Below are 72089 nucleotides of genomic sequence, written 5' to 3' on the forward strand. Positions count from 1 at the left end.
AGGTAAAGAAGAATGGGATGGTGCAATGGAGACTGAAGAGTGGATTCAAAGGTGGAAAATGGCAGTAATGAGAGGAAATGGAGAAGTGTGGCTCAATGGTTAGAGCGGCAGACCCTGATGCAGAGGTCTGGCCCGGGACCAGGGTTCAATTCCCCGCCTCGACGGGTCTTGGGCTCAATTTCCTCGGACCTGATAATTCTCGCCTCAGTGCCTATTCTAATCATGGGTCCCACTCTGTGACTCTGGGCAATAGCTTGCTTAATCTCCGCAACGGCCCCAACAGCGCTGGGATGCCTGGCTTCACCTTGGGGGTGCCCAGGAGTGGACATTTCACAGGGAAAAGCCAGGAAGGGTTCCACAGCGGTATGCGTACAGTGCCAGGACACCCCAGTTGGGGTATTAGTGCGCTTTACAAGTACAAATTACATTTACATTTACATAAGCAGCTATACAAAAAAAGATCTAGAGATGCAGGGAGCCTGGTAAGAGAGGCATAGGTGCCTAGACATATAGGGGAAGAGGCAGGAAAGAGGAAGATAGTTGGATGCAGAAATGAAGGTGAGCATGGGGGAAAATAGGAGAGAGGGAAGAGAAGGGGAGAAAGAAGAGGGAATAAAGGACTTGAGTGATGGCTGAGACAAAAGAGAGGGGGAGACCCAAGTGCTGTGACATCGAGGGGCAGTAGAGAGATGCAGGTGGGACTTTGGGGAGAGTGAAAAGTGGAAAGTGATGGGATACAAAGGATGAAAGATCGGGGTGGTGTGTCCAAGATGTGGGGCGCTTGGGGCAGAAGCGTTCCATATGGTAGGGTCCTTCCTCTCTTTAGCGGGGTTCTGAGAGGTTGTAATGGACTGTATTAATGATATTACCCCATGGGTGATCCCTTTTACAGACCTGGCCTGCCTCCTTGTGGGTTACCCACACCCAAAAAAGCGAAAAACCACTACTAGATTTCCTGACCTGGCATTGATACTGGCAAAACGAGAATTGACATTGCATTGGAAAGCCGCGGGGGACCATGACTGATTAAATGGCGAGAAGGGCTTGAGAGTGCTATATTGTTTTCGGAATTGAAAAGAGGGTGGGGCACAATTGATAGGGCTAGAGCATGGGAACCTCTAGTTGATGGCCTATTGGCACCGGATTATGACACAAATACACCTAACAGCTCCATTCTTTCAGTGGAGGATTCAGAGGGTGGAAGCAAATGACCCTGCTTGGGACGCCTTGGTGGGTTTGGAATTACAGTGGTGAACTCAAGATTTGACTGGCCATTATGGAACTCTACATATGACAGCTTGGCAAGGGGTAACTGAAAATGGGAGAGTTGGGTATTGAAGTTTGTTAGTTACTAGCTGAAGAGGACAAATGCCATGTTTTATTATGTTATGCACTCGGGCCTTACATGTTAGAATGACACTTTTAACCTGTCAGTCAGTCACAAATTATCTTTATTTGGTTTATCACAACCATAAAGTATACATGTACAAGTTACAATTTAATAGAAAAGTATAAAATTCATTTTTTAAAAGTATATTTTCTGATTCTTTAAAAGGTAAAACATTATTTTTCAGACCCCATTTTTAGGTTGTTTCAGCTTTTAAAAACAAAGTCTCTACTATTTTCATAAATTTTACCCCGCGACATATTAAAATGTTCGAACCAGCTCCCATCCAGCTGATGACAGCCTGCCTGCAGGTGCGGATCTGAAAAATTTTTAGGACTGGTTTCAACAGAGTTCTTCTCTCGTCTTTTATTGACTCGCACGTACACAGTAGGTGACACAATGTTTCCGTATGGTACCCGCATAGTCTACATCTTGGTCCCTGGTGTATACCTTTCCATGACGGACACATTTAACCTGTTTGTTTACTCTGTACTACAGCAGTGCATAGGCAACTGTTTGTTTCTGATGTACTATGTCCTGGCAGCTATTGTTTTTTGTTATATGAAAATAATATAATTTTGTTTAAAATAAAATAAATAAGAAGAGGGGAGCGTGGAGATAGAAAAAGAAGGATGTAGACTTGGGAAGAATGGAGAAGAGTACAGGGAAGAAAATATTGACACATTATAGGACAGGAGGAAAAAGGAGGATAAAGGTAGAAAAAACCTATGAGAGTTACTTTGGGGAATTGAAAAAGGAAAGGAGAATAAAGGGGGCAATGGGGAGATAGGAGAAGAATGAAAGGTGAAAGGTACCATGGTGCCAAGGAAAAGCAATAGAAGAAGGAATTGAAGTTGTTTAGGAAGGATGAGGGGATAAGGGAGTGAAGTGGTCATAGCTAATATTAGTGCATGAGGTGTGTTGACCCTGGGCACTGTGGTGTAAGCGTCCCACTGCTTGCCAGTTACAGTTATTTTTTGCTACCTAATCTGGACAGTATGGTCTAATTTCTTTGTTTGCATTATGGCTCATGGCATCCTTGCTACACTATAGGGAACCCATTCCCAAAGTTGAGGCTTCCACTTTTTGCATAGAGTCCATCCCCTTTCAGGGGTTAGTATTCAATTAATGGCTGGCAACCTCAATTGAGGTCACACACAATTGATGCATTCCATAAGGAATTGCAAGGAAGGGAGGAATGCCGCTTTTGTGACCCTTTCTCCTAAAAAGTTGTTATGAGTCACATATTTTGGTACATTGTGACTTTGAGGTTTTTAGTTTCAAAGCCTGCAATTTTGATAATCACAACCCCAACTCTCTTATCTTTGTTAGGTCCTTACTTTGGCTTTTTTAGAAGGGGATTGGACACAGTTCTTTAGTTGCTTTGTATGTTTGCTTCATACACATTACCTCAACACTTTTTTGTGATACTGGTAATTCCCAAAACTTGCATTTTGTAATTGTTGGTGTTCTTTGAGATTTTCTCACTCTGATGTGTTGTATTTCTTGTAGAACAGAGGCCAACATGAACAGAAAGATGAAGAGCCTGCTGCCATTGTCCTTGTTCACCTTTATAAATATCTGGCTGTTCTCAAAGAATGTTAAGAGTTTTTGGCCCTTTGGCTGCGTGGGGCTCAGTTGTCAATCACCAGTCCGGCGGAGCCAGACACTTCAAATGAGGCACTCCGTTAGCCTCACACACGACACAGTCACCTACCACCTCAACCTCTCCCAGCATGTGGCAGAGTTCCCACAACTACAGAGCTACAAATGCACCCTCCTGCAGGACAGGAAAGGTCACTGCAACACTCCTGGTGGAAAACCACTCCTGCTGCTGGCCATGAAGTCTCATCCGGCATCGAGTGACAGGAGAGCGGCCCTGCGCCAGACCTGGGCCGTGGAAGGGGAGGTGTCGGGCTACTGGGTGAAACGCCTCTTTTTGATGGCCGTATCCTCTAGCCTGGAGAACACAACGCTGGTAAACGAAGAGGTCAAGGAGTTTCAGGACATTCTGCTGTGGGACTTTACTGAAAGCCACCACAACCTTTCGCTGAAGGAGCGTTGCTTCCTGGAGTGGCTGCATCACAACTGCAAGGAGGCGGAGTTTATTTTTAAAGGTACAGCTCCACATTCTATCCTACAATTACATAATTTGTCCACATAATGCATGACATAATACCAAACTGCTACTTCAACCACCTTCTCTTTCTTAAAGGAATACTGTGCTCTCTTACAGTGGCAGACATACAATCATGGGAATTATAAAGTTCCTCAGGAGAGTGAAACCAGGGTGCTATGGCAAATATTGTTAATCTGATAGCTCAGCAGTTTAGGAGGCTTATTTACAAGCCCCTTGCGCCATTGGTGAATCACTTTTTGTGATGCACCGGCAATGCGTTTTACTGCCTCATATTTACAAGGACAGGAAAAGCCACAGTGCATGGCTTTTTTGTAAATATGGCCTCTTTACACGCTGCGCTTTGCGTTAAAGGAGCGTTCCATGTGTGTTGCTGTGGTGTTCTCATGCAGTCCATAAATCTGTAAATGGTCATGGACCTGTCTATCTTGAACACAAGCTCAAGGCCCACGTCCCAGTCAGAACGCTACGCTCTTCCAGCAAGGCCCTTCTCTCTGTACCCAGAGTTCGGACAGTCAGAAATGGTGACAGAGCTTTCAGTAAAACCGCCCCAGAAGCCTGGAACTCTCTCCCCATTCAGATCAGGCTAGAGCATGACCATGTGAAGTTCCGAAGACAGCTCCCTCTACTCTCCTGGGTGCGATGGATATGAGGTTCCTTTGCCTGCTAGCGCTCTGAGACCGTAGGGTGATTTATGCGCGATACATATACAATAAAATGGAAATGGAAATGCAACACCCATTGCACCTGACACATTTCCAGATTTACGAGAAATCATAAACCTGAAAATGCGTCTGACTTCTACGCCTCCCATGGGGAAGCGTAGAGAGGCGCAACAAGAAGAAATCTCTTTTTTTGCTCTTTTTATGCATGCTGCAGAATGCATAGAAAGCCAGCACATTTGAATGAGAAAGGGATCACCAAGAAGTTGGCAGTACTGGAACTCTGCCCAATCACAGTTGTGTTTTCTATTTGGAAAGAACGTCTCGCCAACATGCAGATTACATTATGGGTATACAATCATATGGTAGTCTAAGCTTTGAATTGGGGGTCCAATCGTGGTTCACCTGCTGAGGCGTTTGGTAGACAGCCAGCTTAGTTCTAATATTGCACTCAAAGCGAAGCATACTCCTGCCGTATAAAATGCGCTGGCTGCTGCAGCGATGTCTCGTTTTCAGTGGCAGAGATTCAGCGAGTTAGGGTAGCATGCGGACCTCGACGGAACAGTGATACCACGATAACTGTGGAACTTGGTAGACCTGAGCATGCTGGTGGACAGTGCACTGGATCCCTAAACTGCGACCTAGTACCGTAGGTGCTGGGAGACTTTTCAGACTATAACCAGCACCCAGGCAACTGGTGAGGTGTCCAGTAGGGATGCAGAGTAATTTATGCAGTGGGCCTTCCCCAGAACCAAAACAACATCTTGGGTACAAAACCACATTAGTGCTGCTTCTTGCTATGTGAAATTAGCGGGAAACAGTGACCCAGACAGCACTTTTTAATATAGGGCAGCCTTGAAGGGATGGGGGTGCCTCCAACCAAGGCAACAAAAAGACAGGAGATGCCCCATATGCTTCAGCACCTTGGAAAAGGTGTTCAAGGAGCTTCAAGGCATCTACACACTTAGGCATGAGCTACTGCTCTTGTGAGAGGTTTCCTCCTTGCATTTTTTGGGGCATACAGGGTCAGTGAAATGATGGCCTCTGCCAGATTGAACCATGGGTCGGCCTGCTAAAGAAGGAGTGACCTGCATATGGAGGACAGTGCCATGGCCATATATTTATGTAGATCAAAAACAAATCAAGAGGGCAGAGGCAAGCACGCCCACCTTTATTATGAATGCTGCCCTATTTGCTTCATGCGCGATTACTGAAAGAACCCAACCTAGGACGAGCAGCCACTTTTCTGCCATGAGGATGGCTCATACGTTAGCCACTTCAATTCAATGCTATCCTTAGAATGGCCATTAGTGCAGCAGGGCTCCCATCAAAATAATGAGTGCCACAGTCCTTTTGAATAGGCGTGATCAACGGCTCGGAGGAGGAGCGCATCAAACAGATAGGCCGGTGAGCATCTGGAGCCTTTCAGGGCTTCATTCCCCAAATTAAACTTAAAAAGTTTTCCATCACAATAGGTTCCCTCAGTCAGGCACGCAGAGTGTGGATCCTGGGACATTCATTCATCACAAAGGCACAGTGGTGGGTCGCGGCGTGAAGGAATTAACAAAGGAATGTGGCTGCGCATCGCAACGGTCTCCTGGATGGTCAAGCCAGGGATGTGATCAGAACTCCTGCTACCTACCATTCAAGATGCAGTAAAGTGCGGAGGAAAACCTGATGCATTGGTGGTTCATCTGGGAAGGAACAACAAAGCCGACCTGCGACGTAGGGATTTATTCCTGGCCATGATAGCTGGACTGACAGCTGTTGCCAGGCTCATCAGACCAGCAGAGGTAGTATGGTCTTAGATCATACCACAAGTCGTATGGAGGAGGGGGGTTTGGCTAACACAGCAGTAGAAAGGTCAAGGTAGAAATTGTCCGGAGTATACAAGTCCAATGTAAGTAATTTCTTTATTGCTCGGTTAATTAAAACCACTACAATTTATAACATTCTACAACTTTTAAAACAAACATTTAAAACGTAGACAAGGAAATAAATAAGAAAAGGACAGGGAAATGAGATAAATAAAGAATTTCTGCAAAGAGTCAAACCAATTACGGCAAAGTTTCTGCAATACCAATTTATCTTTCAGCAATGTTCTTAAGACTCAATGGGAATCCGGCAAGTGGCAGCGTGCCTTGTTTTTTCTGCGAAACTGGCCAGGAATTTTACTAATCTACAAATCAGTTGGGCGTCCGCTGAGCACAGGGTCTGGACTATCGCAGATCGGCAGGTGCGGACTCCAAGCTTGTTGAGTTTATCCTTAAGCCAGTACCGACGTCCGTGATATATAGCTGGGCAAATACAGACTATGTGTATAAAGTCTTGGTTACCTGCACCGCAAAGATCACATTCCGTTGTTGCTTGTGGTCTCCATCTAGGTTGGTCTAGTCGTGTAGGTAAAGTGCCCAGCCTTAAGTGGAGAAATTTACGTTTGAGGTTCAACGAGAATGCCGTGTCTAAATAAGGTGCTGGTGTGGGCCTTGTGTACGAATTAATAGTCATCCAGGCGTGAGTCCGGGTACTAAAATTTATTTTGTCCTTGAGGAACGAGTGTTTCTTAGCAATCCTTTTGACTACCTGGTTAAACGAAGGGACTGGCAGTTTTGTTTCCCACAATGCTCCGAGCTCAGTTTCCTCTAATGAGAACTTTAGGTATTTTGAGTACTCAGATTTCTGGCTTGTCTGGATTGCTCCCCAGAGTGCGCCATTCAGTTTCTTCTCCTTGTTTCTCCATACATTATACCAAAATTTAATGGCCTCATATTTTTTCAGTAAGACCTGGGATTGTAATCCAAGTTCAAGTCTGACTTGCGCTGGGGAAGAGTTATTCGGTAACAAGAGAACCCGTTTGTATACTTTAGTTTGTATTTTATCCAGGAGGGTGGCGCTTTTCCCGTGGTGCAAAATGCTCCCATATGCTAATGTGGGCAATAATGTAGCTTTCATTGCAATTAGCAAAGGGGAGACTAGAGGGCCCTTTAGCTTTACTGCCAAGTTGGTGAAGGCGTGCAATAATGTGGCCCCTTTTCTTTCAACAGCTTTGAGATGCACCAGGAAATTTAAGTGTTTGTCTAGGTGTACCCCCAGATATTTACAGCTGTTGACGGATTCCAGCTGATTGTTGTTTATTCGGAAAATTGGTGGATTTTTGCAACGCCGTGATATGAGCATAGTCTTTGTTTTCTTAACATTTATTGTAAGCAGGTTCCTTTTTGTGTAGGCGGACAAGTCGTCTAGCAGACGTTGGAGGCCAATTCTTGTCTGGCTCACCAGCACCACATCGTCCGCGTACGATAAATGCGTTAGACGAAGGGTGCCTAACCTGGGAGGATGCGCGTTAACCTTATCTAGGCTTTCTGCCAGGTCACTCATAAATAAATTAAATAAATGTGGGGCCAGGACGCATCCTTGCTTTAGTCCGTCAACAGTGTAGATCTTCCTGGTCAGACGTCGCCCATTGTCGATTTTCATCTGCATCCAAGTTTCAGTGTAGAGGTTAATGATGGGCATGAGAATTGAGTCCGGTAGGCCCTGATGTTTTAATTTTGCCCATAGCATTTGCCTGTTGACACGGTCAAATGCCGCTTTAAAGTCTACAAAACAGGTGTGAAGGTCGAGGGAGTTCTGTAGACTTTTCTCGGCAATAAGACAAAGGGCCATGGCATTTGTCGTAGTACCCATGCTGCGCCGAAACCCGGTCTGATTCGGTGGTATTTTATTGTTCGTTTCTGACCAGTCAGCCAGGTCTGCCAATATCAGTGACGCATAGTATTTTGATTCAGCCAATGGATGGGGCTCATGAGACATTGCCTCATTAACCTTAGAATGCAAGGATACTATGAACCAGATGGGGTACACTGGATGGACGTGAGTATGGGTCTGTTCCTCCTCAACATCGGGGGTATCTCAGGTAATTAGGCTTCAGCTGGGAGTGTCAGGAGGCGATCAGGTGGGGATGCTGCCCTGAGGTCATTAAGCCCCAGGCAGCATGGCAGGGACAGCACAAAGGGACAGCAGAGGGAGCGCAATGGCCAAAAGTGAAGCCGCTAGAGCTTGTGCCCTTGGGATGCCTTAAGGCAGGGGTACCGGTGCAGGCTATGGGTCAGCAAGGAGTCAGCAGAAGGAGGACGCGGCACTTGCTGCCCGGGTCTGATACAAGGACTGCCGACAACACTTGGCAGTAAGGTGCAGCCTGGAGGCTGCAGGTGGTACCTTGCTGAGAAGGTGCATTCGCTCAGGGCGCTGTCCCAGGGTGATGTTATGGACTAAGCACTGGATTTGAGCTGCAGACAATTTGGACAATAATTACGCTGTGCTTGGTTAAACATGAACTGTGTGTTTTATTCATTCAATTATGTGAACAAAGAGAAGCTGCAGCCATTTGAACCATCAGAGGCTTGTTTCTTCTGTTTTCAAAAGGGAAGGTGGGGTGCAAGTAGGCATTCACCCATCTGGAAGGGGTCCGACCCCATCCAAGGTAAACAAATGTGTGCACAATGTTTCTCTAGAATGTCTTCTTTTGCAAAGTTTCTCTTTGCACAGTGTCAAATATTAGGACAATTTGTATCTGCAAGATTCCCTTTTGTAGACCATTCTATGCATGACAGAATTACACATCACTATTTCACAACTCTTCTCTCAGAAGTATATCTCGTACAGAACCATACCATTAGTGTTACTAAAGGGGATTGGTGGCATAAATCGAGGAAAAAAAAATCACACTTACTATGTGGATGTGGAAAAGGAAAAAAGCCCTCATAAAACTTTGCAACTTTGCACAAATCGTGCATCAGTTCTTCCCAAAGAACCATGGAAGCCTGTGCAAGAGAAACCAACATTTATTAGGAATGCATGTAAGAATATTAACAAGGTTCAAAGAGTATCCATGTGATACCTGGGTTCTATCTGATCTTGTAAGCTATAGATCATATAGGGCAAAGAGAAGGGTAAGAAGAGGCAGCCAGCCTTATCTGGTGCTGCTAGAGATACTCATCATTTCTTTGGGACGACTATATAAGGAGATCTGGGCCTTAGTGACTAAATACTTCGCTGGGACATGTCTCCTAAACCTCAGACCCAGGAATCTTTTTATATTACTTCATCTATTAATTCCCAATGTTTGAAATTAAAAATGATACTATGTTTCAGTACTTTTCTTTTTATTGGCATTTCCAAGAAAATAATAGTACCAACAAGCAAGCCCACAGAATCCACCACTGGTGGAGGAGGGACAATATCCTGGCAAAAATCCCACTTTTGAGCCCCTACAAGGGGCTTAGTGCCCACCTCCACCCTCTCTCCCTGTTTAGTGCAAATGCTTACCAAGCCTTTAATGTGCTACAACGGCATGAACTTCTATTGTCTCTTGCCTTTTGTCCAATCCCTGATATGCTGAAGCGTCTGACACCTTCTATTGCCTCTCATTTCTCCCTAAATAGGCAAACTTGCATCTTGGCTGTTAGCTCCTTCTCTGCCTACCCTGAGCGTTTGAGCAAATCAAACACTCACCCCCAGTCAACTGATCTGGGTTTAATCCATCATCATTCTTTAGATCACTCCACAACCCCAGTTCAGACATGGCCGTATGCAAATCAGTCTGACCCTGTGCCTCATGGGAACAGTCCAGCCGAACTACCAAGCCATGTCTTCCCTGGACCAGAAACAAGCATCCGGGGACCGGTTTCGGGTTCATACCCCTCATCAGCCAGGCTATCTTGAATCCAGTGGCAAAGTGAGCAAGGAACCCACGTCTGGGCATACCCTGCCAATTTAGGGCAAACAAACCAATACCAAAGGGGATGATGGATGGAGCGTTTGAGCAAATCAAACACTCACCCCCAGTTACTGATCTGGGTTTAACCCATCATCATTCTTTAGCTCACTCCACCACCCCAGTTCAGACATGACCATATGTAAATCAGTCTGACTCTGTGCCTCATGGGAACAGTCCAGCCCGAACTACCAAGCCATGTCTTCCATGGACAGGAAACAAGCATCCTGGGACCGGTTTTGGGTTCATAACCCTTGTCAGCCAGGCTATCTTGAATCCAGTGGCAAAGTGAGCAAGGGACCCACGTCTGGGCATATCCTGCCAACTTAGGGCGAACAAAGCGGTACCAAAGGGGATGATGGACGGAGCGTTTCAGCAAATCAAACATTCACCCCAATCAACTGATCTGAGCTTAATCCATCATCATTCTTTAGCTCACTCCACCACCCCAGTTCAGACATGGCCATTGTATTGTATTGTATTGTATTGTTATTTATATAGCGCGGTTGCTGCCCAATGGGCGTCCAAGCGCTGAAGCATGAAGACAGAACTGGGAGTGACGGAGGATTAGGATTCAGTGGACGTCGCAAACAGGTAGGTTTTCAATTGTTTGCGAAACGAGAGCAAGTTTGAATTGGTCCGGAGATGTAGTGGGAGTGAGTTCCACATCCTAGAGGTGTTTAAGGAGAACAGCCTTCCTCCGGTCCTGGCTCTCCTTACTCTGGGTACTACGGCCAGGAAGGCCTCCGTGGACCGGAGGTTTCTTTTCGGATGATATTGGGTGACTAGCTTATCAGTGATAGCTGGACCTGTCTTCCAGAAGGCCCGGTGGGCAATGCAAAGTGCCTTAAATGCCACTCTCTGTCTCACTGGGAGCCAGTGTAAGCTGTTCAATGCGGGTTTGGCAGACTGCATCCGTGGAATCTGTAGCAGGGTGCGGGCTGCACTATTCTGCACCACTTGTAGCTTTCGTAGGGTTGTCTCGGGGGCTCCAACATACAGGGCGTTGTTTGAGTCCAGCCGGGACTGAATCAGGCCCTGTACTGCCACTTGTTTGGCTTCCATTGGGAGGAGGTGAAGGACTTTCCTTAGTGTTCTTAGTAGGCCAAAGCAGATGGCGGATAGTTTGGTGGCCTGGGTGGAAAAGGAGAGTTTTTTGTCAAGCCATACTCCTAGGCTTTTTACGCTTTCTTTGGGGGTGGCAGGGGGGCCCAGGCACGGAGGCCATAGGGAGGTGAATGACATTGGTGATGCTGGACCTAGGAGCAAAAGCTCGGTTTTGTCTCCATTAAGTTTTAAGGAGGAGCATGTCATCCACTTCTTAATATCCTCTAGGCAGTTCATCAGACTTCCTGAAGTATGTGTGGTACCCTCTTGAGCCAATGAAACCACTAGCTGGGTATCGTCAGCATATGATACAATTTTTATGCCATAAGGTTCGACGATCCCAGCCAACGGCTTCATATATACATTGAACAGCGCAGGGCTCAGTGAAGAGCCCTGCGGTACCCCGCAGTTCAGGGGTTTACTGGCTGATCTTGTGTCCCCGTCAAAGATCTGAAAGGATCTATTGTTCAGGAATGAGCCAAGCCATCTTAGAGCATCACCTGTGACACCGATGTTGCGCAGACGGTTCAGCAAGGTGGCATAAATGACCGTGTCGAAGGCCGCACTTAGATCAAGGAGGATCACTGCCACTGATCCTCCCTGATCCAGTATCTTTCGTGACTCTTCGGTGACCGCGAGCAGGGCAGTTTCAGTGCCGTGCTTGGGCCTGAATCCAGTCTGGGTTGGGTCGAGGAGTGAGTTGTTTTCCAGAAATTGTACAAGCTGGGTGTTTATGTGCTTCTCCAGCACCTTACTTACCCAAGGAAGTAGTGAGATTGGGCAGTAACTGGAGTGATCTTCTGGGTTGAGAGTGGGTTTTTTCAACAGTGCCCGCACCATAGCTCTCTTCCATCCAGTGGGTACTGTACAAGAGGATATGGAGGAGTTAAGGAGGTCCAGTACCACGGGGAGAGTGGCTTGGCTTGCCTGGAGCAGTATCTCTGGTGGGGCAGGGTCAAGGGGAGAGCTGGATTTAACTTGACGTGCCAGTTGGTGCAGTGTCTCCAGGTTTAATGGAGGGAAACGTTCCAGAATTGGCTGTCCTGGGGGGGGAGGGTTGCTCGGAGAAATATGATTGGGTATTTCTGAATTGCTGGCTACTGTCGGAAAGGAGGAGTAGATCTGAGTGACTTTATTATGAAAGAAGTCTGCGAGTTCGTTACATTGTTCTAGCGTTTTTGTAACAGGGGGAGCAGTGTTCACGTTAGTAAATTTTTTAACTAAGTGGAAAATTTCCTTAGGTTTTGATTTGGCTGCCATTATTTGGTCTGCGAAGTAGGATGCCTGGGCCGCTCTGACCCCATTTCTGTAGTCCTTGATTGCCTTTTTGTATTGGGATTTTTTTCCAGGAAGAAAATCGAGTCGCCAAGCTCTCTCTTTTTTCCTGCAGAGGCGTTTTTGGTCTCTCAAGGAGTCTGAAAACCAGGGCGCAGATTTATGCGACCTCGTAGGGATGGATTTCCGTAGAGGGAGGATCGTGTCCAATGACTCCCTGATCCAACCCTCATAGTTTTTATTTGCTTGGTTGGGGTCTGTGCAGGGTAGTGGGCAAGAGCATTCTAGGTTGGTTATCCATGGTTCTATGGGAAGTTCTTTCCAGTTTCTCTTGGTTATGGGTTGGGGGGTCGATGAAGGGGGCTTGAGGGTAGACCAGGTAAGTGGAGCTAAAAAGTGGTCCGACCATGGAAGGCAGGTGGGTTGCCCTACCATTAACTCAGTACAATTACTGAATATCGGGTCAAGGAGGTTGCCCTTTTCATGGGTGGGGGCTTTAACCAGCTGGATCAGCTGAAGGGCTGCTAGGTCCTCTGTTAATTCCCCGGCGGCAAGATCTGTGGGGGAGTTGAAATGGAAATTAAGATCTCCTAGGACCGTGTAGTTGGCCGAGGTTAGAATTCGATTAGCAATAATACCTGGGAGAGATCTGTGAAACAGCTTCCCTGGGTCTGGGGGGCGATATATCAAGGTGCCAGAGAAGGAGCTGTTCGCAGTGAAGTCTATGCTGAATGCTAGGCTCTCGCACTCAGGGATAGGTTCGATAGTGGTGCGGCAACGATACTTGTCTTTTAGGATAATGGCCAGGCCTCCACCTCTCCCCTCAGTCCGGTCTAGTCTATGGATTTGAAACCCGGGGGGTAGGGCTGAGACGATGTCTGGCTCTGAATGAGACATGAGCCATGTCTCGGTCAGGAAGATAGCATCTGGATTATATTCTTCTAATAATAGGAACATTTGTGTGCTGTGCCGTGGTAGGGAACGGCAATTTAACATAAATATATGGTATTCCTGGGACGTGGCTGGCGGCGCAGTGGTGTCAAAGGAGTGTTTACAGCCGGTGTAACGAGTGGGAAGCAAATGCAAATCAGTCTGACCCTGTGCCTCATGGGAACAGTCCAGCCCGAACTACCAAGCCATGTCCTCACTGGACCGGAGACAAGCATCCTAGGACCAGTGTTGGGTTCATAACCCTCATCAGCCAGGCTATCTTGAATCCAGTGGTGCAGGGTCAAGACTGATATACACATGGCTGGGTCCAAACTGGAATGGCATGGTGAGCAAAAAACGATGGAGTTAGGGCCAGATCTCTGTACTGGGGTGAATGTATGACACTGTTCTGCATTCTGTTCATCAATAGTTCTTTCTGCATTTTTCACCCCGAGTGGGACGGGTATGCGCAGACGTGATTCCCGTGCTCTCCATGCCACTGGAATCAGGCTATCCTGGCTGAAGAGGGGTGAAACCATGAAACCGGTCCTAGGATTCTTGTTTCCAGTCCAGTGAGGACCTGGCCTGGCAGTTCGGGCTGGACTGTTCCCATTGGGAGCAGGGTCAAGACTAATTTTCACATGGCTGGGTTCAAATTGGTATGGCATGGTGAGCAAAAAAGCTATGGATTTAGGCCCAGATCTCTGTACTGGGGTGAATGTATGACATAGTTCTGCATTCTGTCCATCAATAGTTCTTTCTGCATTGGTCACCCCGAGTGGCGGAGAAAGCTCAGATGTAAGTCCTGTGCTCTCCATGCCACTGGAATCAAGCTATCCTGGCAGTAGAGGGGTGAAACCCCGGAACCGGTCCTAGGATGCTTGTTTCCAGTCCAGGGAGGACCTGTCCTGGCAGTTCTGGCTGGACTGTTCCCATTGGGCGCAGGGTCAAGGCTGATTTGCATATGGCTGGATTCAAACTGGAATGGCATGGAAAGCAAAAAAATGATGGATTTAGGCCCAGATCTCTGTACTGGGGTGAAAGTATGACATTGTTCTGCATTCTGTCCATCAATAGTTCTTTCTGCATTTGTCACCCCAAGTAGGAAGGGTATGCTCAGACGTGAGTCCCGTGCTCTCCATGCCACTGGAATGAAGCTATCCTGGCTGAAGAGGGGTGAAACCTCGAAACCGGTCCCAGGATGCTTGTTTCCAGTCCAGGGAGGACCTGGCCTGGCAGTTCGGGCTGGACTGTTCCCATTGGGCTCAGGGTCAAGACTGATTTGCATATGGCTGGGTCCAAACTTGTATGGTGAGCAAATAAACTATGGATTTAGGCCCAGATCTCTGTACTGGGGTGAATGTATGACATTGTTCTGCATTCTGTCCATCAATAGTTCTTTCTGCATTTGTCACCTCGAGTGGGACAGGTATGCTCATACGTGATTCCCGTGCTCTCCATGCCACTGGAATCAAGCTATCCTGGCTGAAGAGGGGTGAAACCCCGAAACCGGTCCTAGGATTCTTGTTTCCAGTCCAGTGAGGACCTGGCCTGGCAGTTCGGGCTGGACTGTTCCCATTGGGAGCAGGGTCAAGACTAATTTTCACATGGCTGGGTTCAAATTGGTATGGCATGGTGAGCAAAAAAGCTATGGATTTAGGCCCAGATCTCTGTACTGGGGTGAATGTATGACATTGTTCTGCATTCTGTCCATCAATAGTTCTTTCTGCATTGGTCACCCCGAGTGGCGGAGAAAGCTCAGATGTAAGTCCTTTGCTCTCCATGCCACTGGAATCAAGCTATCCTGGCAGAAGAGGGGTGAAACCCCGGAACCGGTCCTAGGATGCTTGTTTCCAGTCCAGGGAGGACCTGGCCTGGCAGTTCTGGCTGGACTGTTCCCATTGGGCGCAGGGTCAAGGCTGATTTGCATATGGCTGGATCCAAACTGGAATGGCATGGAAAGCAAAAAAAGGATGGATTTAGGCCCAGATCTCTGTACTGGGGTGAAAGTATGACATTGTTCTGCATTCTGTCCATCAATAGTTCTTTCTGCATTTGTCACCCCAAGTAGGAAGGGTATGCTCAGACATGAGTCCCGTGCTCTCCATGCCACTGGAATCAAGCTATCCTGGATGAAGAGGGGTGAAACCCCGAAACCGGTCCTAGGATTCTTGTTTCAAGTCCAGGGAGGACCCGGCCTGGCAGCTTGGGTTGGACTGCTCCCATTGGGCGCAGGGTCAAGACTGATTTGTACATGGCTTGGTCCAAACTGGAATGGCATGGTGAGCAAAAAAGCTATGGATTTAGGCCCAGATCTCTGTACTGGGGTGAATGTATGACATTGTTCTGCATTCTGTCCATCAATAGTTCTTTCTGCATTGGTCACCCCGAGTGGCGGAGAAAGCTCAGATGTAAGTCCTGTGCTCTCCATGCCACTGGAATCAAGCTATCCTGGCAGAAGAGGGGTGAAACCCCGGAACCGGTCCTAGGATGCTTGTTTCCAGTCCAGGGAGGACCTGGCCTGGCAGTTCTGGCTGGACTGTTCCCATTGGGCGCAGGGTCAAGGCTGATTTGCATATGGCTGGATCCAAACTGGAATGGCATGGAAAGCAAAAAAAATGATGGATTTAGGCCCAGATCTCTGTACTGGGGTGAAAGTATGACATTGTTCTGCATTCTGTCCATCAATAGTTCTTTCTGCATTTGTCACCCCAAGTAGGAAGGGTATGCTCAGACGTGAGTCCCATGCTCTCCATGCCACTGGAATCAAGCTATCCTGACTGAAGAGGAGTGAAACCCCGAAACCGGTCCTAGGATTCTTGTTTCCAGTCCAGGGAGAACCCGGCCCGGCAGCTCGGGTTGGACTGCTCCCATTGGGCGCAGGGTCAAGACTGATTTGTACATGGCTTGGTCCAAACTGGAATGGCATGGTGAGCAAAAAAACGATGGAGTTAGGGCCAGATCTCTGTACTGGGGTGAATGTATGACACTGTTCTGCATTCTGTCCATCAATAGTTCTTTCTGCATTGGTCACCCCGAGTGGCGGAGAAAGCTCAGATGTAAGTCCTCTGCTCTCCATGCCACTGGAATCAAGCTATCCTGGCAGAAGAGGGGTGAAACCCCGGAACCGGTCCTAGGATGCTTGCTTCCAGTCCAGGGAGGACCTGGCCTGGCAGTTCTGGCTGGACTGTTCCCATTGGGCGCAGGGTCAAGGCTGATTTGCATATGGCTGGATCCAAACTGGAATGGCATGGAAAGCAAAAAAATTATGGATTTAGGCCCAGATCTCTGTACTGGGGTGAAAGTATGACATTGGTCCGCATTCTGTCCATCAATAGTTCTTTCTGCATTTGTCACCCCAAGTAGGAAGGGTATGCTCAGACGTGAGTCCCGTGCTCTCCATGCCACTGGAATCAAGCTATCCTGGCTGAAGAGGGGTGAAACCTCAAAACCGGTCCTAGGATGCTTGTTTCCAGTCCAGGGAGGACCTGGCCTGGCAGTTCGGGCTGGACTGTTCCCCTTGGGCGCAGGGTCAAGACTGATTTGCATATGGCTGGGTCCAAACTTGTATGGTGAGCAAATAAACTATGGATTTAGGCCCAGATCTCTGTACTAGGGTGAAGGTATGACATTGTTCTGCATTCTGTCCATCAATAGTTCTTTCTGCATTTGTCACCCCGAGTGGGACGGGTATGCTCAGATGTGAGTCCTGTGCTCTCCATGCCACTGGAATCAAGCTATCCTGGCTGAAGAGGGGTGAAACTCCCAAACCGGTCCTAGGATGCTTGTTTCCAGTTCAGGGATGATCTGGCCTGGCAGTCTGGGCTGGACTGTTCCCATTGGGAGCAGGGTCAAGACTGATTTGAATATGGCTGGGTCCAAACTGGAATGGCATGGTGAGCAAAAAAACTATGGATTAAAGGCCCAGATCTCCGTACTGGGGTGAATGTATGACATTGTTCTGCATCCTGTCCATCAATTGTTCTTTCTGCATTTGTCTCCCTGAGTGGGGCGGGTATGCTCAGACGTGAGTCCCCTGCTCTCCATGCCACTGGAATCAAGCTGTCCTGGCTGAAAAGGGGTGAAACCCTGAAACCAGTCCTAGGATGCTTGTGTCCAGTCCAGGGAGGACCCGGCCTGGCAGCTCGGGTTGGACTGCTCCCATTGGGCGCAGGGTCAAGACTGATTTGTACATGGCTTGGTCCAAACTGGAATGGCATGGTGAGCAAAAAAATCATGGATTTAGTTCCAGATCTCTGTACTGGGGTGAATGTATGAAACCCCAAAACCGGTCCTAGGATGCTTGTTTCCAGTCCAGGGCAGACCTGGCCTGGCAGTTCGGTCTGGACTGTTTCCATTGGTCGCAGGGTCAAGACTGATTTACATATGCCTGGGTCCAAACTGGAATGTCATTGTGAGCAAAAAAATGATGGATTTAGGCCCAGATCTCTGTACTGTGGTGAATGTATGAGATTGTTCTGTATTCTGTCCATCAATATTTCTTTCTGCATTTGTCACCCCGAGTGGCAGGGTATGCTCAGACGTGAGTCCCTTGCTCACTTTGCCACTGGAATCAAGTAAGCATGGGCGTAAAATCCGTCCCGCTCGCGAATTTTGCGGATTTTCGGTAAATTCGCAATCCGCGAACTCTCGCGAACTTGCCGAAAATTCGTAAAATCCGTGCGAAGCGGATTTTTTGCTTGGTCGCACTTGCCAACTAGAATACTATACAATTTCGCGGGAGTAAACACTTGCGAACACGTAGATGCGGCGGGCAGCGGCAATCTTGCAATTGCGAGATTGCAAAATTTGCAATTTCGCACAAGAAATCCACCAGCAGGCAGCATAAACCTTGAAAATTATGATTTTTATCAGAATAACTCCTCAGGTTGACATTTGCCTGCACTTTTTCTTTGCAAGGAGTCCATTTTGGGGGGTGGGGGTGGGAGGAAGGAAGTGCCCCACAGTCTCCAACTTCCTGTTCCTGTCCACCAGGCTCCTCCCAGTGCTTTCTTCATGTGCTGGTCACTTTGATTTGGATCTTGACCTGGAAGGATTACTTTTTGTGGATGCTGCTGGATATTTGGATTTTTGCAAAACTGAGAGCACTCAGCAGGTGCAAAAGTTCAATCTTATCATTAGTAACCATTCCCTGTAGTGCTTCCTGAGTGGCCCCTTAAGAGTTCAGTTGCCTACATGCAACTATAGGCCACAAAGGTCCTGTGAAAAAAAAGTGCACTGCAACAGAAAGCAAATTACAGATAAGGAAGCAGGTGCCAGCCAGACTGGAAGTTTAAATTCAGTGACACATTAATCAACCCCAAATTAATTCATGTCAGTTGAAGCAGGGCAGGTGTGCCTGCTTGTTTTTCACCCCCATAATCTCCAGTGATAAACCAACCAGAGGGTGGCAGTGATGTACCAGAGGGTGGCATGGGTGTACCAGAGGGTGGCAGTGGTGAAACAGAGGGTGCTGTGAACCTGTGATGATGAACCAGATGTAGAAACAACATAGTTGTGGCCGTTGCGAGCCGACAAGTAAGTTCGCAATTGCGAACTGGTACAGAACCCTCGCGAACTGGCAGAAATCCTTGCGAACACACAAAAATCCGCAAGTTCGCGGATTGCCAATTTGCAAAATCCGCCCATGCTTAGAATCAAGCTATCCTGGCTGATGAGGACTGAAAGCCCGAAACCGGTCCTAGGATGCTTGTTTCCAGTCCAGGGAGGACCTGACTTGGCAGTTCGGGCTGGACTGTACCCATGGGGCACAGGGTCAAGACTGATTTACATATGGCTGGGTTCAAACTGGAATGGCATGGTGAGCAAAAAAGCGATGGATTTAGGCCCAGGTCTCTGTACTGGGGTAAATGTATGACATTGTTATGCATTCTGTCCATCAACTGTTGTTTTTGCATTTCTTACGTCCTCGGGGCACTTTACATAATATGGCCCCAGGTATTTCAAACTGCAGATAGAAAAAGACAGGTTGCCACAGTGATGATAATTGCTCTCCAGGATAGAGGTAGTGATGAAATATGTAGTGATCAAAAGGGTATGTGCATAAATATAGTTTCCTCTGGGATGAGGACAACATATTGGAAATACCCCTGAGAAGTGCAATTGTACCGGTTTGTTGGATAAGAGAGTCAATAATCATACATATAATTGCCTAATTGCGAGGGTTTGAACCCCATTGGATAGAATGCTTCTTCCACTACCAATATATACAGTAATGCAGTGATGGTAACGATGCACAAAGAGGCAGAGTGAGTGTGTCTCTAAAAAAACGAGTGGAGGGGCGAAAATTAAATAAACTCTGAAATCAATTATTACTCATGTTGGTGCAGTGAGTGCTCAAAAAGCACATTTGGCTATAAAGAGAGTTGGGTTTGCTCACAACCGTGCAAGCCCTTAGGAGTGCTTAAACGTGATTGCAAAATCAAAGTACGTGCACTCACTGGATAGAATCAATTTGTCCATGGTGTGCCAGAAGCTAATAGTAAATAGCTGTAGAGTAGGGGTGTGTGTGTGATGCCATCAGCCAAAGGGAAGGAGGCCAGTGCTTGCCTTGAGATAGTCTGAGTTTAATCGCTTCCATGCCAGGTACGAGGACATAGGCCGCAGCAGTGAAAGCTGTTGTTATAGTCGGCTTAATGCACCATTGGCATAGAGGATACTGGGAATTGTAGTCCCACCTAAAAGCACCATGGTACGTCTGACCACATGATGTCAAGACTGCTGGGAAAGGTAGTTCAGCCTTAGTGGGACTGATAGCAGCCCAGAATCTGCATTATATACCACCGTTATGTAAGAAATAAAGTAGTCATTAATGAAAGTGTGCTTTTACCAATTTTACACCTTAAAACATCCTATTATTTAATTGATGAAATGAAGGCTGTTAATCCGAGTACCTGCTCAAGTGTGCGGACTGCTGGAAAAGGTAGTCTGGCATTGATATTGCCATAGACATGCAGGTTTAGTATGGGCAAACACATAAAGATAAAGTAATTATACGAGCAAATCAATGAGGGTAGATCCAATTGCAGCATGTATGTGTGTATGCTCTGATTGAGATTGTGGCCCTACATAAGGTAACTTCTACTATGTATGCTCTTTTTTTTAGTTCAGAATAATTTTATTACATTTTTCAGAAAAATTACAGAAAGAGACAATACAAAATTTTTTAGCATAAGCAATAATACCTAAACAATTGAGAAATGCAAATCATTAGCAAAATACAATAGGTAAATAAATGTCAGTAAATTATAATCGATAAAAAGGAAAAAAAGAATAATAATAGAAAAGGATGTGGAGAAGGAGGGGAAGGAAGGGTACATACTATATCATCTTTTATATAAATTAGAGTTACTGATAACATACAGATAATACAAAATGGTGATGTTAGACAAAATAAGGAATGGTAAAAAATACTTTCATAGCAACAAATATGTCTCTATAGGTGACCAAAAGGATTGATAAGAATGAGAGTTATGATTAATTCCATGTAAGGATAGTTGTGCACCTCTTCTTGTAAAAATGATCCAGGACCACCAAGCATGAACAGACAGAGATGGAGCATCTTTCCAACAAAAAGTGATTGATTTTAAAGCAGCCGAAATGAATAAATTAAACAATTTTTCTTCTGAGTCATTGAGATGATGTACAAGAGCAACAGATTTACAAATTAACAGTTTATATAAAAGAACATCTTGAATAGGTAATATTTTTAGCATAATATCCCAAACCTCAGACCAAAATGTTGAAATTAAGGGGCAATCAAAAAGCATATGCTCTAAAGACCCAGGGTGTAATTTACAATGCCAACAAGTGTCAGATGGTAGTAATTTAGCACGGAATAGACGTAATGGGGTCCATAAAGAATTGAGTAGGATATATGCATTTGTCTGGTAGAGGGACAAAGGTAGCCAACCAGAAATGCTATTAAGCCAAATAACCTTCCAAGAGTCATTAGATAGAGAAATGGAAAGTTCATTATTCCAAAATATTGAAATTACATTAATACTGGTACCTATTGAAGTAGCTAATTTTTTATACAAAATAGAGACTGCATTGGATGACACAGCTACAGCTTGAATATAAATTATCAAATCTGTTGCAACAGTAGATGGGATACCATGCGGAAATGAATCTAAAATTGAGTTACATATAGACTCATATTTAATAAAATCAGTGTTAGGTAACTGAAACTTTGATTGTAAAATGTCAAAAGGAATAAAGGCATTATCACAAAATAAATCTTTAAGATAAAATATACCAGCCTTAATCCAAGAGCTCCATAATTTCACATTTCTATTCAATTTAATAATAGAACTATGCCATAATGATAAATCTGCAGTAGTATTAATAGGAGAAGCAACATTTGAGTCTAAATCATTAAATATTAGTTTCGAAGATTTGATAATAACTGAATGGTGTAGAACTGTAGACTTATGAGACATAGTAAGCAAGGTGGGTAATGGAAAAGGACTAACAAGAGATTTCTCTATATTAAACCAAATAGGAGGTCTAAGTATAGAGGAAGAACTAAACCATAGAGAACTTTGTTTTAATATGAATGCTTTATGATATAAACGAAAGTCAGGTAGGCCGAAACCTGCATTACATTTGGGCATTTTTAGTTTCTTGTAACAAATTCGAGGTGGTTTATATTTCCAGAGAAATTTGGATAATATTTTATCAACATCTCTATAAAAGTTTAGTGGAAAATGAGTGTGGATCATAGCAAGGGAATAAAAGATTTTAGGAGCAATATTCATTTTAATGGAATCCATTCTTCCCCACCAAGTGAGATGAAGGGAAGACCATTTAGATGTTTTATTCTTAATATAATCAAGAATGAAATTACTATTCAATGTTAATGTTGTTGGGATGGAGGACGGAAACAAAATACCAAGATATTTCAATTTATTTTTTTGCCAAATAATATCTCCCATAGGTAGCATATCAGGGGTACAAAAAACATTTAAGGGGGAAAATTCTGTTTTATTAACATTAAGTTTGTAACCTGAGACTGTGGAATATTTGGTAATAATTTCTACTAAGGGCGGGTTTGAGGAGATTGGATCACTAATAAATAACAACACATCATCAGCATAGGCTAAGGTTTTGATAGTAACATCCTTTATCGTAATACCCTTAATATCATCACATTTTCTTATATGATTAGGAAAAGGTTCAATTCCGAGCAGAAATAAAAGTGGAGAAAGGGGACAACCTTGCCGTGTTCCTCTAAAAAGGGAAAATTGGGTAGATATTTGGCCATTGATAAATAACCGAGCAGTGGGGGCAGAATACAAGGCAGAAATCATACGGATAAACGAGGGACCAAAATTAAATGACAATAAAGTCTGGAATAAAAATTGCCAATGGATTTTATCGAAGGCCTTTTCTGCATCTAAAGCCATAATTCCTGAGGGAACCAGAAGAGTAGGACTCTGTTCAATGATATGCATTAAGGTTCTAGTGTTGTTAGCAGAATATCTGGATTTCATAAATCCTGATTGATCTGGGTGGATAATAGAGTGAAGTATAGGGGCCAGTCTAGAGGCAAGAATTTTAGCATATAGTTTATAGTCCTGCTTAATTAAAGATATAGGATGATAATTTGAAACAAGGGCAGGATCCTTATCAGGTTTGGGAAGTACAATAATAAAAGCATCAGCAAATGAACCTGAAACAGTCCCAGAAGAACCGAAAAAAAGTAAATAGTTGAAATAAGTATGGTAAAAGATGAGACTGGAATTCTTTATAAAATTCAACTGGAATACCATCAGGGCCTGGAGACCTATTTTTTTAAGAGATTTTATGGCTGCTAAAATTTCATCAGTAGTGATGGGTAAATCTAATCCTAGTCTATCTGATGGTGAAATTTTGGGTAAATCACAAGTATTTAAAAATGAGTCAATTAATGAGTTATCGTGAAAATCTGGCTTATTATATAGATTCGAGTAAAAATCCAGAAATTCTTTAACAATATCATTATGGGATAGTGCAATCTTGCCATGAGGACCATGAATAGAGGTAATCTGTGTCTTATCTCTTTTGATACGCAGATAATTCGCTAGGAGTTTCCCAGACCTATTGGCATTAAAACAAAATCTAGCATTAGATTTAGAGATTTGGACACCAGCTCTTTTACTGAGGATAGATTTAAATTCATAACAAAGTTTTTGTAGCTTAATTCGGTATTGAGGATCATTGGATGTAATAAATACCCTTTCAAATTTCACTATTTGTTTTTCTAGGTGCTTGATATTAGCATTGAAGGATCTGTTCTCATAAGCCATAATAGACATTGTTGCACCTCTGGATTAAACAAAAAATTATCTTGAATGGCTTTTAATAGTTTCGGTTTATTATGCTCATTTAGAACAATACCAGTATTCATACGCCATCTGATTTGTTTAGTAAAAGTGGAAGATAGATTTAAAACAAAAGAAATCAAGGCATGATCAGATATTTCAATATTGCCAATGATAGGGTTAGTTGCAGATTGGATAAGTGGTGTAGAAAGTAAAAAATAATCAATTCTGGAATGTGAATTATGGGGATTGGAAAAAAAGGTAAAACATTTATCAGTAGGGAAGTGCAGACGCCAAATGTCAGCTAACTTGGTAGAATGAATAAAGGATTTAAAAGCATGAAAAACCTTAGGATGACGAATTTTAGTATTAGACAACCTATCTAATAATGGGTCAGCAATAACATTGAAATCACCCCCTACAATCAATGGAACTTTACCCAGCTTTAAGACTTCTGTAGTAATATTAGACCAAAAAGTAAGGTCATCAGCAGTAGGAGCATAAATATTAAGCAAAAATAAATTTGAATCATGAATTTTAATTTTAACTATTATATATCTACCATCTGTATCTGAAATTTTACTTAAAACTTGACCATGTAATTTTTTCACAAGGAAAATAGCAACACCATTTTTCTTACCATTAGCAGGAGATGACACAATAGTATCGACCCACTTTCTTTTTATATAATTTTATATTTTATCATCAATATGAGTCTTTTGAACAAAACAAATGTCTGCTTTACAACTTTCTAAATAATCCAAAATTTTAGTACGCTTAACTGGGTGTCGCAAACCTTTCACATTTAGAGAAATAACTTTATTATTATGATAAGTAGTCATTATAAAGAAAAGAGCAAAGGAAGAAAAGCAATGAAACAAGAAGAGACGAAGAAAGCATAGCTAAGAAATAGAAAAAAACAGTAACTCTCGATTTGAAAAGGGAGAAGGAGAAAGAAAAAACATAGAAAAAAGACAAACAAAATACATAAAGAAGAAAAAGCGAAACGCACACACGCTCTACAAGCATGGCCAGAACCGCTGGAGCCCAAAATTGTAAAAAGTACTCATGAATCTGTCAGCAAAGATCAAACTAGAAAAAGTCATGTAGTAGGGTCGTGAGTATCCATTGAATGTTGAACTTGTTGATCAAGAAAGTGTCGCAATTCTTCTGGTTGATGAAAGGATTTTGAGAAGTTATCTTTCCATATGCGCATTGTAGATGGATCAAAAATACCGTACTTGAATCCAAGACTTCTTAACTGTGGACGAAAGGCAGCAAAATCCTTACGTATTGCAACAGTTTCTTTGGCAAATTCCTGGTGAATAAAATTTTTATTGGCATTCACCATCAATGAGGGAATTTCTCTTGCAGCTTTCCTTATCATAACTAGATGATGATGACGAAGGACTTTGAATATCATTTGCCTAGGTTTAGTATGGCAAGGGTTGCGATAAGAAGGGATTCTATGGGCTTTATCCACTTCAAATTTTTCTGGGAATTTGACATTTAAATGACCTGGAATCAAATTTTCCAAATATAAACGACAATTAGAACCCTCAACTTCTTCAGGCAAATAAAAAATGCGAAGGTTGTACTGTCTATTGCGATTTTCCATATCCAAAAGCTGAGAATGCATAGGAAGTATTTTTGCCACCAATGGTGTAAAAGCATCTACTTTAATTTTATTATCCTGAATGTTGATGGAATTATCAGAAATTTTCATAGACAAACAAGCCATGTCTTTACACACACTTTTAACTTCTGACGCAATATTTTCAGTGTTAACTCGAACAGCTTGAATTTCTTCCAAAATTAATGAAAGGGAAGGTTCAGAGGACTCCACTACCTTTGAATTAACAGGGGGCGGTGAAACTTGCTGCCTCCTTTTATTATTGACTGGATTTTTATTTTCCATTTTGAAGAGAAAACCCCACAAATAAACGGAATTGAAAGTCAAGAAAGCAATATAACTGCAAAGAAATTAATAAAAGCAGTGGAATAATCTTCAAAGGCACTGGTGCAGCAGCTATACAGGACTATGGGTGTGGCTAGGACCAAGCCAGGCCCTTTCCTGCTGAATCCTCCACCCCCTGGACACACAATTCAGGCAGTACCTTAGTGAGAGGCTGTGAGCAGGAGCCAAGGGTCCTGAAACAGCACTTCCGGAAAGCAGAACGGCTTCAAAATTCCTCCAAAGGTAGGGAACCTCCTAAAGATTAAAGCAACCACATTTGCGCAACATTACTGACAGAAAATTTGTCGTAAATCACAAAATCGGGCTTCTGACGCGACGGAGCTCAAGCGGCGGCAGCCATGTTGAATCGCGCGCTCGCGCATCTCCTACTATGTATGCTCTCAAGCAGAAGTATCCATAGGTGTGCAGAGGTACACATTATGACATACAGGGCCAGAGAATATCATCATCCAACCCATCTCTTTGGCAACTTACTCTAGGGATCCATTTATGTTCCCTAATAAAAAGGTACTGCGAGATGTTAATCACTGAGGGTGGTATATTAGTCGTGTCTCTGACTGTCCTGTGTAGTTTATCTGCTCAATAAATTGATTGGGTACATATGAAGGGGTCAGAGTATATTTCTTTTTAAAGCATCAAATGTCAAATATAAACATTGCGTATCTCAAATTATAACCAGTCCAATGATTTAATGCATATTTTATTTTAGCACATGGGCGAGCGGGAACTTAGCATCAATCAATAAGTTCCGACGAAAAATATAGAAAAATTCCTTAGAAACGAATCATATATATAACTTGTGTCCATCAAAATTGTAGCATAGTATTTGCATAGTTATATATCAACGCGCTCTCAGTGATAAGGAAAAGGAGGTAGTTAGGTGGGATAGGTGTGATGAGATAAGTGTGGGGACTGGGTAAAGGTGTTGTGACCATAACACAATCACAGTAAGATTCAGTACGACCTTTACAGTTTAATTTAGATCAATAGTTCCATATATCTCTTTAACATAGGATGTGTTTTATTCCATTTATTTTCTCCTATGTTTAGAGGAATGGTGTAGTCTGGTCTACGTTTCGTCCCCGCATGGTGTAAGGGTTAGTAGAAACCTCATTCTGGGGTCTTCATCCGGACATAGATAAAACAGGAGCGCCTAAAAATAATATAATTAGAATGAATGTATCGGTCCACTACAAAAGGTCTACAATACACAAGGACTGGGTAAAGATTGAATACATACTTTGTATTTGGCCATCCAGTGACCATTGAAGTAGGACCATCATGGGTTCCTATTGTGAAGGATATAACCTGCAATTAATTAGAAGAACTGTTGTTACAGAAAGGTACCCAGGGAGGGATCCCCTGTCTATTATACAGTTGATAAGAGTCAGTGCGGGGGACACTTACTGGGATATGGCAATCATCCAGTCGAAACTTGTAGTTGTTTCCGGTTCCTTTCCAAATATATAAAAACAGCTATAGGGGTGTGCAGACGGTCTCAATGGCCCGGTGGTTCTAGAAAAATGGGGAATAGATAATTGCATTACGAAATGTAAAGATCGAGGTTGAAATTAAATGAGGACCATATATGTCGCTATGTCCAGGAGGGAATATATCCCATCTGAGCCAAATCATAAATCTTATATCGACATGGGATTATTACATTCATCCCATGGTCCAGTCAGATGCAGGCGGTATTATCTACCGTATTCTTAATCACATTGAGGGAGAATATAGGTACTGTTAGTCCCAGGAATTACAAGTACTAGAATGGAAGTTAGTCAAAAAACGGGCGCCACGCAGGGCACCCTCGTGAATGGCATAAGCAATATTGCCATCTCATCGAAGGCAGAGCTACGGGGATTCCTCCTGGACATAGTGACAGATATGGTCCTCATTTAATTTCAACTTCGATCTTTACATTTCGTAATGCAATTATCTATTCCCCATTTTTCTAGAACCACCGGGGCATTGAGACCGTCTGCACACCCCTATAGCTGTTTTTATATATTTGGAAAGGAACCGGAAACAACTACAAGTTTCGACTGGATGATTGCCATATCCCAGTAAGTGTCCCCCGCACTAACTCTTATCAACTGTATAATAGACAGGGGATCCCTCCCCGGGTACCCTTCTGTAACAACAGTTCTTCTAATTAATTGCAGGTTATATCCTTCACAATAGGAACCCATGATGGTCCTACTTCAATGGTCACTGGATGGCCAAATACAAAGTATGTATTCAATCTTTACCCAGTCCTTGTGTATTGTAGACCGATACATTCATTCTAATTATATTTTTTTAGGCGCTCCTGTTTTATCTATGTCCTGATGAAGACCCCAGAATGAGGTTTCTACTAACCCTTACACCATGCGGGGTCGAAACGTAGACCAGACAACACCATTCCTCTAAACATAGGAGACAATAAATGGAATAAAACACATCCTATGTTAAAGAGATATATGGAACTACTGATCTAAATTAGACTGTAAAGGTCGTACTGAATCTTACTGTGATTGTGTTATGGTCACAACACCTTTACCCAGTCCCCATACTTATCCCATCACACCTATCCCACCTAACTACCTCATTTTCCTTATCACTGAGAGCGCGTTGATATATAACTATGCAAATACTATGCCACAATTTTGATGGACACAAGTTATATATATGATTCGTTTCTAAGGAATTTTTCTATGTTTTTCGTCGGAACTTATTGATTGATGCTAAGTTCCCGCTCGCCCATGTGCTAAAATAAAATATGCATTAAATCATTGGACTGGTTATAATTTGAGATACGCATTGTTTATATTTGACATTTGATGCTTTAAAAAGAAATATACTCTGACCCCTTCATATGTACCTGATTATTGACCCAGGTTAGATAGTTTTAGGGCTAACCCCGTTAAAACTTATCAATGAATTGATTGGTCAAATTTGTAGTCTGTGTTTTGCATCAAATCACACTTTTATGTTCAGTGATGCCAGTTTTCACTTTGTGTGTCGTCGTACCAACATATTTGAGCATACACGGGCACATGATGAGGTAGACAAGTCTCTCACTATTGCAATTTGAGTGTTGCCTCCGTTTCCAAGGTGTATGGGTCCTAATGTCAATCTGGGTGGTATGCGCCATCTGCGCAGATACCCCACAGAAACCACTAGGAAAATATCCTTGTATTGATGGTAAACCCCAAGGTGTGTCTTGTCTGGTAGTAGCTGGCATCATAGTTCTTGTGTATACCAGCTTGTCCTTTACATTGGTGCTGCATTTTAACGCAAATAGTGGTCATAGAATGGCTTACTTCCCTTTGTTAAGGATGTGCCAGCTTTTCCATATTGATTTCTTGATTACGCCTGAAAAACTGCAGAAAGGTTTGACACACACCAATCTCCCTGCTGGTTGTTTTGGAGGCCTAATGTCAAGAAGTGCTTCTTGTTCCCAATTCTGGCTCTCTTAGCAGATTTACATATGAGGGAGGCCAGGTATTGCCTGTCTAACAAATGAGTGGACAGGGTGTTGGCATCTTCCTTGTACTTCTCGACATGTGAGCAATTACACCCAAGGCATAATAACTGTGCAAAAGGAAGGTTGTTTCTGAGAGAATTTGGATGGTAGGTCTTATAGGGCAGTAAGGCATTTCGTGCCATAGGTATCTTTTATAGTTAGATTTCTAGACAACTGGATGATGGATATAAAAATAGGCCTAGAAAAGAGAGTCGTTCTTTGCTCAAAGTAGTGTTTGGTTGAGAGATCTCTATGCCAATCTCAGTATTTTCTGCAAAAAAGTGTTGTAGCCGTATTTTGAGAAATAAATTGAGATGATTCTTTTTGGCTCTCAAAATCATTCCCCTTATAGATAAAGGTGGGCGGTTAACTCTGGTCCGCCAACAGAGTTTGCGGAGTTTTAGAACTCCGCACTTTGTTTTGGGTGCAAAGTTTTCAAAATCTCTGCACTCGTTGCTGAGCGGACTTTACTGGTGCCGAATAGCATAACACATGTTCTGTTCGATATGGTGGCAGGCACGAAAGCTGAAACGGATCACCTAGGAATGGCTGTGAAGCAGAGACAGCAAACGATTATTTGGGCCTCCCGATTTCATTACCACAGATTTGCATGATAAACTCCTTTTTCATTAAAGGATGAAGCTTGGAACCGGTATTTGATAATCAGTATGTACATGTTCATAGGTTTGCAAGCATGTTAGATGACCAGCGATATCCGAAGTTGCACCTTTCTTTGAAATGGAGTAATGTAGAGGTCAGCCATCATTATGCAGCAATGCTTTTCACGGCCACTGCTTTCTCTTTAGGGCTCTTAATTGCCCTTCTTGACGCACAATGACTGTCAGGATTGCCAGTTACGCACTAACAAAAGATGCGCTGCCTGCTTCCTGCCTCTAAAAAGAGAAAACTACTATAATGGCGGACTCCCGTTTGGATGTATGCACGGGAGCCTGCCAGGGTAATAAAAATGCTCCATTCTTGGCCGCTGATGCTTCGCGTTCCAGCATCGAGATTGAGCAGAGCAGTTCCGGGTTACCTACCTTCATTTTCGTGCCGTAGTCTTCTTCGTCTGCTTTCCTCCCGGTAGCGGCATCTCCTTCGGTGAATCCCGTCTTCGTCCTTCTGCGATCCTGGTCTCGGGCATCCTGTCTTCGTCATCCTGCAATTTTTGTTTATTCCTGAAGTTAAGGAAACACTTTTATTAATGGGCACTAAGGTGGAGGTTTCGAGAATTGAACTATATAGAGAAGAACATTCAGAGTACCAGTTGTATTTATTTAGGTGGGTTGTTTACATGACATTTACTGCTATACTTCTGCATCTCAAATTAGAACACATCACTTACTAACTATTTTCTCTTTAGATGTTCATGCCCTCTTTCTCACCCCAGTGGTCATAATAAACGGAAAAAGGGAATTACTCAGGTAGATATACATGTAGATAGAAAGATATGGTATATAAATAGACAGAGACTATACATACTTACCTCTTCTTCTACTCTTTCTTTTAACAGACTTTCACTTTTGATAAACTAATCCTGCTTCAGACTGGGGTGCGACATGGAACCTTCTCTCCTCCTTGTTCGCTTTCCCTTCTTCCCCACGTTGCTATTGATACTTTGACTCAGTTGGGTGAGATACGCATACTGGGGAAGGAGAGGACCTTTCTTCATTGTGTGGCGTTCCTGCAGAAATCTGAGTAAAAGAACGTTACTTGATTACCCTGACAGAACGCGAAGCCATAAAATAACAACATTGATTTCTGCCCAAATGTTAGGGAAATGAGTCAGGTGACACTTGCAGACCTAGCACACATCGTGGGTAATCTACAGAAAGAAACCCAGGCCATCTCAGCATGGGTGGACACCCTTCCCAGGGGTATGGGAACTGAATCTAGTCTGGGTAATAGGACAGGGACACAGTTTCCTTCTTCTCAGCCTCCCAGTGCTAATGTTCCAGTTATACAAGTAACCACACCTCAGTGAATTCCCCTGGCTCCCCTTGATCATTTTATGGGTGATCCTACTAAGTTTACAGCTTTCATTAGTCAATGTCAACTTCACTTTATGTGTAAAGCCGCATGTTTCCCTACCAACCAAGCAAAAGTCGCTCTTGTCCTGTTCTATTTAGAGGGACCTGCAGCCACCTGGTCCAAACCCCTCATAGAAAGAGATAATCCACTGCTGGTTAATTATGTTGCATTCAAGGGTGAATTTAAGAATGTGTTTGACAGGCATTCTTTCATGCAGTCTGTAGACTCTGAGCTTCTAAATTTGAAACAGGGTACAAAGGATCTACCAACATATATTTCTACTTTTAATAGATTAGTAGCAGAGGCGGGGTGGCCTGAAGAAAAACACAGTGCCTTGTTCTATAGAGGGTTGAAGGATGAGTTAAAAGATCTTCTAGCAGAAGTAGTTGATCCCCCTGAGTCTTGTACGGCCCTTATAGACCTGGTAGTCAAGTTGGACCACAGAATCTGTGAAAGAAAAAGAGAAAGAGGAAGGTCAGAAGGACGCATGCTTGTTTATAGAGAGAGACGGCAAGATGTCGAGAAACAGCCAGAAGATCCAGAACCTATGCAAATAGGGATTGTTAGAGGACCCCTTAGTGGAGAAGAAAGGCAAAGAAGGCGTGACCAAAAAGGTTGTGTTTATACTGCGGACAACCAGGTCATTTTCTGAGAGATTGTCCTGTTAAGCCAAAGCAAAAGAAGATTTCGGAAAACTAACAAGCCTGGAGTCTCCTGAGACAAAGATTTCGAGTAGTTCAGGTTTAACTGTCTAGCAAACCAAACCTGTTATTACATCTTCACATCACTTCCTTCTCTCCTCTCACCTCATATGGGGAGAACAGGTTATAGATGTCCAAATAATGGTAGATTCTGGCGCCTCTGGTAATTTTATGGACCTTCAGTGGGCATACAGTAAGAAGGTTCCTCTGGTGCCTAAGTCCTCTTGGGAGGAGGTCACAACCATAGACGGCAGTAGTTTTAAATCTGGTCCTGTTACACACGCTACCATTGACTTAACCCTGGTCATTGAGGAGAGACATCAAGAAATTATTGCATTTGATCTCATTCAGTCTCCTCAATTCCCAGCCATATTGGGGCTGCCCTGGTTATATCAACATAACCCCTCTATTAATTGGACAGAGATGACATTGACCTTCAATCCAGGGTTTTGCCAGGGACATGGACATAGGCAGAGAAAGTAGGGGCTTTCACTAGTTCTGACGCAACTGACTTACGTATCACGACTTGAAAGAGCTGTTTGATGTGGAAAAAGCAATGAGCCTTCCACCACACAGGCCTTATGATTGTTGAATTGATCTTTTGCCAGGGGCCCGCATTCCCTGTAGCAGAATATATGCTTAGACTGAAAAAGAGAACATTTATTTGCAGGACTATTTGGATGTAATGCTCAGAGTTGGATTCCTCTGCCCTTCTAGATCACCGGCCTCCTCATCCCTCTTCTTTATTCCTAAACAAGGAGGTGGTCTTAGATCTTGTATAGATTATAAGATGCTCAATGATGTTACTATTAAGAACAGATACCCTCCTCTACCACTGAGATCTTCCCTTCGTGATAAGATAAAAGATGCCAAGATCTTCACCAAATTGAACTTATGAGGATCCTACCATTAGGTGAGAGTTAAAGAGGGAGATGAACGGAAGACGGATTTTTGTACTAAGTTGGGGTTGTATGAATATCTAGTCATGCCATTCGGAGTCTGTAACGCTCCCTCAGCCTTTCAGTTCTTTAATAATGAAGTCCTAAGAGACATGTTGGACCTCTTTGTTATAGCTTATATTGATGATCTTTTGATTTATTCCTCATCTTTACAAGAACACGAACTAAATGTGAGGAAGGTCCTCGAAAGATTACGGGACAATCATTTATTTAGCAAACTGGAAAAGTGTCGATTCCATACATTTCAAGTAGCCTTTCTTGGGTATATTGTGCCCCCACAAGGAATCAGTATGGATCCACAGAAAGTAGAAGCTATTACTCGCTGGCCAGCACCAAAGACTGTTAGAGATATTCAGAGCTTTCTTGGCTTTGCCAATTTTTACAGAAGTTTTATTTCAAATTTTTCTGAATTGGTCTCCCCATCCCCAAACACCTCAAGAAAGGGGTTACGTTTTTGTGGACCTTGGCGGCAGAGGAAGCTTTTTGTAAATTGAAATAGGCATTTACACAGGCACCCATTTTGAAACATCCTGCTCCTTCCCGACCCTTTATAGTCGAGGCCGATGCCTCCCAATCAGCTATAGGAGGTGTTCTTTCTCAGGCTGATCCCCAACACAGGATGTCTTCACCCTGTGGCATATTATTCACTTAAGCTATCACGGGCTGAGTTGAACTATGCTGTAGGGGACAGGGAATTATCAGCCATAAAAAGGGCTTTTGAGGAAAGGAGGTAATATCTTTTAGGTACGAATCACAGAATAACTGTTAATTTCTTAAATCTTCAAAAGCCTTCAAAAGACACAGTTTTTTAGCGATTATGATTTCATCATGCAATTTCAAGCAGGAAAGAAAAATGGGGAGGCAGATGCCCTGTCTCGATTAGGTTATGAATTAGAAGAGTCCCAAATCGAGCCCCCACCCAAAATACACCAGGACAGCAAACTGAGAAAAATCCTAACTTTAAGACTTTCGGTATTCACAGAAGGCATTTAGGAGTCCTAAAGTTAGGAGTCCTAACTTTACTACTCCTAAACTGAGAAAAATCCTAACTTTAAGACTTTCGGTATTCACAGAAGGCATTTAGGAATCCTAAAGTTAGGACTCCTAACTTCTGTGAATACCGAAATGAATAAGTGCCTTCTGTGAATACCGAAATGAGTAAGTGCCTTCTGTGAATACCAAAATGGTAGTAAGTTTAGAATTTTGTCTTAAATTAGTTCTGTGAATCTGGCCCGGTGTTAAAAAGAAATTAATAGATTAGGCTTGTTTGCAAGTCAGCTTGAAGTCCACGTATTTAAATAAAAATATAACTTCTGCTTAACTCAGATGAAATGTTCTTTGCAAATGTTCTGCTGGCTCTTCCACAACCATTTACTGTCCGTGAATGTTTTCACTTGAAATGTTGGCACTGGGAGGGTGGAAAAATGTGATTTCAGGTCCATAACATAAGCTTTTGTGTTTAATTAACTGGCAGGGTACATGGAATACCCGACTATTAAACTGACTTCAACAGCTGAGATATAGTGGGTATAGGTAAATATTTTACCCGTATTATGTAACATCTGCCCAAGAAGCACCCTCAATTATTTCCACAGGCATTGACAATGACCAGACAATATATACGCATGGTGTATTGCGTGAAGGCATGCATGCCTTCACACAATACACCATGCGTACTGCAGATCTTCCAGGTAATTGAATTCTCTGGGCCGGAGCTGCAGAAGCAGCTGACTGCAGCCAGCAGCCGGAGCAGGAAGGAACCAGGGGACAGGTAAGGTCAGGCCTTACTACGTGGAGGGATACAGGAGGGGTAGTGGGGGCTAGGGGGATGGTGGGGGACTGGGGATGCAATGTATGGTGCAGGTAACTCTGCCAGGCTTCAAAACTCTGTTGAATTTCACATAGTTTTCCAGTAACTCTGTGACATTCCCCAGAGTACAACTCCACAAGTTTCGCCCAGGGTTACTTATTGGTAGGGACAAAATCCAGTCCTTTATTGAGCACGCAGATTTCAGAAGATGTCAATGGCCAGCTGCTAAGATTCACGACAAGGTTGTGTCATTGCTCATGCTCAGCTGTGGAGTAGTGTTTGCAACGCTCCGCATGTGATACAGTGATGAAGGGGGGCTCCGGTGCACATGGGTCTGCTGGTGTCTTCTTCTGCCTCTCGACCTGCCCCGGCCCTGCCCTAAAAAGTTGCATTTTAGAAAGGAGGTGGGGGAAGTTATAATTGTGGCATAGGATAATCACAGGACGTAAGGGACCACGAATGTTGTTGGGGTGGTCTAGAATGCTGTTCATGCAACCTGCCTCAACCTTTCATTTGTGTACCAGGCTGACGAGATCCACTGGGTCCAGTATCTGATTCTGTTGACCAATCATCGGTATCAGCCAAGGAATAGTTAGAGCCATATCTGCGACCCTTCTGGTTGTAGTTGTCACTTGTGTATGGATAACTTTTCAAGTGAGCAGCGTGCCAGATCCTTTCTAAATTTCTTAATCTTGGTGGCCAATAAAGACTGTGGGAATTGGTTTTGTTCTATGAGTGTCAAGGATTATGTGTTTTACACTTAATTATGCTTGTTGCCATGGTGGTTTTCCTCCACCGTTAGCCTGCATTGAAATTATTACAAAGCTGTTCATCTGTACATACGTATTCATATATAGATTTTTGCAGGTTCCTGCCAGTGGGTTCCTCCCATGGATTTCCAGAGGACCTCTAGATGGTTTTGTATTATTTTACATTACGCACATATTGCTTTGAACACAATTTTGAAGCAGAAGCACCATCACCATAGATCCTGATGAATGCCGCAACACCACCTCCGAGGGTTATGGGTGGAAACATGTTGATCTACCCTGATGACACATCCCAGCAGGTTTAATCCTTCCTGCAGTGTCTTGCTTTTCAATCTTGACCCAGAGACGCATGAATAAAGGTGGCTGCATACCCTGGAGACAGTTTTAACTTATCACACTGTTTTGCATGCTCTACTTACCTCACTAAGCCATGCTCATTCAAGGGGATTTATTATACCACTAAAACACAGGGTGTGCTCCTCTCTCTCTGTGAGAGGTCTTAGCATGCACCGTGACTAGCTGTCACGGTGTGAGGAGTTTCCCGATGATAAAACATGCTTCCTATGATGGGTGTGGGAAATTGGCCTTTAAAAGGAATACTCCATCTCAGCTAGGTTGCTCTGTTTTTCAAAAACTCTTTTTTGTCTGGACCCAGGTGTTCTATTGTGTTGCATAGGTTTAAAGACCTAAACACAAGTTGATTATGGCAGTCTTGATTTTACTTTGTATTTAATGTATTTATCCATGATCTTCAGTGAAGGTCTATAACTATAACAGTAAAAGCAGTCTGTAGAACAATTAGACAACACAGATTTTAAAAGGGTTTTTAAAAAGTAAAAAGAAAATAAATAATAATAAATCAGATGGGGTAGGTAGGTCCATAATGAAGTCCATAGCTACTTTTGCAGTCATCGCATTGTTATGTAAAAACATGTCCTTAAGTAATTATAATAGTGCCATATGTAGCACTGAACAAACATCATTCACATCATGGGTACCTAAGAGACAAAGGACAGAAAGTTCAAGTATGTACAGGAGGAAATATTTTCTCCCATCTACCTAAAGTACATTTTAATGGTAAATTCACAGTTCTTAATAGCATGAAAAACAATTAATTGAATGATTCTGTAGTGTAGTTGCCACTGATTCCTCTTAAAATGAGCCATTTCTGCTATTCTTAGTATATGTTTTAATGGTCTTACAGTATCTAATATCAGACAAAAAAACAACATTTTGCAACTACATTCTTAGAGCCTGATTTAGAATTTGGTGCCAACCCTACGTCACCTGCCTGATTAAAAAGCGGGTGAACCTTGGCTGTCGACTGCAAAGGTTCTCCAATGTCTCAACAGACTATGGGCCATTGAAGGAATAACATTACACCATTACATCACCTATTTAGGGTGGATAGTGTAATGCCTTTTTAAACTTTTTTTTCTCTGCTAGAAACATTCTGGCAGTGAAGGACTGAAGAAAAACCTAATGACACCCACACCCTGGGTCTCGCAGGGTGTGAGGGTCATTAGTTTTTTTTTTAAGCAAACAGCCACTTTGGGGGCATGTATCAGAAAAAAACTAAAACTTTGTAAAAGTTTGTAAACAACCATCAAAACTGACAGTCTGAAACAGATGTACAGCTAGGTGTTGGGAGGGAACAAACATTAAAACCGATGGTAACTGCCCACCAAACCTTTTTGTACACTGAATGGAACCACCATGATTGCTGTTCCTTTCAACGTACAGAGATGTCTTCTGGGCGGCCGGTCATCTCTAAATGTGGCAGATGGTAGTCCATGAAGGTGGCAAAAGTAATGTCCTCCGCCATCCTAATGGACTGACCTTTGTCCGTCAAATGATAAACCAGGCCTTTCATTTCTAACTCATCTGTGGTACAGTAATCCAACTCAACATATTCAGATAAGTAGGAATTAATAATTTTGTTGCAAAGTTAGGGATGTAGAGACCCAAAATAGATGACCCGTACCAGAAGTAAGGATAAGGTATTGAGCTTGACCAGTACAGATGCATGAAATCATGTCTTAGGGACTGTTATTCAGAGCAAAGCACAATGGGGGGTAGAAGAAAGAAGGCATAGTTGGCCAAATGCTTGAGAATGTTTTCTAGTCATAGGCGCAGTTGTGTACTATAAAGAGCTGTCACTTTAAATATTTTATATGTTTTCTATTTCAGGGGATGATGATGAACTGGTGAATCCCAGGGGCCTGGTCAGTTATATGGCAACATTTGTTAATGACTCCTGCACTCTTCACGGATTCTTGCATCGCCATCCCATTGTAACGCGAACAGGAAAGTACGCAGTCACGCACTCGCTTTTCCCATATCCAGAGTACCCCAACTTCCTGTCTGGTGGCGGCTTTATCATGACCGGAGACGCCATTCCTGGCCTGTATCGAGCCTCCATCGAGCTGCCTGTTTTCCCGCTGGACGATGTTTACTTGGGGCTTCTGGGATTGGCAGCGAATGTTACAATGGTGCACAGCCCCCGCTTCTACACATTTGGATTAAAGTTCAACATTTGTCAGTACAAGGAGGCTCTGGTAATCCACCAGTTTTTATCAGACCAGCTGGTGAAAATCTGGAAGGAAGTGCAGGGTGCAAAGTGTGACCCGGATGTAGAACTATCAACCTAAGATAAGCAATGTGCATGTCTAGTTGATGTGAGGGTGCAACAAGAGCCATGCCCTGTTCACACAAGAAACAACAGAAGGCCTTACTGCTCACAGTGCTTAGCAAGGTGTGGTATAGAGCACAGGGTTAGGCTTAGCTGTGCCTTGCAGCTAGCACCAGCTGTGCAGGATGGAATAAAGTGAACAGCAAGACCTGGATTGTGGGTTCTGGGCTTGATACAGTATATCATTGCAAAACCAAAAACAATGACTAAAAATAAACTTTTGTTACAGTCATTTATGGTTTGATATTAAAGTCATTACATTTAGAAGATCATTTAGAACTGAACATGTTGTAGAGAGACACTCTATGGTTACTGTTCAACATTTAAAAATGCAGAATTTCAGATATAGTGTGCTAAGAAAATATAACGCCTTCTTCAGTGCACTGTTCATGACCTCAGACATGACATGACAAATAAAATCATCCACAACATCAAATATAATTTGCCCATTAGAGTAATCATCACCATATTTATTACACATCCATAAGAAAGTCCTAAGCAGATGTGGTTACAAAGATGCTATGAAAGCATGGCTGCACTAACTGTTAACCACTTGGGAGCTAGTAAACAAACCTCCCCAGTGCTGCGCTGTCCATTATCCGGTGCTGAACTGGACGTCCAGCGGTCGCACGCAGCACTGGGGAGGTAGTGCCCGTGACGACCGTTGGCCGACGGCAGCACTTAAGGGGTTAATGGGTTTCCTTGCACATCTAAAGTAATCATGAGATGGTAAGGGACAGATTTAAAAAGATGACTTAGAACTGTAAAACTGCAGCAGCACTGACAATGATGATCATAAGATGTCTGTGCAGCTGTTAATATAGACACTGGAAGGCCATAACATCCTAACGCAAAAATAACAGTTGATGGACATAATGCAGAACAATGTCATACATTCACCCCAGTACAGAGATCTGGGCCTAAATCCATCGTTTTTTTGCACTCCACACCACCCCAGTTCAGACATGGCCATATGCAAATCAGCCTTGACCCTGTGCCTCATGGGAACAGTCCAGCCTGAACTGCCAAGCCATGTCTTTCCTGGACCGGAATCAAGCATCCTAGGACCGGTTTCTGGCTATCAGCCGTCTTCGCCAGGATAGCTTGACTCCAGTGGTGTGGAGAGCATGGGACTCACGTCTGAGCATACCCATCCCACTCGGGGTGACAAATGTCAAAACAACAGTTGATGGACAGAATGCAGAACAATGTCATACATTCACCCCAGTACAGAGATCTGGGCCTAAATCCATCGTTTATTTTCACTCCACACCACCCTAGTTCAGACAAGGCCATATGCAAATCAGCCTTGACCCTGTGCCTCATGGGAACAGTCCAGCCGGAACTGCCAAGCCATGTCTTTCCTGGACCGGAATCAAGCATCCTAGGAATGGTTCTGGCTATCAGCCGTCTTCAGCCAGGATAGCTTGACTCCAGTGGTGTGGAGAGCATGGGACTCACGTCTGAGCATACCCATCCCACTCGGGGTGACAAATGTCAAAACAACAGTTGATGGACAGAATGCAGAACAATGTCATACATTCACCCCAGTACAGAGATCTGGGCCTAAATCCATCATTTATTTTCACTCCACACCACCCTAGTTCAGACAAGGCCATATGCAAATCAGCGTTGACCCTGTGCCTCATGGGAACAGTCCAGCCGGAACTGCCAAGCCATGTCTTTCCTGGACCGGAATCAAGCATCCTAGGACCGGTTTCTGGCTATCAGCCGTCTTCTGCCAGGATAGCTTGACTCCAGTGGTGTGGAGAGGATGGGACTCACGTCTGAGCATACCCATCCCTCTCGGGGTGACAAATGCAAAAACAACAGTTGATGGACAGAATGCAGAACAATGTCATACATTCACCCCAGTACAGAGATCTGGGCCTAAATCCATCGTTTTTATTGTTTTATTATTTTTAACTATATTTCTTTTAATTATATGTATTATTTAATTACATTTACATTATTATTAAAATATTTTTAAAAAACAATATTTTTAATTTAGATATTTTTCACAACTATATTTTTTTCTTGATATTTTTGTACTTACCTTTATGTAGATTGGAGTTCGATATTTTTGACTTCTGTACTTCTGTGTCGATATTTTTGTAGGTCGATTTTCTGTCCGTTGATATTCTGTCACACATTCATTTCTGCCAACTACACTAGGTCACAGTATTACTATTGTCACTCTAATACTAAACCACGTCATCATTGTAAGGAGGCCCCAACGCCAAATGTTCCTCTCCTACTTGATAGAATCAGTTGCAGCAGGGATAAATGTGTACCCAAGTCAAATCTTGCTGAACTACTCCCTTCTCAAATGAAGAACACTTATGACACAGCAGTTGTGCTTTCTCCTACCTCACTCCTAAAGCCTGGAACCACCACCCACTGTACACCAGGGCTGCCTCCTCAGTTCTTGAGTTATGCAAGAAGCTGGATATATGGCTCTTCATCTAGACCAGGACACAGCTTGGCCCAGAGTGTTCCAGCATTAGCCACAGAGTACCCTTCTAGGTGATTTACAAGCTGTACTAATACCTATAACTTAAAATAACATAACATAACAGCCATTATCAGAGACACACTCTCCAATATTATAAAACATCTCCCACCTCCCAATTACTTCTTGGACCTCCTTCCGGCAAATATCATCAAGGCCACCTGCCTCCACTTCTGACTAATGTGGTGTTCCATAATCAGAACTTGGCACAACTGGAAGTCCTCCATGAACTGCTAAAAACGTGTCAAATCTGGTCAAATTGCTCCCATCTTGAAAAACGCAATAACAAAGATATTTTAAGTGACTTTGCTGTTGGCTGAGATGGCTAAATATTGGCTAGTGGGATGTTTGCTAAATATTGCAATGCATATTACAGGAGCCACTAAACCCTCACTGCTGATGGGAGTGAGCCACAAAGAAAGACAACTCCCAAAAGTAGTTTACTCACCAAGAGAAGTATGAGATGGGAGTCACACAGAGCAATGTTAAAGATTAGGACCTGATTTAGTGTTTGGCGGACAGTTACACCATCACAAACATGACGGATATCCCGTCCACCTTAATAGCAGTGCTTTTGCATGTAGTACACTTGCACTAGGGTAGATGGGTCACCCATCACATTTGCGATGTAGTACCCATCCAGCAACCTGCTGTCAGTCAGGGTGGGAAGCCACCCTGGGTGGACTATGTCCCACCATATTTAGAGATCTCCACAAGTCGTGTACCTTCAGTGGAACCACCACCACAGCTGCTACTCTGTAAGTTTAATGAAACAAAGCTGAAATTTGTTTTTGAAAAATAAAAATGAGTGAGCCTGACTCCCAGGGTGTGGGAGTCATTGTTTTTTCTATTCAAGACCCCCCGGGTTTATCAAGTGTTTGAGAACTCAAAAAAGTACACCAGACTATCTGCTCTAAATAAGGCAGATGGTTTGATACAATTTATACCCAGGGCCCCAAATCTTTTGGGCCACTGGTGTAGTGTTGTGGCACTGGTCACTTCCTTCAAACTGTAAATTAAGCCCCTGATCTCCAGCCAAAACCACAGTGCACCCCACATTGGCTCTACAGTGAATCGGGAGCACTTGTGTGTGGCATGGTAGTGAGAAATGAGAAATCAGCTCAACTCCATATGCGGAAATTGCACCTCGCAGCAGGTAATGTGCCTGGTGCTGATGTGGCACCTGAGGTTTGTCCTCTGGCACACACTGCACCAGGCCTGGACAGGTATTATGATTTGCTCCTGGATTGGAAGCATTTTTGTCAGTTTTGCTCATTATTAGGGTTCATCTGTAGGCTTCTTCATTTGTTGACATGGCTTCCTCATACTTTCATTGTCATTTGGACTTTGTATCCTGCCCTCTCCCCCACGCCAGCTCTTTACCACAACCCAGGCTGTATTTGCAAAACAAAGTGATGCAGGACCGAAAGATGTTTCCTTGATTGTTTATTGCTTCAGTGTGGCACGTTTATTGACGTGTGCTGGGCACATATAAACATTGTTTGACCAGCACTTTAAATTGCTTGTAGTCTCCCTGTCCCTCTTGCAGTGGTCCTTATTCACAACCTCTGCTTCCTGTTCTATTCAATCCTCCACTTGTTCAAACCCCACTCTACATCCTTCATTCTTCGTCCTTGTTGCCAGGGCTTAGCCCCCTTCCCTTACTGCTTGTTTCCATGCACTAAGGGATATATCTGCTCTGTGTAAGAGGTCAACAGTGGAAGATGACCCCCAGACCTGAGAGCTTTGCATGATTGAGTGAGGGAACCATGAGAAGCCAGATCTCACCTTTCTCCGGTAATAAGAAGTCTCTCACACACACACAGGAGACAGCAAACTGTTTGAGAGGTCTCTGACTCAAACACATGACAAAGCAAACTGTTATAAGGTAATGAGAGGTGTCTGACACACACACACTGTTCGAACTGGGGGTCTCTAGTTGGCTGAGGTAGGTACCTTAGTCCAAATAGGGACCCTTGCTTATAAGCCAGGGAAAGGAAGGACACCTTCTCAAATAGCCCCTTCTCACCCCATCGGTAGCTTGGCACGAGCAGCCAGGCTTATCTCCAAGGCAAATGTGTAAAGTATTTTCAACCATGCTCTCAGCAACCCAATGATGACACCACAAATGGACTCCACACGAGTTTCATAAAAACAATTATATGTTTATAAAAAAGATATACGATGAGACCACACAATCAAAATCCAACATATGCGTATTTGTAATATTTCACCTTGCCGGTTATTAGGCCAGCAAGCCCTTCTAGGTTCTTGCAGTATTTATGAGCAACTCTCGATGATCCAATGCAGTCCCCATGTAATGCTATGCAGTTCGTAATGCAACAATGCAACAGAGTTGATGATCTTGGGCCAGTCAAGCTTCGTCCTCTCGCCGAGCAGCTGGCCCAACTGTATGGGCACCCCGCCTGACCCAAAGAAGGAGATCAAGAGCCTGGGGGTCTGGCTGGAGCCGGATTTGTCCTTTAGGACACACGCCAAGAAGACCGCTGGCGTGTGTTATGGAATGCTCCGGTCGGCCCGTAAGTTTCCTATCCTGTTACCAGAACACTCTCGGAAACTGTTAGTCCAAGGTCTAATCATCTCGCGCCTGGACTACAGTAATGCGCTCTTTCTCGGAGCACCGGAGTCAACGTACAAGATCCTGCAACAAGTGCAGAATGCAGCAGCAAGGTTGCTGCTGAACATTCCGGCCAGGCAGTCAGCCAGGCCCTCTTTATAAGCACTCCACTGGCTCCCTATCCGAGAAAGAGTCACCTTTAAGGCCCTCTGTATTGCCCATAAGAGCATACAGGGGACAGGACCAGCCATCCTGAAGGATATGATCCGGCCTTACAAGCCTACAAGAGCCCTACGCTCTGATAACAAACACCTCCTTCAGACGAAGAGAGTTAGGAGAGCTCGTTCAGGCGGCAGGAGCTTTTCCATCCATACAGCGCGGGCCTGGAACTCCCTCCCACTCTCATTACGTTCTGAACCAAATCTTCTCAGGTTCCGGACACATTTAAAAACCTATCTATTCCCGGTATAACTTTAGCTCTTTTGCTCTGCATGTGCAGCTCGCTTTAGGTCTCTATAAGCGCTGGGATGCCCCTGGGTAACCGTGCGCGGTACAAAATTCGTTAATAATAATAATAATAATAATAACAATCAGGCAATTTGTAATGCCAAAATAATGCAATTCGTAATGCAACAATCAGGCAGTTCGTTATGCAAAAATAATGCAATGTGTAATGCAACAATCAGGCAGTCCATTAGGCAGTCCATTATGCAAAAATAATGCAATGCGTAATGCAACAATCAGGCAGTTCGTAACGCAAAAAAATAATGCAATGCGTAATGCAACAATCAGGCAGTTCGTAATGCAAAAATAATGCAATGCGTAATGCAACAATCAGGCAGTTCGTAATGCCAAAAATAATGTACTCCGGCACCGATTGCGGTGCTCTGGACGGTTTCTATGCCACTCTTATTGACTCGCGGTCTGGTAATGCCAACATATGCCCTCCAGCATGGGTATGCTGGAAAACAATGTACAGCTCCACACTCCGGCCCCAGTACTGCCACTCCTCGGCAAGTATGGGCCGCCCGCGATAAGAACTTGAGCAGGCGCTCGCGCTGCAAATATGTGAAAGGCTGAGAACGTTTCTCTCATAGCCCGCACCCTGCCCCAGGTGCGACACACGCACACTCGCTGAGCGTTACCTGGGGGGTACGATCTCACTCTCCTCTCCTCCTGGGCCTCCGATGTGACATCGTTGATCTTGGGCAGTGGAACACGGACCCATGACGTGATGGTCCGAGGTCTCACCTCGGCAAAGGCAGGCTCGGCCGGCAGCGGTGAATCCTCACTGCTTCTCTGGAGATGCCGGTCCGGGCCAATGGCAATGACGATCGCAGCACTTCTGGTCATGCTGTCGATCAACTCAGAGAACACGACTGCTCCGGGACACACCCTCATGGGGCAATTTCTCACGAAGGTCTCAGACTGCAACAGGGCACACGCACACAGCGTCGCTGAGAGTCACTTGAGCTCCGGGTGCACACAATCACAGGGCAATCCTCACGAAGGTCTCAGGCTGCACAAAGCACATGCACACAGTGTCACTGAGACTCACTTGGACTCCGGGTGCGCACGATCACAGGGCAATCCTCACTAAGGTCTCAGGCTGCATGAAGCACATGCACACAGCGTGGTTGAGACTCACTTGGATTCCGGGTGCACACGATCACAGGACAATCCTCACGAAGGCCTCAGGCTGCACAAAGCACACGCACACAGCATCGCTGAGACACCCGTGGAGATTTTTATGTTCCTGAGATTCCACAGCAAGGAGCCAGCCCTCCTCGGTGCCTTGGGGAAAAGTTACTTCAGGACACAGCACACAGCAAAGTCCCTCAGCCTCTCCTTAGTTAAATCAGCAAACTGCAGGTCAGCCCCAGAACACACAGCAAGGGTCAGTCCTTTCCTTCAGTGTCTTCAGCTGTTTCTTACTTGGCAGAGGTTCCTCTTGACCACAAAGCAGTTTCAATCCTTTTCAGTCTAGATCAGTACCATTCCAACGTTCAGGGGTTTCAGCTCGCATAGTAATACCCCTAAATGTCTTTGAAGTCTTTGTGTTCCGGGGGGCACTGACCCCTGTCCAAACCAGTTCTGGGTGTCCCCTGCCAGTGACACCTTCTTCCTTTGATAGTGGGGGTCTGGATCCTCAATCACTCAGCAGGAGATGGAGCCATTGTTTTATGGCAGCAGCCCAGGCCTCTTCACCTCCAGGGACTACTCCTCCCCCGTACACTCCAGATACAGGTCAGCCTGTTGCAGTCTCATCTCCTCCCCTGGGTCAAGACATTTCCCAGATCCTCAGCAAAACACACAAGGTGATCGACGGAATGTTGCACATTGGCAAAACATTCACCCCCTGTCACAGATCTGGGTTTAATCCGTTATTTTGCTCACCACGCCACCCCAGTTCAGACATGGCCATTTGCAAATCAGTCTTGACCCTGTGCCCCATGGGAACAGTCCAGCCCGGTCCAGGGAGGGTACCCTGGACCTACCAAAGGGGTGTCTGATGTGCATAAAAAGGGAGGGGTAAAGCCTGGCAAGTGGGTGCACTTGTCAGGACAACATGGCAGTTTAACAAACTGCGCACAGGCACTGCACTGCAGTGGCAGGCCTGAGTTCTCTCTTTAGGGCTACTTGTGTGGGTGGCACAATTAGTGCTACAGGCCCACCAGTAGCATTTGCATTACCAGCCCTGGCACACATAGTGGACTTTACTAGGGACTTTACCAATCATGGACAACCAATTACCATCACACTTTACACAGGGAGCACTTGCACTTTGACACTGATCAGCAGTGGCAAAGTGCCAAAAGCATCTAAGTTGGCAACACCACTAGGGGGAAGGCAAAAAGTTTAGGAAACTTTAGCCAAAAAGGGCGAAGTTCAACACACACACACAGGAGACAGTAAACTGTTATCTGGTACTGAGAGTGCTGTGGCACACACAGTAGACAGCAACATGTTCTCTGGTAATGAGACGTCTCTGACATGCACACAGGAGAAAACAAACTGTTCTCTGGTAATGAGGGTCCTGTGACATGAACACATAGGAACCTACTTCTCACTCTTCTATTTCGCCATGTTTCACTCAAATCCTTGTAATCCAATGTTCAATTTCTTCAATTCATTTTATTCATTCAAATACGAAGATCTGTAGGTTTACTTGTGAGTAGCGGCAGTTTACTTTAACATGGGCGCTTGCGATGAGGGTCAGTTGTTCTGAACTGTTTAACCCCTTGGCCGCAGCGGTAATTCCACCGTGGTGCTGGGGAGCATGGGGAGCCACGCGGCGCCACCATGCAGGTGACGGAACCACTCCGTCACCAGCCAAGGGCGCGCTGGGCTTGTGATGGAGGGGTTCCATCTCGGCACCGCCCGCTCGATGGAACGCTCAGCGCAGGCGCGGAAGTAATGCCGCGCAGGTGCGGCGGCGGGGCAGTTACGGAACCACACCATCATTAGCACAGCCCACCCGTGGCTGGTGACGGAGTGGTTCCGTCACCAGCGTCCAAGGGGTTAAACCATCTTTATAAATGGCCGATATTGCGACCGATCAGTTGTTAATATACTGAGCATGTAGCAGCTGAGAAATAACAACAAATCCCTCATGCTCAATGAATTAAGTTGGCTGTTCAGTACATTCGATATTGTTAGTGGTGATGTGCATAAATTCTTGTTTTGTCGATACCCCTGATGAAGGGATATTTCCCAAAATGCATTGGGTGTTTTGAATAAAGACGTGACACTTGGAAACCATTATGCCTCCTGTACTTGTGTGAAGATCTTCGTATTTAAATGAATAAAATGAATTGAAGGAATTGAACATTGGATTAAAAGGAATTGAGTGAAACATGGCGAAATAGAAGAGTGAGAATATAAACATTTAATTGATTGGATTCATTCAGCGGCATGGCTGTGCTGCTTGAACTGGAACCTAAGTAGGTTCCTATGTGTTCTGTTACATTGATGCGAAATTTGGCGGAGCGCGAATCAAGAATGCACGCCTTCACATTTCTGAAGATGATAAGTTTTGCTATAAAATTCGGGAGTACATCTCCACAACACTTGATGGTCCTGTGACATGCACACAAGAGACAGCAAGCGGGTATTTGCTAATGAGAGCGCTGTGAGATGCACACAGGAGACATAAAACTGTTATCTGGTAAGGACAATGCTGTGTCAAACATAGGAGAAAGCAAGCTGTTATCTGCTAATGATAGCACTGCGACGCACAGACGTGAGACAGAAAACTGTTATCTAGTATTGCAAGCGCTGTGAGGCACACAAGAGACTGTTCTCTGGTAATGAGAGCGCTGTGACACACACACACACAAGAGACAGTGTGCTGTTATCTGATATTAAGAGTTCTCTGATACGCACACATGAGACAGCAAATTGTTATCTGGTAATGAGAGCACTGTAACACCAACATTAACGCCTTAACGGCGGCCGCGATTTTGCAGAAGTGCGGGACTTTCGCAAAACGGGTGGGGCCGCGTCGGCCATTGGCCGACGGCAGCACTGTGGAGGTAGTGCTGCTGTCTGCCAATGGCCGGCGGCAGCACGGAACGGGTTAAACACACACAGTAGACAGGAAACTGTTCTCCTGTAATGAGAGTTCTGTGACACATGTAGGAGACAGCAAACTGTTAATTGCTAAGCTTTGTAACATCCACATGAGACAGCAAACTGTATTCTGGTAATGGCAAAACTGTAACCCATATGAGACAACCAACAATACTTTGTAATAAGAGTGCTCTGACACACAGAGACACACACACACACACGCAGCAGACCTCAAACTGTTCTCTGGTAATGAGAGTGCTGTAACAGACACATGAGACAACAAACAGTTATCTGGTAATAAGAGTGCTCTGGCACACAAACAGGGGACAGCAAACTGTTCTCTGGACATGAGAAATCTGACACACACATGAGACAGCAAACTGTTCTCTGGTTGGTAAGGAGAGGTCTCTGACACACACACACACACAAAGACAGCTGTTATTTCTTATTCAGAGAGCACTGAAAAGCACACAGGAGACAGTAAACTGTTATTTGGTCATGACAGTGCTGAGACACAGAGACATTAGAAAAGAAAATGTCATCTGGTAATGAGAGGTCTGTGACACACACAGGAGACTGCAAACTGTTATCCGTTGACATGCAGTCAAGAGATAGCAAATTGTTATCTGGTGATGAGAGCGCTGTGATATGCACATAGGAGACAGCAAACTGTTATTTCCTAATGAGAACACTGTGACACACACTCATGAGACAGAAAACTGTTCTCTAGTACTGAGAGTACCCTGACATGCACACAGGAGATAGCACACTATTATCTGGTAATGAGAGCTCTCTGACACGCACACAAGAGACACCAAACGGTTATCAGGTAATAAGACGTCTCTTATATATGCATAGGAGACAGCAAACTGTTCTCTAGTAATGAGAGTGTTGTGACACATACACAAGAGACATCGAACTTGTACCAGGTATTTATAGCACTGTGGCGCACACACAGGAGACAGCAAATTGTTACCAGGTAATGAGAGTGCTGTGACAAAGACACAAGAGACAACAAACTGTTATCTTGTACTGGAAGCACTGTGACACACTCACAGAGGAGACAGCAAATGTTTCTTGTAATGAGAGCGCTCTGATGCACACACAGGAGACAGCAAACTGTTACCAATTAATGATGGCGCTGTGACACATACACAGGCAACAGCAAACTGTTATCTAATATTGAGAGAGCTGTGACACACACACAGAAGAGACAGTAAACTGTTATATGGTAATGAGAGCACTGTAACACACATGTGAGACATCAAACAGTTATCTGGTAATAAGAGCGCTGTGACACACAGAGGAGACAGCAAATTGTTCTCTGGTAATGAGAGGTCTCTGACACACACAGAAGACAGCAAACTGTTATCTAGTGCTGAGAGTGCTGTGACACACAGGAGACTGCAAACTGTTATCTGGCAATGAGAGTTCTCTGACACACACACAGGATACATCACACTGTTATCTGCTAATGAGAGCACTGTGACATGCACACATGAGACAGCATACAGGTATCTGGTAATAACAACACTTTGACAAACACACAGGGGACATCAAACTGTTATCTGGTAATGAGAGCTCTGTACCACACGCACGGAGGATAGATCACACAGTTATCTGGTAATGAGAGGTCTCTGACACACACAGCAGACAGCACACCGTTACCAGGTAATGAGAGCACTGTGACCCACACGCAGGAAACAGCAAACTGTTGTCTGGTAATGACAGCGCTGTAACACACATGAGACAGCAAGAGTTATCTGGTAATAAGAGTGCTCTGACACACACACAATAGACAGCAAACTGTTTTCTGGTAATGAGAGGTCTTTGACGCACACAGGAGAAAAGAAACTGTTCTCTGGTGAAGAAAGTGCTGTGACACACATAGGAGACAGCAAACTGTTATGTGCTAATGAGAGCGCTCTAAGAACCCTTGTGAGGCAGCAACCAGTTATCGGGCAATGAGAGCTCTCTGATGCACACACAGGAGGCAACAAACTGTTATCTAGAACTGAGAGCACTGTGAAACACACTCAGGAGAAAGTAAACTGCTATTGGTAATGAGAGTGCTGTGACACACACAGGAGACAGCAACCTGTTATCTGCTAATGAGAGGTACCTGACACACACATACAGAAGACAGCAAACTGATATCTCTTAGTGAGAGTGCTGTGGCACACGCACAGGTGACAGATAAACTGCTACCTGGTAATGAGAGTGCCCTTAACCCTGGGTGTAGTTCGCTGAGTTTTGCTACGCGGAACTTCGCGAAGTTACAAACAACTCTGCAAAGATCCGTGAGTGGCGGAGTGCAGTGCGAACTAGGGTTTGTGCTGGTATTCCTGCCGGCCTGGTAAAATTTCTAACCAAGTGGCAGGAATATCAGCACAAACTGCAGTTCGCACTGCACTCCACCACTTGAGGAACTTCTCTGAGTTTTTTGTAACTTCGCGAGTTCCGTGTAGCAAAACTCCGCGAACTATGCCCAGGCTTAGTAATAAGAGCCATCTGACACACACAAGAGACAGCAAACTATTGCCTGTTTATAAGAGCACTTTGACACACACATACAGTAGACACCAACTATTATCTGGTAATGAGATCACTCTTATGCACACTCAGGAGACAGCAAACTGTTATCTGGTAATGAGAGCACTGTGGCACACACACAGGAGGCAGCAAACTGTTTTCTTGTACTGACGGTGCTGTGACACACACACGGGAAACAGCAAACTGTTATCTGGTAATAAGAGCCATCTGACACACACAAGAGACAGCAAACTATTAAGAACACTTTGACACAGGCATACAGGAGACACCAACTATTATCTGGTAATGAGAGCACTCTTATGCACACACAGGAAACAGCAAACTGTTATCAGCTTTAAAATTGGAACCTCCTGAGGCTTGAGCCGGGAGTAGAAGCGGAAGCGCTGATATTTTTAAAACGGAATTGTTTGTGTTTTAATCCACCTCCGCTGCACTTACCCCCCCTCCTGAGCACCTCGCGCTGCACAAACCCCCGGGAGGACAGCTGAGCAATAGGCTGCCACCGGAGAGTGTTTGTTTACCAGCGACGCCATTCTGAACACATTGGCCACGCCTACCGGACAGGCCACGCCCCCCTCACTCGTTCCTTGCCATAAAAGCGCGCTGAATCCTAGCGCCTACAGCTTTAAAATTGGAACCTCCTGAGGCTTGAGCCGGGAGTAGAAGCGGAAGCGCTGATATTTTTAAAACGGAATTGTTTGTGTTTTAATCCACCTCCGCTGCACTTACCCCCCCTCCTGAGCACCTCGCGCTGCACAAACCCCCGGGAGGACAGCTGAGCAATAGGCTGCCACCGGAGAGTGTTTGTTTACCAGCGACGCCATTCTGAACACATTGGCCACGCCTACCGGACAGGCCACGCCCCCCTCACTCGTTCCTTGCCATAAAAGCGCGCTGAATCCTAGCGCCTACAGCTTTAAAATTGGAACCTCCTGAGGCTTGAGCCGGGAGTAGAAGCGGAAGCGCTGATATTTTTAAAACGGAATTGTTTGTGTTTTAATCCACCTCCGCTGCACTTACCCCCCCTCCTGAGCACCTCGCGCTGCACAAACCCCCGGGAGGACAGCTGAGCAATAGGCTGCCACCGGAGAGTGTTTGTTTACCAGCGACGCCATTCTGAACACATTGGCCACGCCTACCGGACAGGCCACGCCCCCCTCACTCGTTCCTTGCCATAAAAGCGCGCTGAATCCTAGCGCCTACAGCTTTAAAATTGGAACCTCCTGAGGCTTGAGCCGGGAGTAGAAGCGGAAGCGCTGATATTTTTAAAACGGAATTGTTTGTGTTTTAATCCACCTCCGCTGCACTTACCCCCCCTCCTGAGCACCTCGCGCTGCACAAACCCCCGGGAGGACAGCTGAGCAATAGGCTGCCACCGGAGAGTGTTTGTTTACCAGCGACGCCATTCTGAACACATTGGCCACGCCTACCGGACAGGCCACGCCCCCTCGCGTACCCCCTGACTACTGCCTATAAAAATGTGTCCTTTCAGGAAGCGCAGCGGACGAGCGCAGCGGGCGCGACGAATGCGCGCCGAAGGCGCGCATAAGGCAAGCTCGTCTGCGCTCGTCCGCGCCGAGTCCGGGCCAGGGGCCATACCATCCACTATCCAGGCAAACCAGACCCTGGCCTACAGCTCGGCCACCCTCCACGACCTGAGACCCATGGAACATGACTGTCGAAGGTATGCTCTTGATACCACATCCCTTCCTGCCAACTGTCCTAAATGCACTGCCTCCCTCCCCATAAGGCAGAGGAAACCCCCACGTCACGAATACCGCATGCTCCTTTTAAACTGCCGATCCCTCCCCAAACACAAGCTGGAAATATCCCTCCTATTAGAAGAACGCAAGCCAGACGCGCTGTTTCTTACGGAGACATGGTTAACGTCTGACTCTGACCCCGATGTGGTTGCCGCCCTCCCCGCCGGCTATCAAATAACTCGTCAAGATCGACCAGATGGCAGAGGGGGAGGACTTGCAATCATAGTAAAAGATCAATATCGCTGCCGGCCTATAACGGAAAACATCCCAGACTGTGAAAACTTAGCTTTCGCGCTGGAGTTCTCCCCCAACCACTGCCTCTCGGGCACCTTGATATACCGCCCACCCGGCCCCCCAAAACAATTTCATAGCAGCCTCCCAGCAACTATAGCACCTCGTATCTGCGCTGCTGCCAACTTCATCGTGTTAGGCGACCTCAACCTACACTTTGACTCACCAGCAGATGTGACGGCCATTACCTTAACTGACGACCTGGCCGCACTACAACTCATTCAACGAGTGAACACTCCTACCCATACAAAGGGACACCTGCTGGACCCAGTATTCAGCAACTGTGCAGAACTTTCAACCGACTCTCCTCTTCCCCTCCCATGGACGGATCATTCCTTGGTGCCCCTCACCTGGCTCACTGAGAAACCCATCCCTGCCACCCCCTCGATTAGATACGCGAGATCATGGGCACGGATACAAATAGACGAATGGACAAGCAAACTAGTGGAAAGTCTTCCTTCAAATAATGAAGACCCTTGTCTGGCAAACCAGGAATACGAAAGCTGGATTTTGCACTCTCTTGAGACCATTCTCCCCCTCAAAAAATCGTCGGCTAAACGTTCCCAAAAAACAGCCCCATGGTATACAGAAGCCCTTAGAGACAAAAAGCGACACTGCCGGAAAGCAGAAAGAAAATGGCGCGAGAACTACGCTATGGAAGACAAAACTCGATATCGGGAAGAAATAAAAACCTATAAAGAGCAGATAAAAACTGCCCAAACAGAATACTTCTCGAACAAAATCTTAACCTCATCTTCCAAACCCAGGGAAATCTTCCAAACTCTGCAGTCCCTGATAAACCACCCCCCTCCAGTGTTCACGAAGACAAATCAATTGCCCAATGTAACGACCTGGCAGAATTCTTCTCGGCCAAAGTGAACAATATATATTCATCCTTCCCTACCAGCACTGTGTCCACGCTGCCTCATAACAACAACGGAGGGCCAGACCCAGAGCTTGCCTCCCTCTCCACACTCGACCACTTCACTTGTATGGACCTAGAAGAAGTTAAATCCATAGCTCGGAAAGTGAAATCCGGCTCACCAACAGACCCGGCCCCCCCAGAGACAATGTTACTCGCATCCCAGACGGTTCTACCCATCATCATGAATCTAGTGAATGCGTCCATTGACTCTGCCACGGTTCCTGCGGCCTGGAAAAAGGCAATGGTTCGAGCACTAATAAAAAAGCCTCATCTGGATCCCTCGGACTTTGCCAATTACCGCCCGATTTCACTACTCCCCTGGGTAAGTAAAATTGCAGAGAAATATATCAATCTCCAATTGGTCAACTACCTGGAAAGCAATCTGCTGTTAGACCCTACACAGACAGGATTCAGGCCCAGGCATGGAACAGAGTCCGCCCTCCTTATGGTCGTTGAGGAGTCCAGAAGAATCATCGATCAAGGAGGATCAGTGGCAGTGGTCCTCCTTGATCTCAGTGCGGCGTTTGACACGGTCAGTCATAACACCTTATTGGACCGTATAGCAAACGTCGGCATTGTGGACAAGGCCTGGCTCTGGATAAAATCCTTCCTGAGTGACAGGTCGTTCCAGATATTCGACGGACAAGCCGTCTCTTCCAGCATACCGATGAAGTGTGGAGTCCCCCAGGGCTCCTCTTTAAGCCCTGCGCTTTTTAATATCTATATGAGGCCACTGGCTGATGTAGTTCGTCCGTATGGAGTTAAGATCATTTCCTATGCGGACGACACACAGCTGGTGGTCTCCTTAGCGCAGGAAGCCCAACACTCTCCATCGGGGGGTCTAACCAAATGTCTGGAGGAGGTGAAGTCCTGGATGACGCTGTCCTCACTGAAGCTGAATGCGGACAAAACGGAGCTCATGCTGCTAGGCCCGGCCGACCCGACCTTCTTCAAGTCATTATGGCCCACCTGTCTAGGCCCCCCCCCGGCCCCGAAAGATAACATCAAAAGCCTAGGGGTATGGCTGGACAAGAACCTTACTTTTAACACCCAGGCCACAAAGCTTTCCGCCACCTGCTTTGGACTCCTTCGGACACTGAAGAAGGTCCTACCCCTGCTCCCTATGGAGGCTAAACAAACAGCTATTCAGGGTATAATACAATCACGCCTGGACTCAAATAACGTCCTTTACTTGGGAGCCCCAGAGTACACATTAAATAGGTTGCAACTGGTGCAGAACTGTGCGGCTCGCACCCTACTGCAAATTCCACGAAGAATTTCAGTCAGAGAGGCACTGACCAGCCTTCACTGGCTGCCAGTACGGAAAAGAGTCACCTTTAAGGCAATGTGTACTGCCCATCAGGCCTTCTGGGACTCGGGCCCAAAACTCTTGCGTAGCCTAGTCAGCCAATACCATCCAGGCCGTGAACTACGTTCTAGCCAGGCTTTTATGGCAAAAGTTCCCAGAATCAAGAGGTCTAGAGCAGGTGGAAGAATGTTCACCTTCAATGCTTCAAAAACCTGGAACACCCTACCCCTTCACCTGAGATCTAACCCTAACCTTGCCTCCTTCCGTAAGCAACTTAAAACTCACTTATTCAAATCCCCGTAATCAATTCTGCCCCCCTTCTTCTTCCAGTTTCTGTCAGCCTCATTACACCCCCTCTTCTGGTTCCCTAGCGCTTGGACGCCCCAGGGCAGCAATCGCGCTGTATAAGTGTATTTTCATTCATTCATTCATTCATTCATTCATCTGATAATGAAAGTGCTGTAACGCACACAAGACAGCAAACAGTTATCTAGTAATAAGAGTGCTCTGACACACACACACAGGAGAGAGCAAACTATTATCTGGTAATCAGAGGTCTCTGGCACACACAGGAGACATCAAACCACTCTCTGAAACACACACAGGACACATCAAACTGTTATCTGGAAATTAGAGTTCTCTAACACACATATGAAACAGTAAACCCTTATCTGCTAATGAGATGTCTCTGACACACACAGAGAAGACAGAAAACTGTTCCCTTGTAATAAGACGGCTGACACACAAAGAAGACAGCAAACTGTGATCTTGTAATGAGACTACTGTGATTGACACGCACAGGAAAGAACAAACTGCTACCTGGGAATGGGAGTGCTCTGACACATACATACAGGTTACAGCTAAACTGCTACCTGGTAATGTGAGTGCTCTTAACTCTGGGTGTAGTTCGCTGAGTTTTGCTACGCGGAACTTCGCAAAGTTACAAACAACTCTGCGAAGTTCCGTGAGTGGCAGAGTGCAGTGCGAACTGAGGTTTGTGCTGGTATTCCTGCCGCTCTGGTAAAATTTATAACCAAGCGGCAGGAATATCAACACAAACTGCAGTTCGCACTGCACTCCACCACTTGAGGAACTTCGCTGAGTTTTTTTGTAACTTCACGGAGTTCCGCGTAGCAAATCCAGTAATAAGAGCCATCTGACACACACAAGAGACAGCAAACTATTGCCTGTTAATAAGAGCACTTTGACACACACATACAGGAGACACCAAATATTATCTGGTAATGAGATTACTCTTATGCACACTCAGGAGACAGCAAACTGTTATCTGGTAATGAGAGCACTGTGGCACACACACAGGAGGCAGCAAACTGTTTTCTTGTACTGACGGTGCTGTGACACACACACGGGAAACAGCAAACTGTTATCTGGTAATAAGAGCCATCTGACACGCGCTGGAAATTAAGCTATTACTCGAAGAAGAGCATCTGGAGGCTCTATTCATCACTGAAAGCTGGCTCAGAGCAACCTCAGCCCCAGATATTGTAGAACCACTACCCCCTGGCTACAAAATCGCCCACCTTGACAGAGCCGGAGCCATGGGAGGAGGGCTGGCCATTATCTACCAGGCCCAATTAGAATATACACTATCCCCCCTTAACATTGACAAATCCGAGGCCTGCGGCTTCAGAATATCCTTTTCTGCGACATGCTCTTTCGCAGGAGGACTAATCTACAGACCCCGGGCCCTTGCAACCGGTTCTTGGACTCAGCCCCGGACCAACTGGCTAGTATGCTTATAGAGAAAAATGCTATAACAGTGTTAGATGATTTTAACATCCATTTGGATGATTCCAACGACCCTTCCGCTAAAAGGTGCCTAACTGATATGGAAGCCTTACAGCTTCTACAGCTGGTTCCCTCCGCTACACATGAGAAAGGCCACCTTATAGACCCCATCTTTTCAAATGATCAAAGACTGAAGGTACTCTACCCAATATGGATGCCATGGACTGATCATGCCCTGATCCCACTGCAACTCCAGATACCCATAGTAGGACAAAACAAAGGCCTCATAGTAACAGGACGGAAATGGCCTCAGATAGTGTCGGAGGCCTGGATCCGTGATCTGGAATCCTCCATACCCACCCGAAACCAAAGATCTGAATGAAGCCCATAGTAAGTGGCTAACATGGATAAACAGCTCCATCAATAGGAACTTTAGGAAGCCAGGCCCCCTATCCCATAAAACACCAACAGATCCTCCTGGTTCTCTCCTACGATAGTTGAGCAGAAAAGAGTTGTAAAAAAATGGAACAAGAGTGGAGGAAGTCGTTTGATCCTGAACTAAAAATAACCTACAGAGCTGCCATACGTCGCTATCAAATAGGCGTCAGGAAAGCGCAGGCTGCCTTCTATGAAGAAAAAATTGCCAAATCCTCCAATTCTCTGAGGGAGCTCTTTAAGATTGTAAAATCACTCACTACCACAGATCAAGGGCCAAATAGCCCAGACCACTCCAAAGAAAGGTGCAATGGGTTGGCCACTTTCTTTAAAAGTACAATTGAAATTATTTATAATTCTTTCCAACCCAAGCCCACAGGGATCTTAGGAAATACCCCTACCCCACAAAACGAATTGCAGACCGAAGTACCGTTGGGCAGACCAGTTCTCATGTCCATCCCTGCCACAAAACCTGATCAGATATTGGCCCTACTAAAGAAAATCATATCAGGCTCTCCTCTGGACCCAGCCCCTCCCACCATTGTTGCCCAAGGAGGGGAGCCCGTTATTACTCAACTAGGGAACCTCATCAATCTCTCGTTTGAGAACGGCATGGTACCAAAGGAATGGAAATACTCCATCATCAAACCCCTGTTGAAAAAGATGCACCTGAACCCAGCTGAGTTATCAAACTACCGTCCAATATCACTCTTGCCCATAGTGGGCAAAATGACAGAAAAGCAGGTGAATACCACAATCTCCATCTTCCTCGAGAACAACAATGCCATTCATCAGACACAGATGGGGTTTAGACCCATGCATAGCACCGAGTCAGCACGGTTAGTGGTCACTGAAAAACTCAAAGCCATCCTAAATCAAGGAAAAATGGCTGCGGTGGTGCTCCAAGATTTGAGCGCCGCATTTCATACGGTAGACCACACAGTGCTGATCCAGAGACTGAAAAGGGCTGGCATTAGCGGAACAGCCAAGGAAAGGGTTGCCTCTTTTCTGAGTGACAGGTCCTTCCAATGCGTGGAGGCCGGGTTCAAGTCAGACCCCTTCCCAACTCCCTGGGGAGTGCCTCAGGGTTCATCCCTGAGCCCAACCCTTTTTAATATCTACCTCAGTCCCTCAGCCCATATCATCCAAGAATTCGGTATCTCCATCGTGTCATACGCGGATGACACGCAACTAGTTTTCTCAATCTCAGACACCCTTAACTCGGATCATCGGCAGCTTGTTCCCTGCCTTGAGAAAATCGGATCCTGGATGGCGGACTGTAAACTTAAGTTGAATGGCGACAAAACGGAACTGATGATTTTGGGAAACAATTTCAATCCCCGTGCTGAAATTCCGTGGCCATCTAGTTGGGGACCACCGCCATCCCCCAAACCTGTCATAAAAAATAATCTTGGCATGTGGCTAGATCAAAATCTTAATATGGAGACACAGGCCAAAAAGCTATCTGGCACCTGCTTTGGGATACTACGCCTGCTTAGGAAGATTATATTCCTACTCCCGGAAGATGCAAGGAGAACAGTGGTTCAGGCCCTGGTGATCTCGAGGCTGGACTACGGAAACTCCCTCTTCCTGGGCTCTCTCAAATATGTAACAAACCATCTTCAAATTGTTCAAAACGCAGCAGCACGACTGCTATTGAACATATCCAGACGCCAACCAGTTAACTTAAGACTGAAGGAATTGCATTGACTCCCGGTTCAAGCCAGAATCAAATTTAAATCTCTCAATCTGGCGCATCGTGCCATGCACGGAAGGGGTCTGGCACTCATTCAAAACCTGGTCACCCATTACACACCCCAACGACAGCTTAGATCAAGTTCAAAATTTCTCATGAAGGACACTTTAATAAAAAGAGCCAGATGGGGTGGAAGGTCTTTTACCCATCTGATACCAACGCTCTGGAATAGTTTAGAACCGGACATCCGATCCACCCAAGACAAAGCACAGTTCAGGAAAAAACTGAAGACCTGGCTCTTTCCATAAGACTAGTGCCCACTCCCGCTATCTGCTTCAAACAGGGCTGAGATGCCCAAGGGTAGTAACACACTCTACAAATCCTATAAACATAAACATAAACATAAACACACACAAGAAACAGCAAACTATTGACTGTTAATAAGAGCACTTTGACACAGGCAACTATTATCTGGTAATGAGAGCACTCTTATGCACACAGAGGAAACAGCAAACTGTTATCTGGTAATGAAAGTGCTGTAACACACACAAGCCAGCAAACAGTTATCTAGCAATAAGAGGGCTCTGACACACACACAGGAAAGAGCAAACTATTATCTGGTAATCAGAGGCCTCTGGCACACACAGGAGACATCAAACCGCTCTCTGAAACACACACAGGACACATCAAACTGTTATCTGGAAATTAGAGTTCTCTAACACACAGCAAACCCTTATCTGCTAATGAGATGTCTCTGACACACACAGAGGAGACAGAAAACTGTTCTCTTGTAATAAGATGTCTGACACACACAAAGACAGCAAACTGTGATCTTGTAATGAGACTGCTGTGACCGACACGCACAGGAAATAACAAACTGCTACCTGGGAATGGGAGTGCTGTGACACATACACACAGGAGACAGCAAACAGTTAGCTGGCAATGAGAGCACTGTGACACACACACAGTAGACAGCAAACTGTTATCTGGTATTGAGAGGTCTCTGCTACACATACACAGTAGACAGCAAACTGTCATCTTGTAATGAGAGGTCTCTGATACACACACAGGAAACAGCAAGCTATTGTCTAGTAATGAGAGCACTGTGACACACACACACAGGAGATCTGGCAAAGAGAGTGCTCTGATGTGCACATGGAAGACATCAAACTGTTATCAGTAATGAGAGTGCTGAGACACGCACACATGTGACAGCAAATTGTTATCTGGTGATGGGAGTGCTGTCACACGCACATAGACTGTAAACTGTTATCTGCAATGAGAGCACTCCAGAATAAACAGGAGACATCTAACTGTTAACTAGTACTGAAAGCGATGTGGAACACACAAGACAGCAAACTGCTCTCTGGTAATGAGAGGTCTTTCAATCAATCAATCAATCAATCACTGACATTTGTAGAGCGCACTACTCACCCGGAGGGTCTCAAGGCGCTTGGGGGGGGGGGGGGTGCTGCTACTGCTCGAACAGCCAGGTCTTGAGCTTCTTCCTGAAGGAGAGGTGGTCTTGGGTCAGGCGCAGGTCGGGAGGGAGGGAGTTCCAGGTCTTGGCGGCCAGGTAGGAGAAGGATCTTCCTCCTGTTGTCGTTCTTCGGATGCAGGGGGACGGCGGCGAGGGCGTGACTGGCTGATCGGAGGTGGCGCTTAGGAGTGTAGAAGTTGATGCGGTTGTTGAGGTAGCTCGGGCCTTGATCATGCAGGGCTTTGTGTGCGTGGGTGAGGAGACGGAAGGTGATTCTCTTGTTGACGGGGAGCCAGTGCAGGTCTCTCAGATGTCCGGAGATGTGGCTGCGTCGGGGGATGTCGAGGATGAGTCTGGCTGAGGCGTTCTGGATCTGCTGGAGTCTCTTCTGGAGCTTGGCAGTGGTTCCGGCGTAGAGGGCGTTGCCGTAGTCCAGTCGGCTGGTGACGAGGGCCTGGGTGACCATCTTCCTGGTTTCGGTGGGGATCAACCGGAAGATCTTCCGTAGCATGCGCAGGATGTTGAAGCATGACGAGGAGACGGCGTTGACTTGCCTGGTCATGGAGAGGGAGGAGTCCAGGATGAAGCCCAGGTTGCGTGCGTGGTCTGTCGGTTTGGGTGCGGTGCCCAGGGCGGGGGGCCACCAGGAGTCGTCCCAGGTGGAGGGCGAGGAACCCAGGATGAGGACTTCCGTCTTGTCTGAGTTCAGTTTCAGGCGGCTGGTCGTCATCCACTCGGCTACATCTTTCATCCCTTCGTGAAGGTTGGCTCTGGCGGCGGCGGGGTCGTTGGTCAGGGAGAGGATCAGCTGGGTGTCATCGGCGTAGGAGATGATGTTCAGGTTGTGTTGGCGTGCGATGGTCGCGAGGGGGCTCATGTAGATGTTGAAGAGGGTGGGGCTCTTGGAGGATCCTTGAGGGACGCCGCAGATGACTCCAGTGGCCTCTGACTTGTACGGTGGTAGACGGACTCTCTGTGTTCTTCCGTTGAGGAAGGAGACGATCCATTCCAGTGCCTTCCCCTGAATTCCGACGTTGCTGAGGCGCTTCACTAGGGTGCGGTGGCAGACAGTGTCGAAAGCCGCGGAGAGGTCTAGGAGAATGAGGGCCGCTGTTTCCCCGTAGTCCATCAGGGCTCGGATGTCATCGGTGGCAGCGATGAGGGCGGTCTCGGTGCTGTGGTTGGCACGGAAGCCGGACTGTGAGGGGTCGAGGGATCCATTCGTCTCGAGAAAGGCGGCCAGCTGTTTGTTGACGGTCTTCTCGATGACTTTGGCTGGGAACGGGAGGAGCGAGATAGGGCGGTAATTCTTGAGTTCGGTGGGGTCCGCAGTGGGTTTCTTAAGTAGAGCGCTGAGCTCGGCGTGTTTCCAGCCCTCCGGGAAGGTGGCGGTGTCGAAGGAGGTGTTGATGATGTCCTGCAGGTGGGGTGCGATGACAGCGTCGGCCTTGTTGAAGACGTGGTGAGGGCAGGGGTCGGTCGGAGATCCGGAGTGGATGGAGTTCATCATGCGGACGGTGTCATCGGTGCTGATCGGAGTCCAGGCGCGGAGGGTGGTGGTGGGCGGCGGTGCTGCGGTCGTTGTGTGCGATGGTTGAATGCTGAAGCTGTTGTGAATGTCCGTGATCTTGTTGTGGAAGTAGGAGGCGAGGGAGTTGCAGAGGTCTTGCGATGGGGTGATGTCGTTGTTTCCGGCGCTGGGGTTGGAGAGCTCTTTCACGATGTTGAAGAGTTCCTTGCAGTTGTGTGCGTTGTTGTCCAGCCGGTCCTGGAATGCAGTTCTCTTGGTGGCGTGGATCAGTTGGTGGTGCTTTCGGGTGGCGAGCTTGAGGGTGGTCATGTTGTCCGGTGTTGGTTCCCTTCTCCAGTCTTTCTCGAGGGCTCGGCAGTCCTTCTTGGAGGTCTTGAGTTCGTCTGTGAACCATGGGGTTTTCTTGCTGCCGGGTCTGCTGGGCGGGGTCCTCAACGGGGCGAGTTCGTTCGTGCAGTTGCTGATCCACTTCGTGAGGTTGTCGGCGGCCTGGCTGGGGTTTGCTGAGCTGGCGGGCGGGTGCTGACCCAGGGAGGCGGCGAGCTGGTCGGCTGTGATCTTTGACATGCACACACATAAAAGACAGAAAACTGTTACCAGGTAATAAGATGTCTCTGACGTACATATATGAGAGAGAACAGAGTTACCAGGTAATGAGAACACTGTGACACACACACAGGAGGCAGCAAACTGTTATCTAGTAATGATATCACTGAGACACACATAGGGGACAGTAAACGTTTATCTGGTAATGAGAGTACTGTGACACACTTATGAGACTGCAAACAGTTATCTGGTAATAAGGGTGTTCTGACACACACACAGGAGGCAGCAAACTGTTATCTAGTACTGACAGTGCTGTGACACATATACAGGAGGTAGCAAGCTATTATCTGGTAATGAGAGCGCTGTGACACACACACACAGGAAACAGCAAACTGTTATCTGGTAATGAGAGTGCTCTGACTCACACACTGGATACAACAAACAGCTATCAGTAATGAGAGTGCTGTGGCTTGCAGACAAGGGACAACAAATTGTTATCCAGTGATGAGAGTGCTGTGATACGCACACAGGAGACAAGAAACTGTTATCTGCTAATGAGAGCACTGTGACACACATGAGACAGAATACTGTTATTTGGCAATGAGAGTGCTCTAACATGCACAGGAGACAGCACATTGTTGTCTTGTACTGAAAACACTGTGATGCACACACAGTAGACAGCAATCTATTACCTGGTAATGAGAGCCCTTTGGCGTGCACAGGAGACAACATACTGTTATCTGGTAATGATTAGGGGTGGGCGGAATGTGCATAATCGTGTTATACAAATCTCTGCGAAACGGTAAAAAAATCTCCGCGAACACGCAGAAATTACGCAAACACACGGAATTGCTTGTTCGCAATGCTTTTTTCCTGATCGTAATCGCTGTTTGCGTGCTAGGGGGAAATATCTTGCGAACACGCATTTTGAGGACGCAAACAAGCAAAAAATTTCACGAAGTCGCGGAACGCAGAATTTTGAGCAATTTCGAATTCTCCGCGGAACGCTAAATTACCCAAATTCCGCAAGCGGAATGGAATTTGCTGCCCAGGCCTAGTAATGATAGTATTCTGTCATGCACGCAGGAGACAGCTAAATGTTATCTGGAAATTAGAGCGCTCTGACACACTGAGGAGACAACAAACTGCTATCAGGTAATAATTGCACGCTTCCTAAATTCATCAGCTTCTGCCCCCAGGCCGCCTCCACTTTAATAACCTGATACAGTGATTGGGTGAACAGCACTTCATGTAGCACTACATGCTTGTATGTTGAATATTTATCTCTGTTAACCTTGCTCACAGGCTCACAACAATTGCATGCAGGTTTGATCAGGAGCTACCAGGAGCTCTAGGGTTCTTTCTGAGCGAAAGATAATTACCTGTCAGCTGGTGTGACAACATGCAGCTGTACAAATGCTAAGGCAATCCTTTAAAAGACAGTTCCCCACTTTCTGTGGGGCCTGAGAAGCTGAAAATATAGGCCCATGTGGCCCACATTCTACTGAAACATTGTTTCTTTGTTTCTTTTCTTTCTCATTTCTTTCATTTTCTTTCCCTTTTTCCCTTTTTCTGCAATTTTGTTTCTTTTTCTCCTTTTCTCCTGTCCATCGGTCTGTTTTTTTAGTTCCTTATTTCCTTTGCTGCCTCTTGCTCGCCTGCCTCCAATTTTTTTGTTCTTGTTTCTCCCCACTTCCTCTTCCTGTCTTTTTTCTTTCATTCTCAACTTCTCCTTTTTGTCTCCGTTCTTTTTTCTTTCTTCTGTCTTTCTTTTTCTTTTCAAATTCTTGTCCTTCATTTTCTCCTTTACTGTACTTCTCTGCCTTTCATCTCCTTTCTTTCTTCATTACTTTCTTATTTTCCTCTTTTTCATTTGCTTCTTCTTTCTCTCCTTTAACCTCCTTTCCTGTTTCTCACTTTCTTTCACTATGCTGTACTTTTTTCTATCTCTCTTTGCTTCTCAACTTCACCTCACAATGCTCTTTCCTTGTTTCAGTCTTTTTTCTTCTCTTTCTTTCTTTCTGTCTTCCTTTCTTTCTTTCTTTTGTTCTTTCTTCCTTTCTTTCACTTCCTCTTCTATTTGTCTTTTTTCTTTTCCCTTTCCTCCCATTTAATTTTTCTCCTTTTTTAGCTTGTTTTTTCTTTTTTCTCTTTTCTTTGTCTTTTTTTAATCTTGTTCATTCTTCATTATTCTGCTTTTTCTTGCAACTTTTTATGATGATTTTCTCCTTTTGCTTTGTTTCTCTTTTCCCCTTCTTTCTTCCGATCCTTTTTCTCTTTCATTATCTCTTCTACTTTTGCTTCCCTCTCTCATGCTTTCTGCAACTTTATATCCCTTCATTTCTCTCTCTCAGTCACTCCCTTTTCCTACTGCTTAGCTTTTCATACATTTTTCTTTTTCTTTCCCGGCCTTTCTCTTTCTTTCCTTCTTCTTATTTCTTCCTCTCCTTATTTTCTTTGTCTCAAAGTTTCGTGCTTCCTGTAGGAAAACACTGGCAGACACAAGGGGTTGTTCCAGTTCACATCCAAGTTTTATACCCTGCCTCCTTGTTTCCCCCCCTTTTCTTATCGAATGTACAACATACCAGATTTACCTAAGCTGAACTAGACTTAACGTGATACTCACTATGTGGCAAATCTGTAGGACAAATAGTTTAATAGGACATAGGCAGCGTGGCCAGACAAATGTAACGTACAAGACCTGACACACCACCATACTTACTACATAAGCATACGTGAAGTAATAACCATTGTTAATGCAAGAAACATGGCAGAAGTTGTTGCTACATGTTGTAGCATAATATTCCAACTGCTGGAGATAAAAAATTTAAAACTAGAAATCAATAAATATATATATAAAAAAAGAAATCAGGACCCCAGTCACTTTGCTTCTTCCATACATTGGCTATTGTGAATACCTTGGCGCATTCCTAATTGGCTGCTGGTGTACCCAATTAAGTCCCTAGTCAATGGTACTCAAACTCGAGCAGGGGAAGGCAGAACAATAGGTATCCTGCCTCCCAGTCAGGTTTTAGGGTATTGGAACAGGGTGGAGGTGCCACTCAGAATGTTGGAGGGGCACATTTGGTGTCTACCTCGCATACTCCAGCTCAAACTGATTCAAGGAGCTGCTGGCTCCTGCTCTGGTGTGAAACAGGACAAAGAACATGGGAATATCCTCCCCATTGTCCAGCCTCTCTTCTGGGAGGGACCTCTGAATCATCCCAACCCTTTCCTTAGGGTACTTAAGTGCTTTCCTGAGGGTGGGTGCCTAGATTTGTCATGGGAATTGATTCAGATCTAACTACGCATCCTCTTTAACCGTCCGGACATTCTGACCGAGTCATACTGACTGGGTCTGACTGACCTCATCAGACTTCGAGACTGCAACCAGGAAGACTCTGTCTATTTCTGCTCTTTTTGTTCTGCAAGCCCCCCACACTGCCAGTGTCTGTGCTCCATGCAGGTTCCATCCGAGGCCTCTAGACATCCAAAGACACCTGAAGGAATCTCCCTTGGAGTGAAGGAGTCACTCTCCTGCATCCACAGGCACCGCAACATATCTGACTGATTTGCTGATCCTGGGGTCCTACAGACTTCAACAGGTTCAGTAACATAGGAGGCAGTTCTGCAACTTCTGTGAGGCCCGCACTGTCAGGATCCCTTGCCGACACCTCCGGAACCAAGTCCCAGTGTACTGCGTCGGCTGGCTGTTGCTAAGGCGGGGAGACTCTTGTCTCCAGAGATACTCGGGCCCTGTCAAGGGTCTTCTTTTATTCCAGTAGGCTTCCCTGCTTGCTTGGGGTCTACCTTGACTTACCTGAACATGGTGCGTCTCTTGGACCTTGCTGGTCCCAACACTGTACCTTTTCCTCTTCTTCCACGTGTTGCTGTTGCAAAGGCCTGTTGGTGCTCCTGCCGGACACCGACCCCTGGATATCGACATCCAATGTGGGACAGCTCATACACCGTCAACTCTCTTGCAACAGCTGGCATTGGTGGGCACTCGACTCCCGTGCCTCCTGGTCATGCCTGAGTGACATAGACTCTGTCCCCTCTGCTTGCAGGTAATCCTCATCTTTAAGACACCCTTAGATTCCATAGGACTCGTCCAGTTTCTTCACCATCAACCACTTGCTTGAAGGCCTCCAATGGGTTATTTGGCAGTTACTAACGTCACTTCATACCTGGGCACCCAGCTTCCTTGGAGCAGGTAACCTGGTCTCCTGAGTATCCACGCATGTGGTGACTCTCAAACCATGCATCTTCCACACGGTGTCTTCCAAGTCCTCAGGATCCTTTTTCCTAAGAACTGCAACCACGACTTCCCCATTGACTTACCGTGAGCATGCAGTCGTGCATTCACTTATCACATGGCCTCTGTGGGGATCCTGGGTCCTTGCCTTGGGTGGTTCCTTGGTCCCCCAGCACTTCTAAGTCTTCTAGGTCCACTCTTGACTTCAGTCGCTAGTCGCATTTCACTATTATATATTTTTACATATGGTTTGGTCTCCCCCGGGAGCCCACTGTATTTTTGTACTATTTAACTGTTGTATTATCAAAGTATTGTGGGTACTGTAATTATATCTCCGGGTAGGAGATATTGCATTGGGTTAGTGACTGTCTGTAATAAATAACTATTATTATAACTACACCGTGTGATCCTTTTTCACTTAATCTGTACTATAAGGTTTGATACTGGTGAAACAAGCTGCTTTACACTCCTCCTAGACTAAGCATGAAGGCTGCTCTTTACAGCTACCACTGAGAGTGATTTCTAAGGTTGTCTAAACCAGTAAAAAAAATAAGGGTTGTCTGAATTGGTGCAGTGTGCACCATATACCAAGCCTGCCTCCTACACTTCCTGCATCTCCTCCTTTTTCTTTCTTACTTTATTTATTTCTCTCTTTACTTTCTTTGTATGTAATCCTTTCCTTTCTTTCTACCTCTCTTTCCTTTCTCCTACATTCTAAATGCTTTAGTTCTGTCGTTTTTTTTCCATTCAAAATGTGCCTAAATTCGTAAAGCAATCTTTTCATACATTAGTTTGGGTGTCATTATTTGCTTGGCTGTTGTAGAGCGTGCCAGTCACAGCTGGGATAGGTTTACTTTTAGAAATCTATGAAGTCTTCATGGGCATCACAAAATGTATTATTGCAAATTGTAAATTGATACTTGTATAGCGCACTACTCACCCACAAGGGTCTCAAGGCGCTTGCACGAATACCGCTGTGGAACCCATCCTGGCTTTCCCTGTGAGGTGTCCACTCCTGGGCACCCCCAAGGTGGAGGCCAGGCATCCTTAGCGTTGTGGGGGCCGTTGTGGAGATTAAGCAAGCTATTACCCAGAGTTGCAGAGTGGGACTCCATGATTGGAATAATCACCGAGGCGAGAATTATCAGGTTCGTGGAATTTCGAGCCCAAGACCCGCCGAGGCGGGGAATTGAACCCTGGTCCCGGGCTAGACCTCTGCATCAGGGTCTGCCGCTCTAACCATTGAGCCACACTTCTCCACTAAGTCTCTACACATTGCTAGTGGTCCTTCGTGCCCTAACTCACAAAATGAGAGCAGTGTCCACTTATATGATGCATAACAATGAGATCACAAGTCTAAATTGGACTTTCACCTCTCAGTGTGATTAATAAACAAGGGACAAAACTGATCCTTGAGACCCCATTAAGTTACCATTTTCTGCTCCTGTACATTAATACTGTAGGCTCACTGGAGCAGGACTAAGATAATCTTGGGATGGTTTTAAGTTAATTGACTTAATGTATCCTTATTTAGCACCCATATTAGGTGGTAGTTCAGTAGGATTTTTTGTGACCAGAAGCTCTCGGTACAGAAAAGGCTCGAGACCCCTAGTCCAGTGGCTTCCTCAGTGCCATATATAACATCACTTGGTATAGTGTCTAAGAGGTCAAATGTCATGCCTTACAGCTCAACATTCAATTATTGTGAAATTTTGGACCAACTGACTTCATTCTTCCCCTCCTCATCCTGCTAAGAGCTTTGAAGTAACTGAAAAGTAGTAATAGCACCGTACTAATATCTTAAAAGAATATATAAAAATGTTTTACATGTCACTTGTTTCAGCTATGCATTGTGTACTATGTGGAGATGCTGCTGGTAACTAATAACAGGCGTACGTACAACAAGTGGTCCAACTGACCAGTGAAATTTCTCATTTGTTAGTAAAGTCCACATTTCGACCCAACACTAGAAGAGGGTGATTGGTTCCTTATGACGGGGTCTTCATCAGGACCATAGGAGGGGCAACCTACAACGTAGGTGAAATTATTATTAATTATAATCATGGTACTAGGAAATTCCAGGGTGTATAACTACAAGGATATGGCAAGTATGCTCTTTCAATACCAAAATGGAACAGTATAAATTATTTCGCAAAATCAGGTTACAATATTATTTCAATGAAGTTCCTATGAGCCAGGCCATGTCCGTTACCGGATTGAGATGTCCTTCCACATTTATACCTCCCACGTATACCATGTCACATAAAATCTTGCCATATGAACAGGCTGTGTTAAGGGATGTGATCAACCTATGTTCCCACAGAGAATATGTTAGCTACAATTTCTCCAAAACTGAACGCCAGGTCCTTCGCACGCTCCAAGATAATGATACCATAGTCATCAGACCTGCTGATAAAGGTGGTGCAATTGTGATACAGAATACTCACAATGTAATTATTATGGGGTGTCTGTTAACCCTTTCGGTGCTCATGGCGGCTCCACGCCGTCATGAGTCATGATAGGCGTGTGCTCATGATGGCGTGGAGCCGTCATGCGGCTGCTGCTCCTCCCATACAACACTAATTCCCTGCCTGTGCAGGAGAATTAATGAATGGGCGGGTTTGTGATGGCACCACGCCATCATGAGCACACACTGCCCTTGAGGCATGACCGCATGGATCCGTCATGAGCGCCGAGGGTCCCTGCCCACCTCCTAGCCGCAGCGGAATTTGCGGCTCAGGGAAGGGGTTAATCTTGTTTTCTGTTTTGTACGTACGAATATTGTCCCAGGGTCAGCTGGTTACTGGGTATACCCTATTGTTATGTAACAAGGTAACTAATAGCATGACATTAAAAAAATATTCAATTCATTTTCCGCTGCTCCTCTGAGCCCGCAACTTCTCAAACACCAGGCCTGGAAGATTACAGGTTACTTGTTATAATATTCCTCAAGAAGCAACACCCTCTCTGCTCATCCCTCTCTTTGTCTGATTGCCTGTCCAGCTAGATAGTCAATGAGCAACAGCCAAAGACCTCATTAGTCTGTTGCAGAGAATTAGATGAGGGAAAACACTATGAAAACAGCATATTTTACCAAAGTACTTTGGCGCCACCTAGGGAAGAAACAAAAGATTACTAGTTACTGCATAAATATGTAAGCACATCAAAGTTGTCCAATCTAGAAATCTTATTGGAGGACCACAGGGCTCAACTTTATCCCCTGCTCTATTCAATCTTTATGTAGAACCACTAACAGAAATCTTACAACAGGCAAACATCTCCTTCCACATGTATGCAGATGATACACAGCTTGATATCAAGATCAAGTCGATAGAGGAGATCGTTACCATAAACCAGGCACTTAAGAGAACCGTCCGTTGGCTAACTAGTAATCACCTCAAGCTCAACCCACACAAAACAGAATTTCTTCTGATCTCCCCCCAGAAAAACGCTAGGAATATCTGCGCGTGGACCAAGCTGATCACGGCGCTAAACTGTATTCCGAGGCTTGTAGACTCAACCAAGTCCCTTGGAATTATGCTGGCCAAAAACTTGAACATGCTAACACACATTAACACAATGGCAAAAAACGCCTGTTTCCATTTAAGCTACCTCAGAAAATGTAAACCTTTTATAAATAACTTTGGGCTAGATGTAGGTAAATAATATTTATCGACTCTTAAATACCGAATTTTACCGATTCGGTATTTAAGAGTCGGTAAATATGAAGGGGGGAGATGTAGGACAATCCAGATGTTTTTTTTCCGAATCGGTAAAATTCGGTATTTACCGATTCGGTAAATACCGACCGGTAATGCCCATTCATTCCTATGGGCTTTGAAGCCCATAGGAATGAATGGGCATTACCGATTCGGTATTTACCGAATCGGTAAATACCGAATTTCACAAGGGTGCACGGGGTGTCACTTTGACACCCTCTGGCCCCCCAAAACAGTCTCGGGTGCCATGTGGCAGGCATACATGCCCCAAGGGCAGGTCTGCCTGTCACATGGCAGAGGTGTGCATGCACACATGTGCATGCACACCGGAATCGGTATTTTACCATCAAATTGGATTTGATGGTAAAATACCGATTCGGTAAGGCTTGTGGGACTCAGAAGAGTCCCACCTACATCTCAAATTTACCGAATCGGTAAAAATACCGATTCGGTAATTTACAGAATCGGTAAATTTACAGATCGGTAAATTTACCCATTCTGTAAGAATATGCCCCCTACATTTCAAAATCCATTTACCGGTCGGTAACGGCCGAAATCGGCCGTTACCGACCGGTAAAAGCCTACCTACATCTGGCCCTTTGATCTTAAAACAGCAGTACAGGCATAGTCATATGAAGGATCGAGTACGATTTCACAACTCTAGCCGGGCTTCCCAAGATCTCAACAGCACCTCTAAAAGGTTGTCTCAACGCGGCCACAAGACTCATAACGGGCTCCAGAAAATTCGACCACATCACCTCTCATTTGAAAGCGCTCAACTGGCTGCCTTCCGAAGTAAGAATACAACTAAAAAGCACAAATGTTTTTTCCTACAAATCAATGTATAGATACTCAGGACCTGTAGAATAACTGTTTCTGGCAAGTCACTGCTCACTGTTTATTTACTAAACTCACATGTCGTAAGTGTTATTCTAAGTTTAATGATACGTTATTGTAAGGCGCTCTGATACCCTTTTTTAGGTTCATGTTCGTGCTATATAAAACACCCAATACGGATGGGCCATAAGGGAGGCACACCAGAGGCCATTTAAAAAGGGACACATGAAGGTAGCTGTGGATGCCGGAAATGGTTAAAATCAACATGCCTTCGAGAAAGGAGCATGAAGGCTCCGAAACGCGTCAGGCTCGGCCTGAGAAACAATTGGGATGAAACGCCGGTTTCTTTTGAAATTAAAGATTGGTATAATCATCTGCTGTTGGAGTGGCGTCCCTAATGCAGGGGCAGCTTGTGGGGCTATTTTAACGTGGATGGCCCATCCGTGGAGGATTGCACCGCCCGAAAAAATCAACAGGGTCCGTGAGGATTGAAACCTTTCAATACTCCAACACAGCAACAGTGGCACTACATTTGTGAAACCGGATTTTCATCCTGTAACCCACTCGAGGGTTGTCGAACTTACAGTCTTAAATAAATGTTGAAATGTAGCAAACTCACTGGAGGGTAGAAGTGCGGCGCAAAAGTACCACAGTTCCCCACATGCATAGGAACTAAGGGGCAGATTTATGAGGCCCTTGCGCCTCTTTGCGTCGCAATTGCGTCACTTTATTTGACGCAACGGCGGCGCAAACAATGCACCCTATTTACAACGTGACGCATCTAGGAGATGCATCACGTTGTAAAGCCCTGCGCCATAAGGAGGCGTTCCTGCGCAGGAACGCATCCTAAAAGTGGCTGAGTGAAATCTATAAGATTTCACCTAGTCACTTTCAGGCCAATGCTGCATCAAAACCCTGCGCCTGCTTGAAGCAGGCGTAGGTCTTGACGCAGCATTTTGAAGATGGGGCACCCCCGAGCCTTGCTGGAGCTGCGTCGTGCTTGCGACGCAACTCCAGCAATGCGCCACCTTTACGGCACAGATGCGTCACGCATCTGTGCCGTTTTTGCCCCATGGTGCGCCGCATTGTAAATTCGGCGCACCATGGCTGGCGCAGCTGTGGCGCACTGTGGCGCACATTAACTGGTGTATCCCTGGGGATGCGCCAGTTAACATAAATCTGCCCCAATGTCCCATAAGGGAGGCACACCAGAGACCATTTAAAAAGGGAAACATGAAGGTAGCTGCGGATGCCGGAAATGGGTAAAATCAACATGCCTTCGAGAAAGGA

The 72089-nt window shown here is 45.2% G+C and overlaps 1 protein-coding gene across 1 annotated transcript; it reads left to right on the plus strand.

Annotated features, from left to right (window-relative positions):
* The first annotated feature begins 2912 nt into the window (after nt 1-2912).
* On the plus strand, nt 2913-38007 carry LOC144799326 (beta-1,3-galactosyltransferase 5-like). Its single transcript, XM_078670574.1, has 2 exons — nt 2913-3504; nt 37547-38007. The coding sequence occupies exons 1-2, from the start codon at nt 2913-2915 to the stop codon at nt 38005-38007; spliced, it is 1053 nt and encodes a 350-aa protein (XP_078526700.1).
* Nucleotides 38008-72089: the final 34082 nt, after the last annotated feature.

The sequence above is a fragment of the Lissotriton helveticus genome, chromosome 12, assembly GCF_964261635.1.
Source record: "Lissotriton helveticus chromosome 12, aLisHel1.1, whole genome shotgun sequence".
Lineage (NCBI taxonomy): Eukaryota > Metazoa > Chordata > Amphibia > Caudata > Salamandridae > Lissotriton > Lissotriton helveticus.

What these genes read in the sequence shown, in the direction of transcription:
- LOC144799326 (XM_078670574.1), top strand. Translation starts at nt 2,913, where the DNA reads ATGAACAGAAAGATGAAGAGCCTGCTGCCATTGTCCTTGTTCACCTTT. An exon ending in GGCGGAGTTTATTTTTAAAG is followed by an intron (nt 3,505 to 37,546) that starts GTACAGCTCCAC and finishes TTTCTATTTCAG; the next exon opens with GGGATGATGATGAACTGGTG.